Genomic DNA, 71,862 nt, shown 5'->3' with positions numbered 1-71,862 from the left:
TAACCATAGCCATAGAACTGAACGCCTTAGATTATTAACCTTAATATGCTACCATCAACAGTTCCTCCCATAAACATTTGAGTGCCAAATAAAACTTCAAGAATCAATTCCAAATTGCTAAAAAGTGAGCCACAAACGAAACTTACAATTTTAAGCTATTTGATTTGATTGATGCATTGAGATGTGAAAGTATTACTTAATAGTACTGTTCACCTAAACCTAAACGGTCGTTTAGCCGATTTAAACACCATGAAAACGCTACACTGTGGAACGCTATTTCCGTTTAATTGGCGGTTGAACCCATTTAATTGGCCATTTAGCCCGAATAAAAGCTAAACAGTAGGTGCCCGACTGTTTACAATTTAATGTTTAGGAAAATAATGCTTAAAAGTTTAAGACATGGATAAGTGCCCGTATTAAATTAATTTTGCTGAAACATCAAGCAATGTGCTCATCTTTATGAATAAAACAAGATTCTCTACAGATACTTAAGGCATGGTTGCATGGATAAGCTTTGCTCACAGTGAATCTGTTACCTCAATTCCATCAACCCATTTCCCAGTTTCTTTTCCTACAAAATGCTAGATTACCGTAGGTGGAGTAATATCTATAGGCATGCAAAATCACAGATATCTTCTATGAGGGTCCAGATTTTCAACATTTGAAAGCAATATTATCATTTTGTCTCAAAGGAACTTTAACTAATAATATCTTCTAGTAACTTAACAATAACCCAAGGAGGCAGGTTTTTAAAATATCATAGTAGAAACATAGTTACCTTAGGTGGAGTGATATCTATAGCACAACAAACACTGGAAGATGGAAATGCAACGAGAGAAACAGCAATTAGCAATGTGCACTCACATATGGTATCTTGGAGGCCTTGTCGTTCACAGCAGCAGCCACACCGAGGGCAGCGAAGAACCCCAGCCCTCCGCACAGCCACGCCAACGCCTCATACTATCCATCAGCAAATACAGAACCAATCATACAGCCAAATCAAACCAATCCAGACGCCTATGATGCTGCGCTGCACAACGTATTTGATCACTGATCAGGTCCATACTACCTTGCCGATGTGCGGGGCGAGGCGGTCAATGCAAGGTTCCGGGAAGGGCGTGCCGTTATCCCACACCAGCTCGTCGTTCACGGGCAGCTGCGACCCAAACAAAAAATTCCCCAGATCCAATCGATTTGAGACGGAAATTCACTGGGCGGGGATGAGGAGAGTACAAGCTAGGGTTGGATTTGGATTTGGACTCGGGGTGCGGGAGACTTACGGGCTTATCGGGGACGATGTGGCGGCCGACGGGGAGGCCCATGCCGGCGCGGTGCCGGAGGGCGGAGGCCGCAGCGCGTGCGCCGCCGCCGCCCAGGATGCGGGATCCCGCCGCGGTTAGCCTCCCGGCCATCTCTCGCTCGCTCGCTCACTCTCCGATCTGTGCGAGTCGTCGGTCGTGTAGTTGGTGCGGCTGCGCGGCTCGTCGGCGGCGGTGGAGACAGAAGCAAGCTGAGTGGCCTTTGTTCGGGGCCTCGTGTGCTGTGTATCCAGTGGGGAAAACTGGTACTTCGGCCTTGTGGACTCCACTGGGTCAGAATACGTTTGCTGGGCCACACTTCACTGGGCTTTGCATTGTGGGAAATAACGATCACTGGGCTTCACAACACTGTCACTGAAAAATTCTATACTACTAGGTTCGTGCCCGTGCGATGTTACAGGACAGCTAAATTTTTGTACTAAAAATAAACGGATCGCACGATAAGATAACAATACTGTGAAATTAAATACCGACATTAAAGTGATATTTAATCTAAAAAGCAAAGTTCGTGAAATTAACAGTCACGGAGGGCGCGGCGTCGCAAACTCTCAAACTTTCGTGATGCGACTAAGATAATGTTTTATATCGATAGAAAGAAATCTCCGATATCAATTTCTTTTGTATACCATTAAATCCACGAATAAGTTCAGTTGAAAAACTGTCCGTTATCCAATTGAGTTTCTAATTAATCATATCAGCACATATTATAGGTGATAAAGATCATGAAGTGTGTTCTATATTTTCAATGTTTTTAGTCTCGTAGATTTCATGAAAAAAACTAATGACCCTGGTGCAACAAAGGAAAATACAAAGAAGCTATCCTCCTGAATGCGCGGAACCAACGCCACTATGATTCTACCATCCCACGACCACTGGTATGGTGTTGTTTAGCACTATTGTTCATTATTATCGCTAACTTGCTTCGTTGGTTTTATTCAAGTAATTTATGTTTGTAATTATGCATGTGTTAATTCGGTTGATCCCACATTGGCACATGAGAAAAATGGGGGAAGTCGACAAAACTCATGGTTTTGAGAACATACACGTGTAATAGTTATGAATGGTTACAAAACCAAATATTATGAACAAAACACTCAAAGCGTCATTTTTATAACAATAATATAACACATGTTCAATTTTCATTATGCCATCACACAAGTGTATATACAACATCTCCGTGTAGAGTCTGATAAACCATTTAAAAATACCTAAGAACAGCAACAAATATGACATTAGTGAGATATTATTTGTACAATATAAATTGAATGAAAAAATGCATTATATGCGTTAGTAATGTGCTGTTACCTCGCCTACGGCGTTAGAACCTCCTTAAATACAATATTCTTCATGAAAGTTCCATCCGCTATTGGGGTCTTCTTATCCTTATCTTTTTTATTTGACTCATTATTTTTTCCTCGGCATTCTTTTTAGCATTTTTCTTCTCCATCTTTTTGGCCTCCTTCTCTTGTGCCTCCGCATCAGGCAGGAGGGCAAGGATCTTAATATTGGTTCTTGATGTGGCTCTAGACATCGCAACGTAAAAACTAACCGTGAGAGAACACTGGTGCGGGTAGGTACACACCCACGTTTGGGATAGTTTGGCCCTATGACTTGTTGACCGTCATGGCAAAGCTCAGCCTGATAGGAAACTGCTTCCTCTTAAACTGGAATGGGAACATCTCGTCATCAGACGGGCATAGCGGTATTCGAGGAAGGAATACCCGCTTCCCAGCATGCTGCCCCACCACGATTTCCACGTCGATTGTATTTCTTCGGAACCCTCGCACCACCAGCCTTGTACAGTTGCATAGCCCATTGGAAGGGTCAATATTCCTAAGCAATATGACAGGACGCCCGAGCTTGAGCTTCAAGACGTGTGGAGGCAGCCCATTGGGGGTCAAACTATTAAGGAACTCCGATGGATAGTAGTTATGTGGATCATCTACCGTAGAGTCAAAACTGCGATACACCGTCTCGCCGCCCTGGAACATATCAATCATTGTCATATTGATCATGTCCACCCAATCGTTACGTGTAGATAAAATCGCTCTGGTGGTGATGTAGTCTTTGTCTGCCATGTTTGAATTTAGATCTAGAAAGATGATGTCGATCAATGTATGAAGATCTTTCTCGGCATCGCCAGAGTACGGGACACATATCTCGTCTAGAATACGTACATTGCCATCTCCGTTAACCTCTTCTGTTCCACCACCAATGCGCAACAGATAATCTGCAAACCACGGGTCACTCTGTGCCCTCATGTTGCGGACGAGCTTTAGGTGGCGCATGGATTCCCAAAGATACGACCTTCGTAGAGAAGCACCGACTATTTGAGCTCTGGATCCTTTCCTGTCTGATATCCCCACCAAGGACAATAGTCTTCCCACCAAATGGTAGGTTTAACCGGCCCATTATATCCCGTAGGCTGTTGTCTAGTGCTTCCACATTTTGCCTCTGTCATAGATGCCTCGTCCTAAATTATGAGAGCTACTTGCTGCAACAACTTGGCAGTACCACTCTGTTTTGTGAAGCTACAGCAACCGCCCTCCTGAAGAGTGAGGGATATCTTGAAACGCGAGTGGGCCATCCTCCCACCTGGCATTATGGCCGCTGAGACTCCAGATGTAGCTGTAGCCACGGCAAGCTTGTCTTGGCTACGTAGTTTTGTGAGAAGTGCCCAATACAAAAATGGCTTTCCTGTCCCGCTAGGTCCGTCCACAAAGAACAACCCCCTTGTTTGCTGCAGACAGCGGTCATTATTGTAACACCCCGGTGTTATGACCAGCATTTAGGCATTGCAAATCATGCATATTATGCATCATCAAGCATCCTAATCATACATGCCTAATCATGCAAATAATAACTGAAACCTTGCTTCGAAACATATAAAACATGCTCATAAAACATGAATGTTGCATACACTTGTTTAGAGTTGTTTTTGCCCTAATTATGTTTTCTAGGTTAGTAAAATATGTTTGGCTATCATTGTAAAGCATCTAGAATTATTTAGAACAATTTTTGGAGCAAAATTTGTATTTAAATTATTGCCAAATTTTGCTTTAAAAATAATTCTCCAAAATTAAGGTTTTGAGTTAAAATTGACTTTAATTTTATAATTCAAAATCCAGCAAGAATTGGACTTTAGTCATAAAAGCAAAGATGTAGAGGATTAAATTCTAAGCAACTTTTATTTTTGGGCCATTTTCAAAAGATGTCATTTTCTTGCTCAAAATGATATTTGAAAATTTCTTAAAATGGAAATTGAGAAAAATGCTTTCTCCTTTCGCGGGCCGCCGCCTCCCTTCTCGGCCCACGGCCGAAGCCGGCCCGGCCTGCCGCAGTGCCCGTCGCTCGCGCGCCCCGCGTTCGGCCCAGCCCAGCGCCGTGTCCGGCCTGCTCCGCGCTGCGCCGCGCCGTTACCGCGCGTCGCGTCCCGATCACGCCAGGGCGCGACCGCCGCGTGGCGACCATGCGCCGGCGACGCCCGCCGCGCGTCGCAGCCGGTCTGCCTCGCCCTCCACGCGCACGCCTACACCCGTCGAGCAGCACTGCCTCCTCCTTAATCCTCCACTTCACTCTCCCGCGCGCTCAGCAGCAGCGACAGCAGCAGCGTGCGCCCGCCATCGCCACCGCGCGCCGCGCCTCGCCGGGACCAGCTTGCCCGGCCACCACGGCTCGCCGTTGAACCCTCCATCTCGCCCATAGCACCGCCACCTCGCGCACCATGCTGCCGACCAGCTCGCCACGCGAATCGACCGGAGGTGAGGCCCAATCGCGCATTTTTCCTCCGCGCTGCCGCTCGCCAGAGCTCGGCCGTAGCGCACGCCGCCGTGGCTAGCCCTGCTTCGCCTCCCTCTCTTCCTCTTTTCGCGCGCACCGTGCCCGCCTCGCAATGGCGGAGCTCGGTTGCGAGTCAACGTCGCCGCTCCGACCACCCTTGCGCCGAAACGAGCCCGCACTGCCGCTCTGCAGCGCCGCCGCGTGCCATGGCCGCCGGCCACCTTGCTCCGGTGGTCCTTTGGCCTTGCAAGTAGTACCAACGGGTGCGCATCGCCTTGTGGAGTCCAACGGTGCCGACCACGCCGCCGGCGACCTCCCCGCCGGTGAGATCCGGCCGGTCAAAGTCGTTCCCTGCCTCCGGGTGACTGGCCAGTGTGGTCGATTGACCCGCTGGGTCCCGCCTGGCAGCCCCTCTAGGTGCACTGCACCGGATGCACCCAGTAATTGTGTCGGCTGGTTTCGAAATGAATTTAAGAAATATTTTTCAGATTTCTGTGAAATGCTTTAGGAAAATGTTTGTATACTCAAATTTGCTCTAAATTTGTTGAAACAAATTTTGCTAGGTTCCTTGCCACCAGATCTACATGATAAAAATATTGCATGTCATTTTTGAGATACTTTTCTGCAGAGCTTTATTTAATCCTTGATATTGCTGATAACTTGAAAAATGTGTAGAAAAACCTATAGGCTTCAGAAAAATATGATTTCCAGTTTGTTAATCTTCTTATGTAATGTACTTCCTAAGAAAAATATGTGTCATGCATGTACTGTAGAAAAATTATGAGGTGTAGTTCAAGTGCCTTTAATGGCTGATTTTTGTTATTTTTGCTAGAGAGCAAAATTTGTATAAAACATGCATGTGATAATTTTTGTACAGTGATTATTTGTTGTGTAGAACATAGGAAAAATATTTCAACTATTGTTTGACACTTTTCACAGTACAAAGTATTTTTATGTTCATAATCATGCCATAGCTTGTTATTTTTGTGTAGGCTAATCCACTCATTCAAATACCACGAAAATCTGATGGTAGACTATTTAGGGCAGTACTGTGCTATGGTAATTTTCTAAGATTTTTCTAAGTAATAAAAATAGATGTTGCTATTCAAACCTATTATTAATTAGGGTTTAATCAAGTGTTGCTTTATGTGTGATTAAGAAATTAGTGAAGCTTTGGTGTATCTTTGAAGCATTTAATAAGATGTGTTGACTTAGCATATTAGTAGTAGAAGAGAATGCAGTAGATGACATGTGTTTGTAGTATATGTTCTTGGATGATGTTGACTACCTTGCATTCAAGCATATCCATTGTATTTATCTCATCCGATGCACCGATTGCATAAGCACTTACACACATTGCATCATACAGGATCGCAAACCGAGAACCCAGTCATCATACCCGAGGAGCCCGAGGAGCAGCTCGAGGTGCAGCTGCAGGAAGTGCCCGAAGCCGACGAGGAGGACGTTAAGGAATTTCCGGAGTACCCCGATCACCGCCCGAGCTCCTTCGAGAGAGGCAAGCCCCGGAGCATTTTCTCCCCGGATTGCAAATTATTAATTAAATGCTTTACTTTAATTGATGCATTACGTTCAGGAGTTATTTGCAACCGTTGCTGCATTATACCTTGTCTACCTTTGTTATACTATATCCTTATTACCCTGGTATCCGTAGTCGAGTCAATGCTTAGCTGGCTTAGACCAGTAGAAGTCGAGTGATTTTCTGTCACCTGCGAGCTATATGTGGTTACCTGGATCTGCTTGGATAACTATGTAGTCATGGTATAACTAAGTGTTAAATGAAGTTGAGACCGGACGGAGACTTACAGAGTTTTGGACTATAGTGCTTTCCATCTGTGTCGATTAAGGACCGACCGTTGTTGGGCCTCGAGTCATGTTGAACGTATGCCTTACATTTAGCTGGCCGGATAAAGTACCTTCTGACCGCGAAGCTGGGAGATTATTCGGGCCGAGTAGATTGCCCGCAGCGCACTGTGCGGGAGCAGGTGTGGTAGGACACAGGGGCGAGATGATAAGACCAAAGTGCAGTCGGTCGACCCTCGGGTACATGTGGTTCCTGGCAAACTCGAGATTCCTGGATAGTTGACTCAGTGATCAATACCTCACTTTAGCGGGTGAGTGAGGTTTGTGTAAGGAATAAATCACCAGCTGGTTAGGAATCGATTCGAATCGCCATCGCTCCTGGATAGTGAGCACTTGACTTGAGTGACTTGATCATAGTAATGTTAATGGAACACTTGGACAGTTATAATGAATATGACAATATGGAAGTTGTTAATGATCATTGGTTATCATTATTGGCTTAATCACATGTTTGCTCTAGTATAGATGCAAATCTAGTCGACAGGTTAATAATAATTAACTTGACAATAATACTTTTGGAAAGGTTCTTGAAATGCTAAAAATGCTTCTTTTTGCAAATAAGTCAGCTACCCTACTATAAAGCCTTCATAATCCTTGGTGTCACTTATTTTCAGTTATGTCGGGTAAGTCTAGCTGAGTACCTTCTCGTACTCAGGGTTTTATTCCCACTTGTTGCAGATGGGCAGATGTATTACGGCTACTCTATCAACTGCCTTTATCCTGCGATGGGTGATGCTTAGGACCATGGGCATGGTCATTCCTTATGTCTCGTCTGATGCTTTTGTTGGAGATGATCATTAGCTGGCACTGTATTTGAACTATGTGTGAGTGCGTGTGGTTTTGAACAAATGGCTTCCGCTACTTCTATTTGAACTCGTTTTGTAATAACTATGTTTAAACTCTGATGTATCTGAGATGCAAACTTTTATGTAATATGTGATGGTGACCGCTAAACTTATTACGATCTTAGCTGGTATGTAAGTTGGTTTGAAATCCTTCGTGATTTCACGGACTACCGGGTTATACGGGCTTAAGTTTGCTAAATCGTCTGCTCTGGCGGATGATTTTCTTACTTAATTTCGTATAATTGGTCGGTTCTATTACAATTATCTCATCATAGGCAGACCTTTGCTTGGCGTTGAGTCGCACAATAGCACATCTTCGGGATTCTGCTCGACGCTAGCTTCCTCAAATATCTCACGAGGAATATGGCTAGCATCGTCATATGAGTGATCAATATCTAGAAGAGGAAATGACCTTATGTCCTTCCCCATAGACTGCAGCATGTTTCTAATGTCTATCAAAACCATTTGTTGCACCAGATTCGAGGATGGATGATTGCGGCTGTAGTCCTCTGACATTGCATCGTAGTGTTTTTTCCACAACCCCATCAAATCATGCGGCTCGCAGAATACCAATATTGTTGCAAATAGCCTTCACAGAGAGGAAGGCATATAGAAGAAAGTAGCTTCAGTTAGACATTCATCTAGTGTATTATCTTCTTCGATTAGACCCCTCCTTTCTATAGCTTCACGGAACGAAGGCAGTAGCACGCCATCAACCGTCCTAAGGTGTTCGTACGAGGTAGCACCAGCAACATTGTTTAAGAGAACACATAGAAAGTAGCGTTCTCCCTCAACAGGATGGGCCAAGATGACTCTGCCAACTTGGAAAACGGAGTTTTTCCTTTTCTGCCAGAATTTACCATCAGACTGCCAGGTAAAATGCTCCGGTAAGTCCCGATACAAGATTCCATGGGCTTCCTCATGCATCTTGTTTGCCTCGAAGTATGCTGTCAGCATTGACTCTTCTACACCTGGCCTATTAACGATCCGTTTGACCTTGTCCCATTTATGAAATGCCACCATGTGCATGTCAGGTAGATGAAGCTACAGCTATTGTACTGGTGGATGGTTCTTGCTCAAGTCAAAGCCATATATCCTCTATAGTGCTTCTAGAGGCGTCACCCACCGGGCGTCTCTATACTGCTTGATCTCATCAATATTGCCTTTCTCGTCTGCTTTGTCGGTCTCCCTCATCACCACCGATGCCCTGTCATGTCCCTTGTATATGTACTTGAACAGATACTTTACTGATTTGATGCTCCCACAAGCCTCAACATTTATATGGCAGTTTTAGGTACGTAGTAGGCAAAGGTTGTAAGGAATGACCCATTGATTGTCCAGGTAATGGCCTCGAACTTTTTGCGTACGACCGTCATTATGTCGTCGATAGATGGGGTACGAATCCTTTCCCTGTGACGTGGCCTCACAGAATGGGCGCAGGTAACGGTTTTTCATGACCCGTGGCCCACCGTGCACGGACAGTATTGATTAAGCGTCCCACAAGGACCATGCATCATATTTTTTGTGACCATCTTGTATAGCTCAAGGTACTTTTTCTTGTTTGGTAGCTCTGCAGTGATGATCATGTCATATTGCTCGAGACATGTGAGTTTGTACTTCCGTTCCATTATTAGCAAGAAGTGTGCATGCAGCAAGCCCCTCTTCTAGAACTCCACTACATATACGTAGGCCTTCACCTTCCCAAGTATGTCTTTCTCCATCAACATTTTTCTCATCACCTCTAACTTTGCTCTGAAGACTCATGTGATGAGATCTGGGCGGTCCTATGGTGTCTGGCCTGGATAAAGTTCATTCTTGATCTCATCCCAGTTAGGGTTGCATGTCATTATGAGGAAGATATCAGGTTTATTGTACTTTCGCACCAGAGCCATTGCATCCATGTACTGGTGCCTCATATCACAGGGTCCTCCGATTAATGATGAAGACAGGACAGTACACCTTCTGACATTCTCAGCAGATCCTTCACCCGAATGCATGCTATCCACCAGGCCTTGGTATAGGTCAGCCCTCAAAGTATCTTGATTGTTCCTCATGTAGTCTAAACGCGAGCTCTCAATCTTGATGTAGGTGTCGACGGCGAATTGCTGGAAAAGACATCGACCATAGAGTATTAGATTAAATATCCCTGGCCGCATCTGGAACTTGTAGCAGTAGTAGTCGCGCATGGAGACACATGTGTTCACAATAGGTTCTACAGGGAGATATTGTTCGAATTAGTATCATGAGTTAACAGAAAAGAGTTTATATTGCATTATTGAAAAGAGTTCAAGTTACCTCCATCATCATCGTCACCATTCTCAGCACGCTTTTTGCGGATTGCTCGAGCTCGATCAACTTGAGCCATAGTCACACCCACTTTTGGAATGCAGTTGTGCCACCTGAGCTCACCCATTGGAAAGAACACCAGGTATGACAGTGGGTCGTAGCATGCATTATATGAGCGGATGCAGTGTATAGACCGATCCTTCCCTTGCAGGAGAACACTATGCTCAAATTGGCCGTGACGCTCACTCCCCTCAACCCAGATGGCGGCCACCTCTAATGTCAATGGCACGTTATTGAAGGGTCGAGATGGCGACTAGAGGAGGGGTGAATAGTCCTTTTTAAAACTTAATCACGTTGGTTAACCTAAACAAGTGCGGAATTAAAACTATTGGTCTAGTCAAGACTACACCCCTCTATCTATGTTTACTAGCACCTTACAAAGATATCAATTATGCAACAAAGGTGTCGGGCTAGCTAGAGCTCTCCTAACCAATTCTAGGAGCAAGGTCACATAAACCTATGCCACTAGTACTTTAAGCAACAAAGGAGCTCCTACACATGCTAGTAAGCTAAAGCACAAAGCCAACTAAGCTCACTAGCAAAGCTCAATAACAAGGCAACCAATGCCTAATTAGAGAGCGCAAATACTTAGCTACACAAACTAAGCAATGTGACGAACAAGGTTACTAAAACCAAATTAGCCACGCAAGGGAGCTACTTCTATGCTACACAAGCAAGAAGGTAATTAGCAAGCTACACAAGCTCTCTAATTACAAGAGCAACTACACAAGCTTAATATATATGAAAGTAAATGCAAGCTTGTGTAATGGGGATGCAAACCAACGGGAAGAACAAGGTTGACACGATGATTTTTCTCCCGAGGTTCACGTGTTTGCCAACACGCTAGTCCCCGTTGTGTCGACCGCTCACTTGGTGGTTCGGCGGCTAATTAGCGTCACCCGCTAAGCCCGCACGTCGGGCGCCGCAAGAACCTACCCCTTGAGTGAGGGTAGCTCAATGACATGCTTTACTAATGTTGCACTTCGCGACTCCCACGGGGCGAGCACAAGTGCCCCTCACAAGCACTTCTCCGGAGCGCCGCACAAGCTTCTTGCGCGCTTAGACGGAGACCACCACCAAGCCATCTAGGAGGTGGCAACCTCCAAGAGTAACAAGCACCACTGGCTTGCAACTCGATCACCTAGTGCCACTCGATGCAACCTCACGATGCAATCGCACTAGAATTGCTCACTCACACAATCGGATGATCGCTATCAAGTATGTGTGTGATGGAGGGCTCCCAAGCACTCACAAGCATGGACACTAAGTCCATTGAGGTGCTCAGCACCAGCCATGGTCGAAGGCCACTTCTATTTATAGCCCCAAGGGCTAAACTAGCCGTTACCCCTTCACTGGGCAACGGTCGGGCCGACCGGACGCTCCGGTCATGTTGACCGGACGCTGGACCTCAGCGTCCGGTCGCCCGCAGACGACCACGTGTCCCGATTCCAACGGTCACTTGACCTGACCGGACGCAGCAGCTTCAACTGACCGGACGCTGGACCCTCAGCGTCAGGTCGTTTCTAGTAAGCTCCCGAGCATGACCGGACGCGTTCGGTCACTCTCCAGCTACTGCTACACTCCACGTCAGCGCGACTGGACGCAGGCAGTCAGCGTCCGGTGCATTTGGATCCAACGTCTGGTCACTTGACCAACGCTGGCATCTCCTCCATTTTCTTCACCCTTGCTCAAGTGTGCTAACCACAAGAATTTGCATCCGGCGCAATGGAAAATAGACATTCCATTTTTCCGAAAGCGCCGAAAGAGAGGGACCCAAAACCCATCTCACCCCTGCAAACACCACCAAGTGTACACCATCATGTGTATGTGTGTTAGCATTTTTACAATCATTTCCCAAAGGATGTTAGCCACTCAACTTGCCACGCCACTCGATCCTAGCGACAATGCAAAGTTAGATCACTCGAGTGGCACTAGATGACCGATATGCAAACAAGTTTGCCCCTCTTGATAGTACGGCCATCTATCCTAAACCCGGTCATAAACTTCTCTACACACCTATGACCGGTGAAATGAAATGCCCTAGGTTATACCTTTGCCTTGCGCATTCAATTCCATCTCCTTCAATGTCGATGCAACACATGCACCAACACGATCAACAATGATATGATCCACTTCATATCATCACATGATCATATTGGTTCATCGATCTTGACTCTACTTGCTCTTCACCGTTGCCATCGTCCATCGGCGCCAAGTCTTGCTCAAGCTTCACTGCCACGCGGTCCATCACTCCAAAGCCTTCGACTTGCCCTTCACGCTTGCAACCGGTCCATCAAGCCAAGTCTTGTCTTGATCTTCTCCACCTTGATCACATGACTCAATGTCATGTCTCATGTGCAATAAGCTCCTTCATCATCACATGTGTGAGCTTTGCAACATCTCCAAGCCATTTTCACCTTCATGGCATATGTTGCTCACACACATGTACCTGTGGACTAATCACCTGTGTATCTCACATAAACACAATTAGTCCACCTAGGTTGTCACTCAATTACCAAAACCAACAAGGACCTTTCAGTTATATGTTCTCTGGTCAAGCCGCTAGTGAAGGTTCAACTTGACCCGATAATCCTCGAGGTTTCCAACATGTCCCATACTCCTTAGTTGCTGAGAGTAGGGATTCCCATTAAAGATACTAACCAACTGCTCTATAACTTCTCTGCCTTTTTGGGCACATTACTCACGACACTTGCTCATCCGATGCTCGAGGGACAGATCATCGTCGTAAAAATAAAGCTCGAGGTGTCTCTTTTCGATACCCTCCTTTAACAAATGATCGTATGTTATGGTAAATCTGGCCATGGGCACGAAACGTGTAGACACCGTAGATTCGCATGTTAGTGGTCACACGATCTAGGTGGCAATACAGAGAAGTGAAAGAGAAGTGGTCGTTCAAATATCTGATGTTTGCACAAAAGTGCCTAGCATCAGCGTTCGAGCTTGACCACAACCTCATGAGCTCTGGTGGTGTCTCAGGAGTTGAAAGAGGAATCTTTCCACCCCGACAATAAAATTCGGGAAGTTCACCCTCGAATTTCTTTGTGTTGCAGTGCTCGTAGTTTGGCACCGACGGTAGCATGTGTGACTCCGATGGGACATTAGAGTAAACCTTGTCGTATGGATCCAGGACATCAGGCTCACTGTTCTCTTGCTCATCTGTGTCGAGATTGTGCTCGACGTCGGTTCCATCCTCGTCGTCTTCTGACAAAATGTTGATGTGTTACGCGTTGAAAGAAAGTTTATGAAAAAATTGTTTTGACTATTACGCGGTGTACCTTGTCCGATGAAAAAGTACGCCTCATCTTCTTTCTCGACCTCCTCAAATATGATATCCTAATCATAGTCTGTGCAACACGGCCACATATATGATGAGAGAAACATAATGGCATATAAAAAGAACAAAAAAGGGATAAATTTAATAAAGAAAATACCATCCTCGACCATAGAGTCTGGTGTATCAGCTTGTGCACCGTTTGGAGGCATTGAAGAGGTACCGTCAACTACAGACGGTTGTGTCTGTGTACCTGTGCAATTATTAGGTGGTGAAACTGGAGTTTCCTGGGTGACACCATCTATAGTAAGAAAAGGTATGAGTTTTTGGAATAGGAGAGCGAAGGTGAAAGTACCGATAATATATAGTGATCAAGGCTAATTACCGTTGTAAACCACACTCGGTTGAGTCAGGTCGTTCGAATCATTGCACTTTCCATCCGCACACCCTCTAGCCCTTCTTTCCAATGTTTGCTTCAAAAGCCCGATTGCGACGGAATAGAAGGGCATTTCTCTCTCCATTGGTCACTCAATGCCTATGTATGGTCTGTGCCGCAGCCACTTTAGGGGTCTGGACTTCTGGATTTTGAACTACAGTCGGCGCGATGTCAACAGGCGTGCCCGTCAATTCACATAATTCCCTATCGTGTGAAGGTGGTTTAGGTGATTGAGGTGAAGAAGGGAAAATAAGCTTAAGGTTAAAGTGAGGGCTCTCCATAACGGTTGAGTCCGGATGCAAATTGTTGGCTCGGTGTTCTGTCACCATCATATTGTATTTTTTGTTGCTCTCTTTTTGTTTCAATTTCTTCTCTTGTGGGGTCATTTGCAGTTTTCTTGCAGCATTCTTCGCCGCAAACAAGTCACGCCGCCTCTTGTTTATTAGCGCCTTTTGTTCAGAAGACAGTGTAGCCCGTCGTGCTCTATCTAGTTTGCACTTACTCTTTTGGACACGTGACAATATTGTCAATGGAATTGAATGCATTTACAACACCTAAATGTAATAAGAAAAAGTACGATCTCAATGTCTCATCGATGAAGGACACACAATAATTCAAATTGTGTGATAATAAACTTTACACAACAGTGTCAGGTACAATGGTGTTCAAACTCCTTTAGTAATTAAAAACAAAGCCACGATTCTATAAAGACGTACCCGTTTCATGAATAGTATTGATATCCGTCTCAGCTAAACTATTGTCAATATCACTAGGAGGGGGTGATTCCTTGTTTCCTCCGATGATTAAAGGGATATGATCGTCTAAAATTTTATTGATATAATAAGTATCCTACGGCACCACGGAATTTTTTACTGTAAAGAAATCAATATTATTGCTATACCTGTTGACAGGGAAATCTCCTTTGGAGTCATTTGTAGCATCTTTACAGACTTTTTTGATGCCTTTTTCTGTGCATACAATTCATGTCGTCTCTTATTTAGTAGCGCCCTTTCTTCAAGAGACATTGCAACTTTTCTTGCTCTATCACGATCATGCTTACGCTCTTTTGGACACGTGACAAGCCGGTTGATGGGACTGGGTGCATATCCATAATCTATATATCATGGAATGACATCTTAATCAATGCATGCTAGGACGGTGTCTAAGCACACCTGTAAGAAACTAACACAGGCACGATTCATAAGAATATCAGGCAATGGATACAAAAGTGTACCCATTTCATGAGTTGTGCTGATATCTTGCTCACTATCAATGTCATGCACGTCATCAGTGCCACCAATGCAACTTAAAGGTTCCATACCATCTACAAATATAACCATATAATTAAAATTGAACCATACAATAAGCAAACTATGTCGACATGATAATTTTAGTCGCCACACCAATAAATACTTTTATTATAATAAGTAACCTGATAATTGTTGAAAGCCATTACTGTAGGTTGATTGCCTATGGAGCCTGTCACTATTTTCGCCTATTTCATTATGTGTATTCGCATCTGCAATACAAAACATAATAATTGTTATTAATTAAAAGACGAATGGCAGTCAAAATGACACTCAACAATACCTCCATACCTGTTGAATGGGAAGCCATATTGTTTTCAATATCAACATTCTCTTGGTTACTCATCTTATACCTCTGACTAAGGCTGGACGAAAAACTCGAAGCTCGTTAGCTCGCTCAGCTCGTTATGATAACGAGCCGAGCCGAGCCAAGATTTTAGCTCGTTAGCTACAACGAACTAACTCGAGCCAGCTCGTGAGCCGCTCGCGAGCTAAACGAGCCAAGCTTCCAGAAAAAAAAGTATCAAAACTTATATTAGTTTTTGTATTACTTCATGTCTTACGCTTTACAATTGACTGGTAACTGATCTAGACCCTATAAATTGACTGATAACTGGTCTAGATGCATTTTTTTATATTATTATTATTCTCAAACTTTAGATAAATGCAAATATTATATTTTGTGTATTTTTTTATACCTGGCTCAAGAGCTTAACGAGTCAGCTCGAGCTTTTAACAAGCCGAGCCGAGCTGACTTTCTGGCTCGTTAGGATAATGAGCCGAGCCGAGCCGAGCCAGCTCGTTATCCAGCCTTACCTCTGACGGGTTTCTTGTTTCTTTCAGTCCCCTTTTCATCAGACATTGTTGCATACCGTTCTCTCTCCCTCTACCTCTTCTGCTCATTACGATCCCCATCTAGTGGCACCAACCCTGATTTTGTATGATTCCCTTCAATAAAGTTTGGTAAGGAGATGAAAACATATAAACACAGAACATGTAGAGAGGCTGTAAAAGTTTATATACCTCCATGTGTTGTATTTGTAAGGTCCCCCAAAGGTACCCGATCACCGGTTGGCCTTGGCGTGTCCATCAACACTACCAAACACTTTTAGCAATAAATTGAGATCCTAATCTCATTAGAAGGTTTTGCAACCAGAGGCATCATAAACGGTTTACTAACTCGGAATTTTGAAATCCATTCTCAGTGAGTATTTATTTACAACTTCAGATTTCTTTGCACGTGCATATTACCTTAGACGCTTAATTTATGTTTTAAACCACATAGGAACCTCTGATTAATCAATATAGGGCACACACATCTAAATCCACCTTCTGTGTGAACACGGCAATGCAGTGGAGGAAATGCAGGAAAAAGGATAGATGGTCTCTAACTGAAGTAATGATCATGGACAGAAAAAACCTTCCAGTTTGAAACTTTGAATACAATAAACAAAATTTCAGATGAGTTGTTACCGACGAGCGCATAGAGGAGGCTAGAGCAGCAACCCCTAGACTTGCGAGGTCCACTGCCTCCGTTCCACCCTTCTGATCTGATTAGAAGCGGCAGCTACAAATAGAAAACTGTGTTAGTGATGCTCTTCAAATAGAAAAGCAAAGAACTGAAAGAAACACAACAGAAATTGAAGTATCTGATATTTTGATTTTCTGAATTCCTTAACGCCAAACCAACTTTCATCAGATGTTAGATGGGAATAACCTGTTAAGCCCTTTCTTGAAGCTGCAACATGATGTACCAGCTACAAATTAACCAAAGAAACTATAAATCTAGGCCATACAGTGTATAAACGATTTTATCCATACCAGCTTCGCCAAAGGACAACTCTTGAAGCAGGTCTGCCTTCTGCTTCGAAGTCTGATTCACTTTTTGCCTGTAAACATTGAGACAATCCTCCTCCAGTTGTAGTATCATCCTACCTTTCCATTTCATTCTAACCAATTTCTCCCCATATTTGAATGCACACAAAATATACAATAGCACAAAGGCACCATATTAGTGATCATATGTTGAGTTCACATAGTGGACATGCCAAAATCCTATGGTGACAATGTGGGTGAGTGGAGTCAACCAACCCAGGAACGACCACACAGGTTGGGACAAAATCAAATGAGGGCATTTGAGATGGTAAACAGGCAATCACTTTAACCATATTTGGGCTCACAGCACAATGACCATACATGAACAGAAAGCTGAAGAAAATAGCAGGGCATGAAAATTAAAGCACATGACAGGCAATATTCAATCAAATGGGAGATGTAATCGAGCACTATTAGGAAAGTAGATCAATGGACTGTACAATTGCACTATATATGGATTGAGAGCTGGATTGTTTTTTAAGACGGAATCCTATAGTGAAACAACTTGATAATGACAGTCAAATAGTTGTCAGAAAGCATATAACAACAAACTATAGTGTTATACAACTATGCTGATTCAGGTTCCCTATAAAACTCTAAGTTTACTATCCGGAACTACATACAAGTTTGTGATATTATGATATATAAATGCCATGTACCATTTAGCTATTGCACTGCGTTTTAGTGCGGCTGAACTGGACTGTGTATATTGAAAATTCAGTTTGTGAATATGAATTATAAATTCAGTGCGTTGAAACAGCTACCAGGATAACTTTGATCATTTAAAAAAGTTGACCAGGATAATCTTGAAAAAATAGTGCATAGAATTAGAGAGGACAAATCAGATTTAGGTAAATAACACAAAAGTCAATGGATGTCAACACTGAATTAGCATTTTTATGGTGGCTGACTAATTCTATAATTCATCAAAACAAATATATTGATTGAGAAATAGTAGTGCGAGCCATGTGTGCGACCATCATCCCTGGTGCTGACGTCAAGATCGGGGAGATGACTGGGTAGGAAGCAGGAGAAACGGGACACGGTGAAAGCAATTCGCATCTAACTGAATCCTCTCTACTTCTGAATCCAATTGCTGGACTGTGAATGATTAAGAAATTACCTGGTCAGGCAGACTCTGATTTTGGTTGAAGCCCTGCAATCATGCTTGTGTGAATGACAGGGGTAGGCAGTGGTTTGATTTTTTTTAGTTCCTGCGAGTAGTAAAGAATAGAAGCATGTGTCATTATTTACATAAGAGAAGTTTTAAAATATATGTTGGACAGTTGTGTAGTTCAGTCATTCTATCTTAAAGGACATAATATCAGCATGGCTTGCGGTCTCACGAGAAAGGAGTATAGGACTGATTTATATTTATAAAAATTCTGAGATATTGACAACACCAACATACTAACAACATCAGATTGTGATGGCTATTGACCTATTGTTATAGGCATAATTACTAAACAATTATTGCACTTATGGTGATTGGGGAGATACACCAGAACGTGTTAGCATTTTAGTAGTCTATTAAATTATTTGACTGAAAACTTCATGACTTATCTGCATTCTTTTCCTGACAATTTGGACATAAAATTTAGTGAACATTGACAATGTCTGTTGTTACCTTATTCTCACCGGAGCTCCAAATCATTGCCGTTGGTACTGTTTCAACTGTCTCCGGCCCTACCGTTAACAAATTGCAGGCACCTACAAATGCAAGCAGAAATGCAGATGCTAAACCAAGAATAACAGAACAAATGGAAGCAAGCAGAACACCAGATTGATGCAATCATGATTCATGAAAGAGCATGATGAGTCCTAGCTTAATATAAAAGAAGGCACAAACTATTTAGCACATTGTGATTGCCAAAAAAAATAGAAAAAACATGCTCGTACCTCAATCAATCTATAATGAACTCGTGGTACTCGACCCTACATTCAGAAGAAAAAAATTTCATCACCTACTCATCCATCGTAGGCACGGGGTGCCTATCGTCACCGTCCACAGCGTCAGCGAGCCCCACTTGTGCTCCCGTGCTTGCGTGCGTGCTTCGCCAAAGGCGAACCGGCAGTGCGGGGACAGGCACAGGCTGGCGCAAGCACCCATACACTCATCGTGCGCGTGGTGTGCGTAAGCCCAATGAACCTGGTCGTAGCAACACCAGATCCAGTGACCCCAACGCACGCCAAGACGACAACCTGATCCCACTGCAGTAGAAAGGGAAGAAAGGGAGGGGCGGGGGCCAGCAGTACCTATGGCATGGCAGGGGTAGGGCCACCAAGAGGAGTAGGAGAGGAGTATGGGAGCTTCCTTCTACCGCCGCCGCCGCCGCACCGAGGGACGGTCGCCCAGGCCGACGCACCCAACCCGCCCGTGTTGGGGCTGCCAAAGGTATATATTGTAATTGTAATAGTTTAAGTATATTGCTGACTGAGGATTTTTCCAATGCAAATTCGCATATAATCTTCAAATATTCCATAATCCAAATGGTAGTTTCAAATAAGACAGTAACTGAGCTTGATCGAACCATTACAAGAATGGCACCAACCACCATTACCAATACCAACCATCAGCTTAAGTGCTCAACTACTACTATATAGAGCAGATTGAAGAGGATTATAAATTTCCTGAAAGAGTATAATCAGTATCACAAGGAAAATGCCGATCGTCATTGCTCCACCATAGTAGAACACTACAGACTCAATGTGTGTGCCACCACCATGAGCAGCAACCCTAGGATAGGACAAAGAACACCACCCTGTGGAGCAAGAACTCTGCATACACAACTACAAAAGACTCCTGCATGACGGAAATTTTGCAGTGCAGAAAACAAGGCAGAGATCAAATCATGTCACCTTGGCTCAGTAGCTTTGTTGCATATGGGCAGCACCTGAATGAAAGGCACAAATTATTCCAGTTTGGATGGTTCCTCCTCCGAAATTTAGACGCCTCATCCAAAACCGAAAACTTGCAGTAAATATATTTGATACTTCTATATACTGACCGATATATTTCTTTATTAGGATTTAAGCACAAGTATTTTTTGCTCAAGTGCCGCAACTGATCCTGCTACTATGTATGATGTTTCCCCTCCAAATCGAACCTCAAGCCACAGTTAACAACTTTGACCAAATGGAAAAAATAGATAGTAGATCAATACTGATGTTTCTGATTTTTTAACACAGTTTCTTGGATCTTTCATTGACTGTTAGGAGTCGACAACGTTCCTTGTGACCTCAGATCAAGCCACAAATCAAAACTAAAAGAAAAAAATAATGGTTAACGTTAGATCTTAGTGCCTACTACTACACAATTGAGGATGAATTCACAATTGAGGCAGGAAAGGAGACAAATCACATTGTGGTACCACAGATCTTACTGCCTACTACTACACAAATGAGAAAGGGAATTCTGAATATAAACCTTCAGTATCAGCAGCATATCATGTCAAAGTTCAGGTCATTGATGTCCGCTTTTCCATTGTGCTTTGCTTTGGAGAACCCTTGAATGTGATGGCAAAGCTAATGTCGACAGAATATCATCGGTAGTCCTCCGAGGGGTATCCCACGAAGGTAGATTGATCGGTAGAGATGCGTGTAATCGAGAACAAGAAGGCAACACAGACACAAGAGTTAGACAGGTTCGGGCCGTCAGCACGACGTAATACCCTACTCCTGTGGTCTGTTGGGTTGTATTGGCTATCGTATGATATTGCGTGTGTTTTGAGGGGGTCTCTACCCCAATGTTTTTGAGGCGCCGCGGCGAGGCGCGGCGCCCGACCCCCTTCACAACGCCTAGGCGTTTGGGGCGGACGCCTAGGCGACGCCATACACACATTTATTAGGCGCCATATGATCATCTTAATATATATGCTACTAAAATTCAGAAGCAAATCATACCTTAATATTGCAAGTCTTAGCATGTAATACCATAATAAATTAGCTACCAAGAGTGCTAGTGCACAACATAATAAAGTAGCAAAATAGCAAATCTGAAATCTCTCATCACTCAATAGCAACAAATTAGTTTCTAATATCATAATTGCTGGTAATGGAAGATGTACTCGCCATTGTGCTATTAGCTGTAACTGTAAAAACAAAGAACTCGAGCAGTTCCAGTCACCTCTCTGTAACAAAGCATGAGAGACAGGGAAAGAAACAGAGGAAGAGGGAAGGAAACAGAGGAAGAGGAGGGGAGGGAAAGCAGACTGCAGAGTACACGCCTCAAATATTTGGGAAAGCAGAGGAGGTAGGAGGGAAAGCAGAGGAGACGAGAGGCATACCAGGCGGAAGGGGAAGTACCCGACCAAGGCAAGGCAGAGCAGGTGCGGACGGATGTGCGGACTCGAGGCAGAGGCAGAGTCGCGATGTGCGAAGCAGGGGCGGCCGGCCGGTGGACTGGAGCAGAGGAGCAGCCAAGCGGAGCTCGAGGTAAGCCCGCCGCCTTCTCTCTTCCTCTTCCGGTCGCCCGGTCTTCCTGCCGCCTTTCTCTTTTCCTCTCCCCTCGATCTCAGTCGTGGCCGCGGGTAAAGGCCTCGCACGGTAAATTTCCCGCGCGGAAGGGCCTATCTACTTCCCGCGCGGTCAATTTCCCCCCTGCGCAGTCGATTTCCCGCCGCGCAGCCACCGCGCAGTCGATTTCCTTTTGCGCGGTCGATTTCCCGCGACCGCGAGGGCCACGGTCTTTTGGCGCCCTTCCCCTCGCGAACTGGCATCCGGCGTCCGCGGCGAGCTTGTAGGCGTCCGCCCGACGCCAAACCAGTCCTAGGCGACGCCTAATGCGATTAAGCGGACGCCATACCACTCCAGGTCGTGGCGCCCCCGACGCCCAGCCCCTCTGCCACGCCTTGTCGCCTAGGCGACGACTAGGCGACGCCTCAAAAACATGGCTCTACCCGCCTTATATAGTCTGGGGGGCAGGGTTACAAGTCGGTTAGATCTAGAAGATAACCGGAAAATAATAACATGTTACAGAAATCATGAGATCATACGTATCCTAACAGATCTCGTAGTATCTTCAGGATATCTTCCCGGTGTCTTGCGGGGTGCGCCGAGCAGCGCCGTGCTCCGCAAGGCTTCATCCTGTGGGCTGGGACACCCCTAGAGGCGCAGCCCATGTAGTCTGCCGTGGGTATCCGGGACCGTACCCCCCACAGCTAAGCTCACAAGCAAAACTATATCTAAGTGGAGGACTGATGAACCAGAGTAGCAATTTTAGAAATAGGTGCTCAAAAAATGCGGAGGACTTACCGTTGTGCGACGGGCTAGGGCGGGTGCCGGGGTCAGCATCGCGGCCAACGTCTTCACCATCCGCGGCGGGGGCGCGGTCGCAGCGGGGAGGCTAGGTCCCAGATTGGCGGGGGCGGCTAGGGCGAGGAGTCCGGGTGCCGAGGTTGTCAGCGTCGCGGCTGACATCATCGACGTTGGGGGCCGCTTCGCAGCAGGGAGGACTGAAGGAGGCTGGGTGCGAAGGTCGGCGAGGACGGTGGCTGGAGCAGCGAGAAGGAGGTCGTGTGTCGGGGTCAGCGTCACGGGGCGAGGTCGTGGAGCCGAGGTTCGTGTGTCGGTTGCGGGGAGGAAACGTGCAGCTTAGGGCGCGGAATTGATAGAGGCGAGGGAGGCCTCCAAGACCGATGGCTAGGGCAATGGCGCGGGTGCGACGGCGAACGATTCCGGCCGACGATGGCAACGACGAAGGAAGGCCTCCAAGGCTTACTTTTGTTCTTTTTAGTTGTAGAAGATATTATTTGTTCATACAATCATCCTCCACACGCACGGAATTAATAATAATATCCACCCATACTGAAAGTGTACTTAATAAACACTAACATAGTAGAAATAACATGGTTTATACAATCAAGTCTTCTACTCGTCAAATAAGTCAGCCTAAGACCAAGCATCAATATTGCTTCCTTCATCAATATTGCTTTCTTCTAGTTTTTTTTCTGTAAGGTGCAAGAAAATGAAAACACGTGTAAGTTAATATTCACAAATCAACATATATAATAACAAATATATTTGCATTATTATTGGAATACACACCTCTCAAAAGAGATAAAGATGCACACTTTTAGTTATTTCTTTTCTCCAACCAATCTTTTGCCACCTTGAGATCCTTCTATATTAGAAAGGTTATATGTTAGTCATTTTTATATACCGGTACAACTACCATATGAAAGCATGTGTGGTTATTTACCTCCCACTTATCTGAATCAAAATATGTTATTAAGCATAGGATGATATTGTTTGCAAGCAACCCAATTTTTGAATCGGTCCAGCCACCGTCCGAAAATAGCATACCGGGAGTTTTATGATTCAAACGAAATACAGGTGCTGACACTGTTATTTCTGCTGTATGTTTTTCAGCATCGACATTCTTCAAAGTAATAATGTCATCATGAAGAGAGAAACCCATTTGAAAGTATTTTTCAGATCCAACTATATGTCTATAAGAAGCATCCAATGCAACACAACATGGGGTTCCCACTCTCCCTTACCTTCCAATTCCTTAACTAGTGGTGCATTGGCTTTATCATTCAATTTGGTACCACTCATTGCACAAACCGTGAAAATAGCTTCATAGCCTAAATGATCACAACTAAAATTGATAGCCTCATGCCTTCTATCACTTTGAACAACCAATATCAAAAGATTATTTTCTTCAATGGTTTCAAGCTCATAGGCTTTAGTTTGAGACTTCTCTCCTCTAAAGTTGACAAAATATTTGTTTACTATCTCATGTGCATGAGGCCTAAAAGTAGTGAGTACCAAACAATAATTTTCCTCCTCTATAAGAATAAAACCAGTACGATATCTTGTTACCGTTGCGTCACAAATAGTCATGTCAAATGCAACCGTCATAACAGAGCGTGTTGTTTTTTAAAACAATCCACGATAATTGTCTCCATCCACAATCTAAATATGTAAATAAACAAATGAAAGACAGATTCAGATAGATACATAAAATAATAAAATGCAACAAAATTAAGAAGTAATAACTTACATTATAGGTTACTCAGTCCAGTTAAAAAGTGCTTAAGAAACGCAAAATTTAAAAGCTTGCACAATATAATCCATTAAAAATACAAGGTCGTATGACTATATGAGTGTTATTGACTTTTGGAAGCACCATTACGAAAACTCACTGTTTTATGTTTCTAGTAACAGAGTAACAGAGCAATACTTAGTCGGAGAGTCAGGAAAGCAGGCAGACAGATGTGACATGAGCTCTAAAGACTATTTTGTTCAATCATTTCAGAGGGATTCGTTAAAAAAATAATTATACCGTGATCCTATGACTACTTAGATTGGGCAACGCAAATACAAACAACTTGATATGTAAATTCCAAAAAAAATTAGAGACGGATTTTATATACAACATGAACTAAAGTGATTCAAGTGGGAGAAAAGAACTTACATGAGGTGAGGGAGGAGCAGTTAGAGGCACTATATCTGGAGCTGCCTTTGGACCCGGCACTACATCATCTCGTGCCCTCTTTTGTTCCGAGACCCTGGAGTACCTCTAGTGTCCATCCCAGTGGGGGCAGTGCGGTTGCGTTCAGATCGATGGAGAGCAGTGGTTGGTTCATTAATGACAACTCCTGGGCGACGAAGTTGTGCCGCATGGGCAGCATTTACAGCAACTTCAAAGCCCTTATCTCTTTTCTTTTCTTCTACCAACCACTATTGCTTTTCCTTTCTCCGCGGTTGTTGGTTTCTTGCGTTCTCCTGCCATCGTGTCAAACCACCACACAAGAAGCCCAACAGCCAACTTCCAACAAAAACAATCACGGCCGGAAGAAGCAAACTACCACGGAGGGCAAAGAAAACAGTTGTCATAATAAAGAAATCCAGTTGGAAGCCTTAAAATATAAGAGATGGGCAAAACCATCTAATACCTTTTTTTAGTAGAACGTCGCTGGAGAGAACAACTCACAAGCTCGCCAGACGAGGAAAAACGTCAGCAGACACTAGAGAAGGGACATGGCGAGGTAAGAAACAGAGATCCGGCTAATCGAGCAAGAAAACAGATGTGGTAGTCCCGAGTACCTCCTACAAATCACCTCGTGTCGAGTCTCGCGAAGACAGGTTTCAGAAGAAGACAGTTGTGAGATCCAAACCCCAACGCAGCAAGCTTACGCGGGCTTGGGAGGAGGAATGCCGGCGACGGAAGAGGTCTCCAGCGTGCAGAACAGCTACACCCGCCCGCCGATTGGACGGCAAAGACAAGTGCCCTGACGGCGGCAATAGGGTACGGTGGCGGCGGACGCGCACGGGCTCGGTGGCGACGGCAAAGTTAGGGATTTTGACTGACCTAACACAGAACGAGTGAGGGGTAAAAACGGCCCAACACAGTCACTGCTCTGGTTTTTTTAAAAGCTTAGATAGCGTGCCCGTGCGTTGCTACGGCATAACTAAACTTTTATATTAAAAACATACGGATCTTACGATAAGATAACAATACTATGAAATTAAATACCGACGTTAAAGTGATATTTAATATCCAAAAAAATAAAGTTCATAAAATTAACACAGTCACGTAGAGTGCGGCGTCACATGCTCACAAACTCTACTGTATAAACTTTTTCGTGATGCGGCTAAGATAATGTTTTATATCGGTAGGAAGAAATCTCATATATCTATTTCTTTTGTGCGCCAATAAATATATAAATAAGTTCTATCGCATCTCCATACTATCTTTGTGGGTTTCTGAATGCTTCATCGTCTGCCTCGCTTTTGTAGAGTTGTTCACTACAGGGAAAGAAGGAATCACGCAGGATAGAAAAGGAGATAATCGCCACAACCAATACGTAATGTGATTATTTTTTGTTTTTGGAAAGAAAAATCAGAGGGAGGGGCAGCGCAGCGAGGCGCGAGACCAGAAGGAAAACTACGAGCATTTCGAGACTCAAATCCGAGCGATCGTGGGGAGGACGGATGGCAGGGTTCGACAGACCGATGACCAGAGGGATTTTTTTCACACGATGACGGTGCCTGTGATGGAGCACGATTGGTTTTTGTTTCATGCCCACGCGTTGCAACGGGAGCAACAAAACTAACACAATCAAGATGATGGTTCATGTCTATATGTTTCCCATGCAATGTCCAACGGTTCCTCCTAAGATTGAATAAGACTAACACAATCAAAATTTTCTTTTTCAAATTAATTTTTTATTGCAAGGTGCTCCGTGATTACAATTACAAAATACTGAAACATAACAAAGTACTCCGTGATTCAACACCTAAGCTGATCGTTCGCTAGGCCTTTTGAGAATGATCTAATCATTGAAGCCTTTCCCTAAGAGGAGACCTCAAAAACTAGTTTTCTATCATGCTTCGATCGTTGGGGCAGCACCAGCACTCTCGACATGCCTCCCCAGTCGCCATCTCTGCCACCAGTGTGACTAAAACCAAACAGCTGTTGTGCTTCAAAGTTCAAATCAAACAGCTGTGAGGCGTGTCTCGTCTTGAGCAACAATAACAACAGATACGATACCATACGGTGTTCTTGAAGTCATGATACAGAAAGTCTATTTCCTCTACAATGTTGTTCTAGGGTCCTTTGTTCCTTACACACATCTGATATAGAAAGCCAGGGCTCATGAAGTCATGAGCGCCATGCCTACACCAAGCAGTGGCCTCCAAGCAGCCCTCTTATACCACGTGAACAATAGGTTTTTTTTGTTTCTTCATATTGCAATCAATTAGGTAATTACTTTTCTCTTGATTACTAGCAAGACAATTATCAAGCCAAAACATAACTCACTCCTTGGAAAATGACTAGCAAGCACCCCTACGTGAATTTTTTTATTGCCAGAAGTTGGAAATTTGAAGGGCGGGCCTTGAGCAAGCGGTAGAGTCTTACCGCCTGTGACCAGAAGGTTCTGGGTTCGAGTCGCGGTCTCCTCGCATTGCACAGGCGAAGCTAAGGCTTGCCACTGACACCCTTCCTCAGACCCCACACAGAACATAAGCTCTCTGCACTAGGTACGCCCTTTTTGCCAGAAGTTAGAAATTTGGACCGATGTAGGAACCAAATGAGCATGGCCATCAGCGATCTTCTTCACTATACATTGTAATTAGTATCAGTTAGTTATGAGGTCAGTAAGTCATATTAGTTTATGGCCCTTCCATCTTTGCGAAAGTGCTTCGTTTAATTCGTCCCTGTTTTTAATCTAAGTTCTTTTCTCCAGGTAAGGAAGATCAAAGAGTAGAGCAGAGAGGGCTAGCTCTTATATGTATCATGGAATCCTTGTGCATTGCAATGTACATCACTAAATTGAGTAACAAGAGGCAGAGGTGAGAAACCCTCTCAAGAAATCATGTAATTCATCTTAATCATACGAGCATCGCAATAAAGTGTAGATGACTCTGTTAAACTGTCTGCACACCATGTAACATATAACCAATTCAGATTCAATGAAAGACAATGAGTTCAATGTCTTTTGCTTCACATATCTTCATTTGCCTCTTTGTTACACTTTATAGTCTGTTATGTTGGATAATCTGTCTAGGCCTGGTATTTTCTTCAAGAACACCATATGATATCATATCTATTGTTATTGTTGCTCAAGACGAGACACGCCTCACAACTGTTTGGTTTGAACTTTGAAACGCAACGGCTGTTTGGTTTCAGTCACATTGGTGGCAGAGATAGCGACTGGGGAGGCGTGTCGAGAGTGCTGGTGCTGCCCCAACGATCGAAGCATGATAGAAAACTGGTTTTTGAGGCCTTCTCTTAGGGAAAGGCTCCAATGATTAGATCATTCTCAAAAGGCCTAGCGAACGATCAGCTTAGGTGTTGAATCATGGAGCACTTTGTTATGTTTCAGTATTTTGTAATTGTAATCACGGAGCACCTTGCAATAAAAAATTAATTTGAAAAAAAAAATTTTGATTGTGTTAGTCTTATTCAATCTTAAGAGGAACCGTTGGACATTGCATGGGAAACATATAGACATGAACCATCATCTTGATTGTGTTAGTTTTGTTGCTCCCATTGCAACGCGTGGGCATAAAACCAAAACCAATCGTGCTCAATCACAGGCACCGTCATCGTGTGAAAAAATCCCTCTGGTCATCGGTCTGCCAAACCCTGCCATCCCTTCTCCCCACGATCGCTCGGATTTGAGTCTCGAAATGCTCGTAGTTTTCCTTCTGGTCTCGCGCTGCCTCTCCCTTTGATTTTTCTTTCCAAAAACAAATCTCTAAAAAACAAAAATAATCATATTACGTATTGGTTGTGCCGATTATCTCCTTTTATATCCTACGTGATTCCTTCTTTCCCTGTAGCGAACAACTCTACAAAAGCGAGACAAACGAGGAAGCATTTAGAAACCCACAAAGATAGTATGGAGATGCGATAGAACTTGTTTGCAGATTTATTGACGCATGAAAGAAACATATATAGGAGATTTCTTACCGCCGATATAAAATATTATCTTAGCCGCATCACCAAAAGGTCTATACAGTAGAGTTTGTGAACATGTGACACCGCGCTCTACGTGACTGTATTAATTTCATAAACTTTGTTTTTTGGATATTAAATATCACTTTAACGTTGGTATTTAATTTCATAGTATTGTTATCTTATCGTGCGATCTGAGTGTTTTTAGTACAAAAGTTTAGTTGTCCCGTAGCAACGTACGGGCACGCTACATAGTCTTCTAAAAAACCAGAGCAGTGGACTATGTTGGACCATTTTTACTCCTCGCTCGTTCTGTGTTAGGTCAGTCAAAACCCCTAACTTTGCCGCCGCCGTCGTACCCTGTTGCCACCGTCAGGGCACTAGTCTTTGTCGTCCAATCGACGGGAGGGTGTAGCTATTCTCCACGCTGGAGACCTCTTCCGTCATCGGCATTCCTCCTCCTAGGCTCGCGCAAGCTTGCTGCGTTGGGGTTTGGATCTCGCAACAGTCTTCTTCCAAAACCTGTTTTCGAGAGACTCAACGCGAGGTGCTTTATAGGAGGTACTCGGGACTACCACATCTGTTTTCTTGCTCGATTAGCCGGATCTCCGTTTCTTATCTCGCCATGTCCCTTCTCCAGTGCCTGCTGACATTTTTTCCTCGTGTCTAGCGAGCTTGTGAGTTGTTCTCTCCAGCGACGTTCTGCTAAAAAATGTATTAGATGATTTTCCATCTCTCATATTTTAAGGCTTCCAACTGGATTTCTTTATTATGATAACTGTTTTCTTTGCCCTCCGTGGCAGTTTGCTTCTTCTGGTAGTGATTGTTTTTTTTGGAAGTTGGCTGTTGGGCTTCTTGTGTGGTGGTTTGACACGATGGCAGGAGAACATAAGAAACCAACAGCTGCGGAGAAAGGAAAAGCAATAGTGGTTGGTAGAAGAAAAAAAAAGAGATAAAGGCTATGAAGCTGCAGTAAATGCTACCCATGCAGCACAACTTCGTCACCCAGGAGTTGTCATTAATGAACCAGCCACTGCTCTCCGTCGATCTGAACGCAACCGCACTACCCCACTAGGATGGACAGTAGAGGTACTCCAGGGTCTCGAAATGAAGAGGGCACGAGAAGATGATGTAGTGTCTGGTCCAAAGGCAACTCCAGATATAGTGCCTCCAACTGCTCCTCCTCCACCTCCTGTAAGTTCTTTTTATCCCACTTGAATCACTTTATTTAGAGTTCATGTTGTGTATAAAATTCGTCTCTAATTTTTTTGAAATTTGCACATCAAGTTGTTTGTGTTTGCGTTGCCCAATCTAAGCAGCCATATGATCACAGTATAATTATTTTTTTTAACGAACTCCTCTGAAATGATTGAACAAAATAGTCTTTAGAGCTCATGTCACATCTGTCTGTCTGCTTTCCTGACTCTCCGACTGAGTATTGCACTGTTTCTGTTACTCTATTAGTAGAAACAGAAAGCAGTGAGTTTTCGTAATGGTGCTTCCAAAAGTCAATAACACTCATATAGTCATACGACCTTGTATTTTCAATGGATTATATTGTGCAAGCTTTTAAATTTTGCGTTCCTTAAGCACTTTTTAACTGAACTGTGTAACCTATAATGTTAGTTATTACTTCTTAATTTTATTACATTTTACTATTTTATGTATCTATCTGAATCTATCTTTCATTTGTTTATTTACATATTTAGATTGTGGATGGAGACGATTATCGTGGATTGTTTTCAAAAGCAACACGCTCTTTTATGACGGTTGCATTTGACATGTCTGTTGGTGACGCAACGGTAACAAGAGATCGTACTGATTTTATTCTTATAGAAGAGGAAAATTAAAATTTGGTACTCACTACTTCTAGGCCTCATGCACATAAGATAGTAAACAAATATTTTGTCTATTTTGGAGGAGAAAAGTCCTAAACTAAAGCCTATGAGCTTGAAACCATTGAAGAAAATAATCTTTTAATATTGGTTGTTGTGATAGAAGGCATGAGGCTGTCAATTTTAGTTGTGATCATTTAGGCTATGAAGCTATTTTCACGGTTTGTGCAATGAGTGGTAACAAATTGAATGATAAAGCCAATGCACCACTGGTTAAGGAATTGGAAGGTAGTCTTGGAATATATAAAGGGATAGTAGGAACCCCATGTTGTGTTGCATTGAATGCTTCTTATAGACGTATATTAGGATCTAAAAAATACTTCCAATTGGGTTTCTCTCTTCATGATGACATTATTCATTTGAAGAATGTCGATGTTAAAAAACATACAGCAGAAATAGCAGTGTCAGCACCTGTATTCCGTTTGAATGGTAAAACTGCTGGTATGCTATTTTCAGACGCTGGCTGAACCGATTCGAAAATTGAGTTGCTTGCAAACAGTATCATCCTGTGCTTAAGAACATATTTTGATTCAGATGAGTGGGAGATAAATAACCACACATATGCTTTCATATGGTAGTTGTACCGGTGTATAAAAATGACTAACATATAACCTTTCTAATATAGGAGGATCTGAAGAAGGTGGCAAAAGAGGTTGGAGAAAAGAAATAACTAAAAGTGTGCGTCTTTGTCTCTTTTGAGAGGTGTGTATTCCAATAATGATGCAAATATATTTGTTGTTATATATGTTGATTTGTGAATATTAACTTACACGTGTTTTTATTTTCTTGTACCCTGCAGAAAAAAAAAACTAGAAGGAAGCAATATTGAAGGAAGCAATATTGATGCTTGGTATTAGGCTGACTTATTTGACGAGTAGAAGACTTGATTGTATAAACCATGTTATTTCTACTATATTAGTGTTTATTAAGTATACTTTCACTGTAAGTGGATATTGTTGTTGTTAATTCCGTGCGTGTGGAGGATGATTGTATGAACAAATAATATCTTCTACAACTAAAAAGAACAAAAGTAAGACAATTTACTACACAGACAAAGTTACTTTGTCTCGGAAGAACTTTAACTAATAATATCTTCTAGTAACTTAACAATAACCCAAGGAGGCAGGTTTTTTAAATATCATAGTAGAAACATAGTTACCGTAGGTGGAGTGATATCTATAGCACAACAAACACTGGAAGATGGAAATGCAACGAGAGAAACAGCAGTTAGCAATGTGCACTCACATATGGTATCTTGGAGGCCTTGTCGTTCACAGCAGCAGCCACACCGAGGGCAGCGAAGAACCCCAGCCCTCCGCACAGCCACGCCAACGCCTCATACTATCCATCAGCAAACACAGAACCAATCATACAGCCAAATCAAACCAATCCAGACGCCTATGATGCTGCGCTGCACAACGTATTTGATCACTGATCAGGTCCATACTACCTTGCCGATGTGCGGGGCCAGGCGGTCGATGCAGGGTTCCTGGAAGGGCGTGCCGTTATCCCACACCAGCTCGTCGTTCACGGGCAGCTGCGACCCAAACAAAAAATTCCCCAGATCCAATCGATTTGAGACGGAAATTCACTGGGCGGGGATGAGGAGAGCTCAAGCTAGGGTTGGATTTGGATTTGGACTCGGGGTGCGGGAGACTTACGGGCTTATCGGGGACGATGTGGCGGCCGGGAGGCCCATGCCGGCGCGGTGCCGGAGGGCGGAGGACGCAGCGCGTGCGCCGCGGCCGCCCAGGATGCGGGATCCCGCCGCGGTTAGCCTCCCGGCCATCTCTCGCTCGCTCGCTCACTCTCCGATCTGTGCGAGTCGTCGGTCGTGTAGTGGGTGCGGCTGCGCGGCTCGTCGGCGGCGTTGGAGACAGAAGCAAGCTGAGTGGCCTTTGTTCGGGGCCTCGTGTGCTGTGTATCCAGTGGGGAAAACTGGTACTTGGGCCTTGTGGACTCCACTGGGTCAGAATACGTTTGCTGGGCCACACTTCACTGGGCTTTGCATTGTGGGAAATAACGATCACTGGGCTTCACAACACTGCCACTGAAAAATTCTATACTACTAGGTTCGTGCCCGTGCGATGTTACGGAACAGCTAAATTTTTGTACTAAAAATAAACGGATCGCACGATAAGATAACAATACTGTGAAATTAAATACCGACATTAAAGTGATATTTAATCTAAAAAGCAAAGTTCGTGAAATTAACAGTCACGGAGAGCGCGGCGTCGCAGGCTCTCAAACTTCCGTGATGCGGCTAAGATAATGTTTTATATCGGTAGAAAGAAATCTCCGATATCAATTTCTTTCGTATGCCATTAAATCCACGAATAAGTTCAGTTGAAAAATTGTCCGTTATCCAATTGAGTTTCTAATTAATCATATCAGCACATATTATAGGTGATAAAGATCATGAAGTGTGTTCTATATTTTCTATGTTTTTAGTCTTGTAGATTTCATGAAAAAAACTAATGACCCTGGTGCAACAAAGGAAAATACAAAGAAGCTATCCTCCTGAATGCGCGTAACCAACGCCACTACGATTCTGCCATCCTACGACTACTGGTATGGTATTGTTTAGCACTATTGTTCATTATTATCGCTAACTTGCTTCGTTGGTTTTATTCAAGTAATTTATGTTTGTAATTATGCAGGTGTTAATTTGGTTGATCCCACATTGGCACATGAGAAAAGTGGAGGAAGTCGACAAAACTCATGGTTTTGAGAACATACATGTGTAATAGTTATGAATGGTTACAAAACAAAATATTATGAACAAAACACTCAAAGTGTCATTTTTATAACAATAATATAACACATGTCCAATTTTCATTATGCCATCACACAAGTGTATATACAACATCTCCGTGTAGAGTCTGATAAACCATTTAAAAATACCTATAAACAGCAACAAATATGACATTAGTGAGATATTATTTGTACAATATAAATTGAATGAAAAAATGCATTGTATGCGTTAGTAATATTCTGTTACCTCACCTACGGCGTTAGAACCTCCTTAAATATAATATTCTTCATGAAAGTTCCATCCGCTATTGGGGTCTTCTTATCCTTATCTTTTTTATTTGACTCATTATTTTTTTCCTCGGCATTCTTTTTAGCATTTTTTTCTCCGTCTTTTTGGCCTCCTCTTGTGCCTCCGCATCAGGTGGGAGGGCAAGGATCTTAATATTGGTTCTTGACGTGGCTCTAGACATCGCAACGTACAACTGACCGTGAGAGAACACCGGTACGGGTAGGTACACACCCATGTTCGGGATAGTTTGGCCCTGTGACTTGTTGACCGTCATGGCAAAGCTCAGCCTGATAGGAAACTGCTTCCTCTTAAACTGGAATGGGAACATCTCGTCATCAGACGGGCATAGCGGTATTCGAGGAAGGAATACCCGCTTCCCAGCATGCTGCCCCACCACGATTTCCACGTCGGATTGTATTTCTTCGGAACCCTCGCACCTCTAGCCTTGTACCGTTGCATAGCCCATTTGCAGGGTCAATATTCCTAAGCAATATGACAGGACACCTGAGCTTGAGCTTCAAGACGTGTGGAGGCAGCCCATTAGGGGTCAAACTATTAAGGAACTCCGATGGATAGTAGTTATGTGGATCATCTACCGCAGAGTCAAAACTGTGATACACCGTCTCGTCGCCCTGGAACATATCAATCATTGTCATATTGATCATGTCCACCCAATCGTTACGTGTAGATAAAATCGCTCTGGTAGTGATGTAGTCTTTGTCTGCCATGTTTGAATTTAGATCTAGAAAGATAATGTCGATCAATGTATGAAGATCTTTCTCGGCATCGCCAGAGTACGGGACACATATCTCGTCTAGAATACGTACATTGCCATCTCCGTTAACCTCTTCCATTCCACCACCAATACGCAACAGATAATCTGCAAACCACGGGTCACTCTGTGCCCTCATGTTGCAGACGAGCTTTAGATGGCGCATGGATTCCCAAAGATACGACCTTCGTAGAGAAGTACCGACTATTTGAGCTTTGGATCCTTTCCGCACAACAGGGAGGACCTGTCTGAAATCCCCACCAAGGACAATAGTCTTCCCACCAAATGGTAGGTTTAACCGGCCCATTATATCCCGTCGGTTGTTGTCAAGTGCTTCCACATTTTGCCTCTTTGTCATAGATGCCTCGTCCCAAATTATGAGAGCTACTTGCTGCAACAACTTGGCAGTACCACTCTGTTTTGTGAAGCTACAGCAACCGCCCTCCTGAAGAGTGAGGGGTATCTTGAAACGCGAGTGGGCCATCCTCCCACCTGGCATTATGGCTGCTGAGACTCCAGACGTAGCTGTAGCCACGACAAGCTTATCTTGGCTACGTAGTTTTGCGAGAAGTGCCCAATACAAAAATGGCTTTCCTGTCCCGCCAGGTCCGTCCACAAAGAACAGCCCCCCTTGTTTGCTGCAGACAGCGGTCGTTATCTCATCATAGGCAGACCTTTGCTTGGTGTTGAGTGAGTCGCACAATAGGACATCTTCGGGATTCTGTTCGACGCTAGCTTCCTCAAATATCTCACGAGGAATATGGATGACATCGTCATATGAGTGATCATCAATATCTAGAAGAGGAAATGACATCATCGCCTCCGTGCTTCCTCGCTCCCTGCCCACCCCATGACTCCGCCCACGCAACACCGCCAACCGCCCCGCTTCCTTGAAGTGCGCCGCCCCTCCGCCCCGATCTATACTGCATGCCCCTTCGCTCCCTCATTGCCTGTCCATGAGTTCTCGGAGAATCGATCGCCTCTTCAATCGAAACCCTACCAAATCGATGGCCGTCGGCGGCGGCGGCGAGCTAGAGGCTGGCGCTGGATCGGCGCCGGTGTTCGATGGCCACGGCGGTAGCAACGAGCTAGGGACAGTGGTGGATTGGCACCGGCCCTGCCAAGCCTGCGGGGTCTGATGATGATGACGGTAGTGGAGGCGGCGCCCTTGCGACCACGCGCTCCAAGAAGGGGCCGTCGTCCTCAACCGCCACGCTCGAGACAGAGACGGAGTTCGACCGCGATGCGCGTGCCATCCGCGAGAGACAGCTCAAGCAGGCCCATGAGTCCCTTAAGAAGAATCCCTCTGGTGCCTCTATCTCCGCCTCCAGGGAGGTGTACAAGGGGATCCACGGCTACACGGACTGCAAGGCTGGGTTCCGGCGGGAGCACATGGTGTCTAGTGAGAAGGCCGGCGGAGGACGAGCATGATGAGGAGGCGCTGCCCTTTGCCTGCTTCATTTGCAGGGAGCCATTCGTTGATCCAGTGGTCACCAAATGCAAGCACTACTTTTGTGAACATTGCGGTTTGAAGGTAAGAATCAGTTTATTTTCCTTTGGTAAGTGCAAGTTGAAACTGATTTTCAGAGGCTCTATCAGGATGCTTGGAACAAGCTAAGAGGGCAAAAGATTGATCTTTTGCTTGCTATACTGCTAGAGAAAAACGACAGTTTTTATGGTAATATTTCTTATAGCAAAATTAGTTTCTTCATTGATTATCACATACATGTCATGCCTGACTACTCTGAACATTAGTTAATCGCAAAAGGATCTGTGAGAAATCTTGTCATTATCATTAGTGGTTCATCTTTCTATTAATTATGAGTTGCATCAATTTACACCATATTATGTCGTAGTGCTAATTTCTGTATTTTAAATTGCGACAACTGAGGTACGAACTAGCTAAGTGCCTAGCGCCAAGAAGACCGACATAGCTCTGAATCCCGCATACATAGGATGAAGAATATTGCACTTCACACCACAGCATACATAGGATGCTACCTGGCAGTTTATAGACTGATCTGGAACCAAACTCTCAAGAGTGCTGGTTTCACTACAAGAATTTTGTCACTTGGCGCATTGTTATGCTCCTACTTTCTGTGCTCAGTGCTTGTGAGTAGTCTTTAATAATGTGTCGAATGTCAATCACCTTCTTGGATTTTGCATTCTTGCTATATCGGTTTTCGAATCTGGTTGCAGTTATCATACACAGGATGAAGAACTTGCACAACATCAAGTGTCTATGTTACTGTTTCTTGCTCTTGCTTGTGGCATAGCAATGTTTTTGTTCACTAAGGTGTTTGGTACTCAAGTATTGATGGGTAAGACTCTACAGAAAAATATTCTATGAACCTACAACTATCATCTTGTTTTTCATACTTCCTTGGAAGTGCTAATCATTTTTGTATTTTCTAATGAAAAAACCTGATGATTTTTTTTAACTATATTATCTCATTTTCTACTTTGCTGCCTTGTCCTAGACTCAACCAGCTAAGCATGCAAATAGGGATTACGTATTGCTTTTATCTTTACTGCTGATCATGAGCATTTTGTTAGAATCTGAATCTATCTAGAAAATATAAGACATTTGAATTTGTCCTGTTAATTTATTCTTTGACATCTTTTCTTTTGCTCCTCGTGATACATTTAATGAACTTTATTTATATATGGTACCTTCAGTATCCTGTGCTTCGTTAACTATATAACTTCTTTCCTTTTCCCCATTTGCAGCTTTTACTGGATCTGGGAACTTATTTCTTTGGCCAATACACATGCACAGGTTTGTATAGTTCAACATCTCTCTCTGCAATATTATCGTGGTATCGCCCCGATTTAATTGATATGAAAGGAAATATTTCTGGGTAAAGCTAGCATCTTGTGGTTTTGAGTTTTTTTTATTGAGCATTAGCAGTAAAAAGGTCGGAATAAAATCTCAGCGGCTTGTGCATGAGAGTGGGAACAACGCAGAAACTATCAACATACTTCGATCATAAGCTCTACAAGTGGTTTGATGTGGGAGATGGAGATATTAGCTCATAACTGATAAATATTTATGTACTTATTAATAATGCCTCAGGAGCTTGCAACGTAGCCTCCCCGTGTAGTAATGGAATTTTCCACTTCAAATAGGCTAGAATTTTATTGCCAATTGTAATTCCTCCTTTATGAATGAGATTTCTTTTGATATCCACGTGCGCATTGCACGTGAAGTTGTTTGCTTAACATAGGTTATTGTCACCAAGAACATTAACAATAGAAGTTGTTTTTTTTGTTAAAAGTTGGCTGCACATGGACCACAATTCAATCTAAAACATGTGTGAAAAGAAGGTTGGTTTATGTCAAAATTTTGTGTTGCAAAAAAGATAGTTTCGTAAAGAGCATCAGTGAAAAATAAACCTGTAGACCAAGCCTGATGGTATTCATGTGGCACGAGGTTAATTTTAAATAATCAGGCTTAGGTTTTGGCAGATAATGTTGTTTAGTGCAACATTCCCAAACGAAATACAAGTGAGCTGTTATTTCTTTTGTTATTGATGGAAATGTTAATTGTATGCATACCCATTTCTTGTAAATGTTTCTTCTGATAAATTTGTGTCTTGCAGGACCTGGTGACTGATGAAATGATATGCTAATATTCAGTGTAAATAAAAGCGTAAATTTTAAGTTTTCAAGAATTCATAATTTCAGATGATATGATTCAGCTGGAGAATTCGTTGTTGGGACGAGAACCAGGACTGAATAAAAGGCATCCAGTTTGCTGTGTCGCCTTTGTTGTAAATAGGATATCACGTATTCTGCTCCTTCCCCGGTGACTGCAGGTATGCAAGTGCTGATACTTGTAGTGAAAGAAAGTTATTGTTTTAGTTGTGGGTTGGATTTTGATATGAATGTAAATATGGTGTTGGTGCTTAGCAACCAACTCTTGTTGTAAATACACAATTTATTTCTACCTGAATTCTTGTCATCTACTACACATGAATTGAGCAGTCAACTCCTGCGGCAAATACATATTTTAATTTCTATCTGAGTTCTCTCGAATGTGCATTGTTATTTCTTGAAAAATTCACTGTAATTCCTCCCTTATGAACGGCCATTTTTATGGCCACGTGCGTGCCGCACGTGCCTGTCCACTAGTTACTCTAAAGAATCCTTCAAAATATTATGTTTCTTTGGACAGTTTATACTCTACCACTATCCTCATGGGTCTCTCCTTACATTGACGATTTTTTATCTAGCATCAGCGAAAGACTAGTGAGAGTTTACTGTCACATCTGTTAATTTTCTTCAAATCTTAGCGTTTGGTGTGTTTATCAGAGGAAGCAGTTGATTAGCTTTCAATGCGGTAAAATCTCGAGACCTCCTCTTTTGGTTTGTTGTACAGCAAGGTCGGATATCTTCAACACTTTGTTCTGATGATGAAAAATTGTAAGTCTGCATTCTTTGGAGGGTTCCATGGTCTTTCAGTGGATATGTATTAGATCTCGTTGTTGTCAGCGACAATTAGCTTTTTGTGGTCTTCAAAGCCTTCGTTTGGCGATGGTGAGGGTGTTTGCAAGTAACTCTTTCTTTCCTGTCTTTTAAGTGCAATTTTTGAGGTCTGACAGGCAGTGGACGTTCGAAGGACGAAAACAATCGTTGCTCTTTGGTGTATTCTTATTTTTTTTAGAGGTTGCTTTGTATTTTATTGTCTATGTGTTTATATTAGCCTTTGTTTTTCTTAAGATATGAGACACTCTTTGGAGTGTTTTTGTAAAAAAAAACTATCGTCATGAAATTGTTTAAACCATACCGGACTAAACATATATAAGCGTAATCAAGCAAGCAACTTGCACTTGAGAGTTGAGATAGTTGCAGTTGTTTATGCAGCTCCCTTGCCCTCGGCGCGACCCGCCACCGAAGCTACTGGTGTTGTTAACTCGCTGGCAGGTGACGGATTAAACATAGTACCGACATCTGATGCAGATGTTTCCATGAGCATCCACATCAAAATGATTTTGCCCCTACGTGCCATCAGCACAAATCAGACCGGCCAATCAACCTGTCTCCGGCTTAGGGTCGCCTCCGGCTGTCCAGCTGCTCCGTCAGAGATACAATCACCCCCTCCAAGTCCCAATACTTCCGCTGCTATCGAAATAAAAATTTAACATATTTTTGTCTGTTGCTTTAGACTTTTGCATATAAAAAATTTGTTCCGTTATAAACAAACTGTCAGATTGATGAGAGAAATTAAAACAGCCAGACAAACACCAGAACATTTGAAAACAATTACTGTCATCGACTGTGGAAGGGCGCATGCGTCATGCCTGTACTGCTCTTGGATTACAAATTCGGGCATGAATGAACACTAAACTATTTGCAGACTCCGACTCCAGACTGCACCGACCTGGGTACATTCAGCTAATCTGGCTGTTAGCTAACTGCCCCGGGGAGCCGGCCGGGCTAATCACTCGATCATTATTCAATAAGTCCGTGAGATCGATGACAGGAATAAACAATGCGGAGGCTCACATGGCTTTCAATGCTTGATGTGTCATGTCTCCAAAGAAAAATTGGACTAGCAGCTAGCTAGTGGTTGATCATTGCTTATGTATTTTTATTTATCTTTACTTAGCAGCTATATATGTTACTTGGACGTTTGGTAACGTACCGTAATCTAGCCGTAGATATGCACAACATGCTACCAGACATGCCCAACATGCTGCATCAAATAAATGCGATGCAACGACATGATAACCAATTAACCATGTTCAGAACATGAGAATTCAACGAGCTGTACACGTACGTGGAACTTTATTCAACATAATTTCTACCAAATTCCGGCGTTCTAGCTATGTATATGCTTAGCATATATATGAAAGGATTTTCCCCGACTTGTGTTCTTGGGTAAAGGCACAGGGAGGTAATGCTAGCATTAAAGTAAATGATCAGATTAGCCCATATTTTCAGGCAAAAAAAAAAAAATTTAAGGCAAGTCATCCTTTGTCCTCAATATTTAATGGTTGACATGCTAGCTATCTTAACTGCAAGAGCCAGCGATAATGGGCAGGTACAGGGGTAGTGCTGCACCTAGTAGAAGATGGCTTGTCTATCCTGCAAATATGACATGGTGATTTTCCTAAACTAGGCATGATTTTCTGCAAGTAATGAACATGAAGTTGTTGCTATGCACTTTTGAGCAATTATCAGGTCTAAAGATAAATTTTTATAAGGTGAGATCTTCTGCTTTAGGCAAGCCATGAATTATGAGATACAATACTCAACTCTTTTTGGATGCAAACTAGGAGCTTACCCTTTTCGTTTCCTAGGCCTGCCAATGCATTATAGAAAACTTAATAGCAAAGATTTAAAAGCCATTGAAGACAAAATTGAAAAGAGGTTGGCTAGTTGGAAAAAATGCTCTCTTTAGGCAATCGTCTGGTGTTGATTAATTCACTGTTGTCAAGTTTATCTATGTTTATGCTCTCTTTTTTTGAAGTCCCTAGAGGGGTCCTTAAGAAAATTGAGTACTATAGATCACGGTTCTTCTGGCAATACGATCAACAACAAAAGAAGAATAGACTTATGAAATGGTCCATCATTTGCCAACCAAAAGTGCAGGGAGGCCTAGACATACAAAATCACGACATAAAAAATAAATGTTTATTAAGTAAGTGGTTATATAAGTTATATAATGAAGAGGGTTTTTGGCAACAACTACTTAGAAATAAATATGCCAAAGACAATACCCTTTCACAGCCAAAAAAGGTTGGAGATTCCCATTTTAGATGAGTTTGATGGGGTGAAGGACCAATTCTTAAAATTAGGCAAGTTTACGTTGGGAGAGGGAACCCAAATTAAATTATGTTATGGGAGGATACCTAGCTTGAAAGAGTTCCTTAAGTTCCAATATCCTAACCTGTATAATATATTTTGGTAAAAGCAAGCTATTGTTGCAACAACTCTTGGCGCTAAACCACTTAATGTTTCCTTTAGAAGAGCTTTAGTAAGTAATAAATTGTTAGAGTGGTAGTGTCGGTGCGAAAAGTGACCAACAAGTAAATATTTGTAATTTTGCCATACGTTGTGATCGGATATGGCCTAGCACTCAATGACATAGGGTTTATACTGGTTTAGGCAACGCGTCGTACGTCTAGTTCCAGTCGGTCGGTGACTTTATTCCTAAGCCTAGGTGCTTGAAGTTTGCTGTGGGGTTACAAACGAGTGGGAATAAGAAGGGGGTGTTAAAGGTCCGGTTGGGCTCTGGACCGAAGGGCTAAGAGTGACGGGAGCTCCTACATGCTCTAAGTATTAGAACGTATGCTCCGTGTAGCTTTGGAGTTCTAGAGCCGTGGAGCTGTTCGAGTGCTCGGAATGTCTGAACTTAGCCAAGAGAGAGTCGGAATGACCGTCCCCTGTTGGGAGAGAGCGCATCCCCTTTTATAGGTGAAGGGGATGGCCTTATAAGTGAGAGGGAGAGTGTGTGTGTGCTCGTGTTTTACTAAGTCTTGTTGCCCACGTTGTCAGGTACAAGACGATCGTCGGCGCCCACAATATTGTTTATGTCAGACACGTGTGGCAGGCTTTACCGTGTTCGCCTGGTATGGCAAATGACGGCGCCCACAACACTGTAAGACAATTGCCGACGCCCACAACACTATTCGGGTTCTGACATGCCTAGAAGTTTGCAAAGCACCCTTCTAGCATGGCCTGTCGGTACTGTCCTACAGGTGTGCAGGGTACGGTCCTCGGTATTACGGTTGACTTAAGCGCCTTGCCTTATCTGCTCCGCATGATTCTGGGGTCCTTACCGAGTGGGCGTCCCCGGTCGATCGTTCCCAGTCAGCTCCGATCGCACCGGTCAGAGAAGAGCCATAAGCAGAGGTTTGATGTATTCCCGGTCGAAAAAGCGGGTCGGAGTCAGAAGCGAGCATCATCCCTAACTTGGCCAGGCCTTCCAGTCGAAGACTGGATCGCTCTTTTGGCCTGTCGTTAGATATCTGGGTCGGCCCAGTGAGTCACGTGTCATTGTAATGTTGTCTGCTGGTCTGAGTTTTTGCTAGGAAGCTAGCCCATCGGAGACCCTGGGTTTATGAACCCGACAGGAGCCCCCGAGCCATTTTGGGACTTCTGTGAAGTCATGAAGGGGTTGTTTATACTCGTTGTACGAGAGCAACGGATGGGCGTAAGATCGTGAGTCACCGTTGGGTGCAACGGAGCGTGGACCTATGCGTCGAGCGCGGCCGAGGGGTCGGGCGCGACGGGGCATGGACCTAGGCGTCGAACCGACGAACCAGCATGCTGATTAGTAGTCGTACAGGGTGTAGGCAGCATAGTGACCATGCATCCATCACTGTGGGTCGATGTGAGTCCCCTAGAACATCATGTTGTAGAGACAGGTCATGCTGAGACGTGACTGCTCCGTGTACGATGTCAGAAGTTTGACCTGGGGTTGTACTTTCTGGCCCGTAGTGGTTGGCGGTGGCGCGAGCTTCCGTTAGGGACCGTGTCCAAGGGGTTGGGTGAAGCGGGGCCAGCATTCAAACATCGAGTGAGGCGGAGCCAGCCCCCAAACATTGGCTGAGGCGGAGCCTACCCTCGGGGGTCAGTCGAAGCGGAGCTAGCCCTCGGGGGTCGGACGAGGCGGAGCCCAGCAAGGGGCGTGGCCTTGGTGGTCCTAGAAATCACCTGGGGGATTTTTTGACTTGCCAGCGGGTGCACGCGAGCGCACCCGGTGGGTGTAGCCCCCGAGCCCTGAGCCCCTGGGCGATTCGGGTAGAATCACCTAGGGGATTTTTTTGACTTGCCAACATTCTGAGCCATCGTTTTCGGGGGCATGGACCCAGGCGTCGAGCGCCAACCCATACATCGAGTGTGGCCGGGGGGTCAGGCGTGACGGAGCGCGGACCTAAGTGCCGGGCATGGCCAAGGGGTTGGTTTAGTTTTGTGTGTTACGCCATCCGTGGTTTCCGCAACCGGAGGGGCTAGAGTGACGCACTCGGTGAGCTCTCTAATGGGTATGTCCGAGTGGAATCCGGGCCTGTCGTTCGTAACAGGGTCGGCAGAGCCCTCATGTGGCATTCCACTGCTCCTTAACCCGCCTTCCGGCAGATGCCTGAGCCATTCTAGAGACCGACTCAGGTGGCCCGCTGGCCTCCTCTTGATGGAGATTCTGTGGGCATGGCTCGAGGTTAGGATCAAACGAGATGGTCGAGATGACCCTGTCTGCTTCTAAGCAGATCGGGCGAGGGACGCTGGGGCTCACCTACATTTTCTCCCCTAGCTCTGTTTGATGTGAGGTGGCCTCAAGCCCTTCGCGGGCTAGCCTTCGAACCCTGGTCGGTCATCGCTCATGTCGAATAAGGCGACTACCGCTTCGTGATGCAACATGAAGCGTTGTGATGCATCAATTGCATATGCAATGCTTTGGATGTATGGGATAAATGAATGATTGCATGGAAGAATGTGTGAATGCGTGTATGAGGAAGGATGAATGAATGATTCATGCATTAGAAAATAAAATAAAGTATGAAGGTTTGGTAAAGATACCTTGATGACTTGAGTGCCGGGATTGAGGAGCTCTTATCGGATATGTTCGAATGGGATCCATGTCCGTCATTCATGATGGAGTCGGCATAGCCCGCATGGGGCATCCCACTGCTCCTTACCTATCTCTCGGCAGTTGCTTGAGCCATCCGATCGACTCAGATAGTGTGGGGGTATGGCCCTCGGTATCCATAAGACAAGACATGGGCCGCACCATCAAAGGTGGCCCAGCCCACAAGATCAAGGCGTGCACGACGCTGCTCGGCGTGTACCGCAAGCTATTGTATAGTACCAAATAGGATACTTTCCTTGTAACCCTACCCCTCCTGAGTATATAAGGAGAGGCAGGGGTCCCCTACTCGACATCTCAATGCAATACATTAGAGCACAGGATGTAGGTATTACGTCATACTGACTGTCGAACCTGTCTAAATCTTGTGTCTTGGTGCTTGTATTACCATCTCGCTCCTGGTCTTGCTCACCTCTACAACAAATCTATCATCATGGGATATCCCTCGGTGGACTGCCAAGCATCTTTTGTTGACAGTTGGTGCGCCAGGTAGGGGCTTGCGTGCTGTTTCCTTATCGAACAAGATGGCTTTTCCATAGGCTCTTCGTCCTTCCCATAGCCTGGCTAGATCTTCATGGTCGGATCGATCTCGTGGATCATCAACGCTGACAGAGTCGGAGAGCTCCTCGAGCCAGTGCAGATCGATTCTGCGCCGATCACCCCCACACCTATGACTGTAGATCCAATCTCAAAACCGCCTCTGAGGTCGCCTTCATCGATGACTTGCCGTCCGCTTCCTTGCTACCAGAGGAGGCAGATCAACAACAATGATCAGATCACATCTATCGATCGGGTTGTTCTGAAGCTCGCCGATTGCCTCTCTATCACCAAACCGGCTCTAGACACTCTGGTTCAGCGCCTACCACCCTCCGAACCAGATCTGTCGGAGGCTGCTCGAGAAACTCCATGGGCTACAGCCCTACCCTTCGGGTTCACCAACGTCGCTGCCGCTTACCAAGATGCCCTAAGGGGCAGATTCATCGGCCAGCTTGGAGATGTCCATCCTCCTGCCGACCAGATCGTCGACCAGCCTCCGCCAGCCGTTAACATGCTCCACATCGGTCGATGCTCCGGAGCGTCCATTCAGACCATCCTGGAGGAGAATCTAGACTCTGAGTCCTAGGGCTCTATGGAGACCCTTACTGAAACCTTCACCGAGCAACTTCCTCTCCCTCCTTTTCGGGGTGGCGTGATCTTCAACATCAGCGTCGATAGCCCCCCTTGGAACGGCGAAACAGAGGAGGAACGCGCTGCTCATGAAAACTAGAACGTCAACCACGTACAACGCTGAGCAAACGAGATTACCCTTGCGATGGCTGAGCAACAGCTTGACTCGCAAGGAAGGCCACTCCAACGCAACCTCGACGACGAGTTTCTCTGCGTTGATGGCCACGACATCTACAAGACTCCAAGCACCAACCTGGCCATGGCCGCCAATGAGCTCGCCCAGCTCCCGTAGACACTAGAGGTCGCCAAGGTCGCTGCAATGCTTAAAGCGGCGCATTGCCAGGTCAATGAGATCCACCAGGATCAGAGACCTTACTCCACAACCTCGATTCACCGATCAATCACCACAAGATCCAATCACCGCCCAAGTCGCCTCACCGACCAGCGCCGCGATGACAGGCAACCCCTCTAGGGCAGAGCTAGGGGCAACCACATTGAACATCACCGCCAACCCGACCAGAAGGTCGACCAGGATGTCCGAGTGCACCTCAACAATCTCCGAGATGCACGACTACGTATCGACGAACGCTGCTTCGATAACCATGAAGAAGAAGTACGTCGCCGCTAGGAGTACGAGCAAGAGTACGGTATCTCGGACTCAGCTCTTGACCACTCGCCGATGGCAACGCTGTAGACGATGGTGCCGACAACCCCGAGGGCCCCCCAGCATTCACAAGGGCGCTCCGAACACTTCAGTGGCCCCATGGTTTCAAGATCACTGGGGTCAAGCCCTACGAAGGAAGGATGAACCCGACACAGTGGCTACTGGCTTACGCCACTGCAGTCCACGCCGTCGGAGGAGACACCAGTGTCATGGCGAACTATCTTCCCCTCAGAGGACTACCGATGATATTCTATCGACAGTTGATGCGCTAGGTATGGGTGTGCGCTTGATCCATGGTGGGCTAGATGGGATCTCAAGATCGACGTCGCTCGTGGCAACCTGACTTCCTGTGGCGGTGGCCTTCAGCAGCCCTACGGGCTCGACATGCGGCGCATGCATCACCTCTCGACGACATCGGTGTATCAAGCTCCAGCTACGACACGCCACAGGAACGGGACTCCTACTCCAGCAAACCAATCGACGAGCGCGACTACTATAGACTACATGGATTTAGACGATGCGTGTACCTTGCAAGCTACTTGGCTTTGTATGTGTATTCATCAACGACAACAACCTAGAAGATGACCAAGAATTACTCGCTCCGACCACATGCCACATCGCAATGATGATCGCCGCAAAGAACGACGCCGTGACAACCGCGACTGCCTCCATGATGACAGCTTGAGCGCCTGGCAATTTCATCAACGCCGACCAGATAACGCCATACGCCGCCGACTAGACATTATGTCTAAAGCTAAGTCACGCTTTAATATTTTTCTAAATATTCTCCAATCTTCGTATATCATCATAATGTTTCTCTGAACTGTTTTCTCCATATTTGCTCTCTAGACGATTTTCCGAACCCCTAAACAGTCATGTTGATGCTCGGACGCCTCCAGAGATGGCCCTGTCTCTGGCTCCTCCCTACACATGCTATGGGCTCTGTGCTCTGCGTTATGGGTGGTCGGCTATGGTTCTTTGGTCATGCCTATTCCTCCTACACGTGCACGGGCTCCGCGCTCGACGTTATGGTTAACAGGCTAGCTAGGCTGGAGACTCGGCTACACACTAACTGGTTGGACGGTTTATATTAAATATAATTACATCTTCACACCAACTGATCGCCAAGCTACATATGCTATTTCATCGCCATTGCTGATTTTTCTCCAGAGTTCATATATTTTTACATCATGTACTACCCGTTCTACATATTTGTATTGTAGGATCATTGTCCAGGTGATCGAATCACCTGGTGCTCGGACTTCTCCACCGATCAACTGGCTGGACCACTAGGTTCATCGACTTCATCGCCGATCAGTTGATCGGACTGTTCGCCGATCGTTTCTACTCAATGCTCACTTTACCACCGACCAGTTGACCAGACTGCTCGTCGCTCGTGCTTCATTGCCAGCTACGTCGGTTACTCCTTGGCCCTCAGATTCTTCGTGCTCGAGGACTAAGTGGGCACACTTCACCCCACTTCATCTTACAGACATTGCCTACGCCGGGGACTCCTCGGTGCTTGGACATCGCCAGCTACGTCGGGAACTCCTCGCTGTTCGGACATCGCCAGCTACGCCGGGAACTCCTCGCTGCTCGGACATCGCCAGCTACACCAGGAACTCCTCAGTGCTCAAACATCGCCGCCTACACCGTGGACTCCTCGGTGCTCAGACGTCGCTAGCTACGCCGGGGACTCCTCGGTGCTCGGACATCGCCAGCTATGTCGGGGACTCCTCGGACATCGCTAGCTATGCCGGGGACTCCTTGGTGCTCGAACATCGCCAGCTATGCCGGGGACTCCTCGGCGTTTGGACATCGCTAGCTATGCCAAGAACTCCTCAGTGCTCAGACAATCGCCAGCTATGTCGGGGACTCCTCGGTGCTCGGACATCGCTAACTACGCCGGGGACTCCTCGGTGCTCGGACATCGCCAGCTACGCCGGGGACTCCTCGGTGCTCGGACATCGCCAACTACACCGGGGACTCCTCGGTGCTCGAACATCGCCAGCTACATTGGGGACTCCTTGGCGCTCGGACATCGCCAGCTACGCCGGGAACTCCTCGATGCTCGGACATCGCCTGTAACACCTCGGGTGTTTAAAATACTAAAACCTGACATGTCATCATATGCATTGCAAAGCATTTGGCATTTGGTGAAAACTTTGAGATGCATACACTAAAACAAGTTTATATTCATGTGGTATGTGTTGAATTGTATTGTTTGACTTAAATTCAAAGTTTGTTTGGATTTTTGAATTTTTCGAGAAAACCCTGCTTTTCAGCATTTAAATCCTACCCTGAAAATCCATTTCAAAATCTAAGCATAATTTGGGGTTGATCCCAAAAGCAAAAGTGTAGAGCTTGGCAAGTTATACAAAGTTTGTTTTTGGAGTTTTCAAGTTGTTTAGAAAATTTTTGAGTAATTCAAAAAGGCGTAATTCGTTAAATTTCCCTATTCAAATTGAAAAGTTCATTTGAAAATCTAGATCGAATTAGGAGATGGTTATAGAAGCAAAGTTGTAGAACTTTTGATTTTGAACAACTTTTGTTTTTGGAGATTTTTGAGTTGTTATGAAAATTTGAGAGTAATTTGTGAATTTTGGAGAATGGCAAACTTGTAATTACTGTGAACAGTGTCCACCGTCGAGACTACACTGCCGGCGACCTTCTTCGGCGTTCCAGGCGCGTCGTGGCCGTCCTTGGCATCGCGCTGGCATGGAAACGGCTTCGTCGTGGCTTCCTTGAGCTTCTGAGTCGTGTTATAAGAACCGAGACGCCGTCGTCGTCGTTTTTCTTCCTCCTCAGTTTTTCCCGTTGCCACCACCGCAGCTCCGTCGAGCTCTCACCGTTGACTTAGCGTCGTTGCCGTCTTGGCAAAGCCTGTCCCAGCTCCGCCTTAACCTTACGCGTCCAACCGACCCACCAATTCAGTTTATCTCCACTGGAAACTCGCTGTCCACGTCTTTCTTCTTCGCGGTCGGCAACTCCTCCGCCGAGCGCGATTCGCCGCGGCCAGAGCTCCACGGTGCATCTTCGTCCCTGGTTTTGGCTGATTCTGTTTCGTCTCGATGCTGTAGTACTTAATCCATAGCTGGTTGCTCATTTTGATCACTACAGTCACCGGTACACCATCGCCGACGACGTTTTGCTCCGCCGTGATCACTGTGATCGTCGTCACGCCTCTCCGTTGCTTCTTCGACCTCGCTCCTTGCTTCAACGCGTTCGGGTGAGCCACTGGTGCTTCCTGGATCCCTTGTTTGAGCTCTACCGGTCGCACACCGCCGGCGTAGCGCTGCCGTGCCACCGCGTCCGCCATGGTCGACGACGAGCTAGTATAGGGCCATAATCAGTGCTGATAGGGACGTCAATCGATGCACCTAGACTTGGTGATCATTTTGGTACGTTGGTCATCGCCGGTGATCTCACCGTCGGCGAGAAATCGCCGGTCAGAGCCGTCGCTGCCGTGGTCAACGTCGGAGGTTAGGGATGACAGGTGGGGTCGGGTTGTCAGTGACTCAGCGTTCAAATGGATTTTTCTATTTTCAGATTTGAATGAATAGTGTCTGTTTTTGTTATTTTTGTGTAGATTTATTTAGAGCTCCAAAAATTATGAAAATTTTTGTGTGACTTCTCTGTGATGAATAGTATTTAAGAAAAATATGAAATAATGTTTTTCAGTAATTTTTGAATGTGATAAAAATTGCTCAATTTATTAATAAATGGATTTCCATGATTTTTCTAGGCTTATTTATTTATCCAAAAATTATGAAATTTGTTTTGCCACTTAGTTATCATGTAATCAACATTTACAAAAATTTTGAGCTCAATTGGAATAAGTTGATTTATTTCATAATTTTGAATTAAATAATTAATTCATAAAAGTAAATAGTAACCTTTAATGATTTAGGTTTTGTTTGAAATTTTGATTGAGTGATGACCTTGGATCATTAGTTGATAATGATCCTTGGCAATTGATTGGGTGTTGCGAAAAAGGTTTGATTAGTTTGACTTACAACTGTACCGCGAAGGAAAGTTGTATTCAAATTATTAATTTTGCATCCATCATCGAGCATCATGTTTAGTATTCCACATCATGTTAAACATGGCATTATTATTACGTGTAGTAAATGAAGGTGAACACGTGGTAGTTAATCAAGTGGTTGAGGAGGTTAATCCGTCTGTTGAGGTCGGATCGAATACTTGTGAAACGTCGCAGGAGCCGGACTTTTCCATCAACAAAGGCAAGCCCCGGATGCATACAACCCTACCTTGTGTTTTACAAATTAATTTTGCTGTTGCTTTCCGTTACTGCATTAAGTGATTAGGAGTTAAGTAAGAGCCTAATTGGTGCATTACCACCCTTGTTATTCCATATTTACCATATTACCAGTTTTAAACTCGTATATGCCTAGTTTTACTTAGCTATGCGTAGAACGATGAAAGTCGGGTGACTACCTGCCACCTGCAAGTTTTAAATGGAACATTGGTTAATTATGTTAGCATGTGATATGGGAATGTGGAGTAATAAATCTAGACCGGGCGGACTCGGTGTGTGTGAGCCACAAGACATGGAGGTCTTGTGAGCGGGTTCTTTCCGCCTGTGTCGATTAAGGCACGTCCGTTGTTGAATTGCATGAGGTGAGAATTTGTAGTATTAACCACATACTCCGATAAGCCTAAACTTGGCGATTCTATTACGAGAATGGCTACTCGCGCACTGGGAGTGGAGAGATGGCGGGAATAGCGTGTACCCACATGGCTATGGGCTGGATTGGTGGAGTACTGTATTCTCGGGTGGCGCGGACCCGTTCTTGTTTCAGAGGATCTGAGGGTAGGTTGGTATATGTAGGTCAGGGACCTGCATATGTCGTGTGGTCTGGAAGTCCTAGCTGGGTTTATAATCGGTTCGAATCGTCGTTGCTCCTCGATTATGGAGACTCAACTCACTGTTCATCATCGTAGTATTAATAACTGGAACTTGAGAATGGTTGATGAAGGTGTTGGATATGAAGTTTCATGATCTCATTACAGATCATGTCATCTTTGTCTATGATTTTATGAAGTTTAAATTGTTGAAATAAAGAATTTTGTTAAAGAGCTTTTACGCAAAATAACTTTGATTATTGCTAAAACCATACCTTGAATCCCTGAGCCTGCATTCCTGAGTTATCAGTTCTTATTTCGGTTAAGTCTTGTTGAGTACTTTTGTACTCAGGGTTCATTGACCCTTGTTGCAGGTGAGTCTCATGAGCAGATCTGTTGTGGATCGTGCTGCATGACAGTTGTACCTTGTGATGATGATGAGAAGTAAATGTGTGGCCCTTGGGCAGGGCAGTCTCATTGTGTGTTTTGTATTATATTATAATGCCGCTCCACTGTTTCATTTTGTAATAATCATCGAACTTAGTTATGAGGTTTGAAACCACTGTTTTGTAAATTATGTTATTGTTTGTAAGACTTCCGCTGTTTTTACTCTGGTGTAGATATTTGAATAAATGTTGTAATACTACAATGACTCTGTAACGTGATCCTGCTCGGAAATCGTGGATGATTCGGGGTTCCCCGAGGACACCCGACAGTCTTTTTAAGTTATTGGAAACGTATGCATAAATGTCAAAGGTCATCGGACAGTGACAGGTGCATGTGTGCCCTATAACTTAAGAGGTTCTACCACAGAATGGTATCAGAGCGATCGTTACAAGGTTTTTGTTGTATTGTTTACAAAAACTTCAAAATGATTTGGGATGACTAAATTAAACTTGCTAATTTAGTCTAAATTGCTTCTGACTTATCTTATTTCTTTCTCACCATTCCGTATTTAATTAAAAGGGTCTTGTGTGGTGGAGTAGTAATCTTACTATGCCCTATATAAAAATAAATGTTGTTTATGTGCATTATAAACTTTGATGTTTTTGTTCGTAAGAACGATTCATGCATCATTATTAATTCACTCGTTACTTCCTTCACCTCTTAGTCTGGAGTTGAGTAGTGAGACTAGTTTGAGTAATGTAATCCATCATAGCTGCTCTTTAGACTTTGATCAAATGGTCTTACTTGGATTAAATTGGTTTCCTACAGCATGGCTCGTGCCAAGATGACGCCCCGTAAGTCCACTGGACCCAAAGGAGTTCCTCGTCACCAACTTGCCCCTAGAAACGATGGTGCTAGCAGTAGCAGTTCTAGGCCTGATCCCTAAGCAGAGATACAAAGGATTTCTGCAGAATTAGCACAAGCTACTAGAGATAGGGCTTTGGATGCTATATAGGTAGGAGAATTACAGGATCAATTGAGGCGTCTCACCACCGCACACAGGAACTGCGAAAGCATGTTAGTTCATACGGTGGAGGGACGAAATGAGGCTTGGCATAGGGAAAATGTAGCTAGAGCTAGAACTCATGAGCTAGAATTCTATGTAGAAGATTTAGAAGAACATAATACCTATCTACATGAGGAAGTTCATAGGCTTAGCAATCTACTAAACCCGAATCATGACCCCGGTGTCATCCTTGCCGATGATAACGAATCGGAAGAGGAAGAAGAAGAAGATCCTAAAGAATTAGTAATGATCAATGAAAGTGATGATGAAGGCGGTAATAATTCCAGAATGGATACCGAGCCTGAAGTTTGAAGTAATCACGGAAAAGAGTAGAGTTGTATAATAGTTAATTATGGTTAAGCTATGTATCTTGTTTTGGTACTTATAGGGTCTGGTGTTTATAGTAGTAAACCCTATGTAATGTGTCTGGAGTAAGCTTTTGTGCAATTCAATAAAGGCTTGTGAATAAAGTTTGGTTTGTTATGAGCAGATGCATCGTACGCGGGGATCGCATATTCCTGGTACTTCACAAGATGATGATGATATCCCCAACCCACCACCGATGCCGACCAATCTGGCTGATGCTATCGCTGCATTAGTCAATGTGACTGTGGAAAATTCTTGTTTGCTTCATGAGATGGCTCAAAGTAATCAGAATCAGATGCATGGAAACCGTGGCCGCAATCATAACAGGCATGAGGCTACCTATGTGGATTTCACGAATACAAAACCCCCGGTGTTCACCAAGGCAGATGAACCACTGGAGGCTGATGACTGGCTTAGGACCATGGAGCAGAAATTTGATCTTATTCATTGCACAGAGTTTCAAAAATCGATGTTTGCTGCCCAGCAACTTAGAGGTGCAGCTGGTGCTTGGTATGTAAATCTGATGGCCATGCAACCCGCAGGCGTTCCGTTAACTTGGACAGAATTTCACACTGCTTTCAGAGCCCATTATATCCCGGAAGGAGTGATGGCTATGAAGCTAGATGAATTCCTTGCTTTGAGGCAAGGGGATCAAACGGTTATGCAGTATGTGGGAAGATTCAATCATCTGTCGCAGTATGCATCTGAACATGTCAATACGGATGCTAAGAAAAATAAATGGTTCATGAGAGGTCTGAATACCAAACTACAGACAATGATGACAGCCTGTACCAATATCACTTATCATGAGGCAGTAAATATTGCAATTGCTTCAGAGGCAAAGTATCGGCAGCATAAGGAGCTCAAGAAGAAAAAGAATGTGCCATCTGGACCTTTTGGTGGAAACCAAAAGAGGCAGAGAGTGATTTATCATCCAGTAAACCATTATCGTCCTCCTTATCGTCCACCGTAGTTCCAAGCCAGGCAACAGTCAAATGTCCGTCCTGCTATAACCTATCCGAACTCACAGTCAACCAATGCTCCTGGTGGTAATGCTCCAACATCATAGGGTCACAACTATCCGTGTTACAATTGTGGAAGGACTGGTCATTTCTCCAGGGAATGTCCATATCCTAGGCAGGCTAATCAAAATTATCAGAAGACTCCTGCCAATCAACAACAGGGTCAGACACCAAACAAGAACCACAATCAAAATGCTCAGAAGGGCAAAGATGAGAGGAAGACAGGACGGGTGTTCTATATTCAAGCTGGAGAAATTCCAGAGGGGGAGCCAGTGATGATGGGTATGTTTCCTGTTGCCAATCACCCTGCAGTTATACTTTTTGATTCTGGTGCATCGCATTCATTCATCAATAGAACATTTGTCATGAAGTATGAAATTTCAATTGGGGCAACAAAGGAAAGTTTCTTTATACAGTCGCCTGGAGGACGTCTGTGTACTAAGGAAATGGTATACCAGGTACCCGTAAACCTGGGTGGGCATATTTTTCCCACTACCATGATTATCCTTAAGGATCAGGATATAGATGTAATCTTGGGAATGAATTGGATGTATCAGCATAAGGCTGTTATAGATGCTTTGAATAGGACTTTAAGAGTAAGTTTGCCTAATAGTAATTCTCAACTTCTCATCCAACTTCCAACCCTAAGAAGATCAGTGGGCAAGATTTGTGCGACTGCTGTCAAGGAGATTAGAGATATTCCGATAGTGTGTGAATTTCTGGATGTGTTTCTAGAAGATTTACTCGGTCTACCACCTGATAGGGATGTACAGTTTAACATAGAGTTACAACCTAGAACAGCTCCGATTTCTCGGAGAGCTTATAGAATGCCACCTAAGGAATTAGCCGAGTTGAAGGCTCAGTTACAAGAATTAATTGAGAAGGGGTTTATCCAACCTAGTTCCTCACCTTGGGGATGTCCGGCAATTTTTGTGAAAAAGAAAGATGAGACCCTGAGGTTATGTGTTGACTATCGTCCGTTGAATGAAGTGACCATCAAGAATAAGTATCCATTACCTCGGATAGATTTGCTTTTTGATCAGTTGGCCGGAGCCAAAGTTTTCTCCAAGATAGATTTGAGATCAGGGTATCACCAAATTAAGATAAAGCCTGAAGATATTCCCAAAATGGCATTTACCACAAGATACGGATTATATGAATACTTGGTGATGTCTTTTGGTTTGACAAATGCTCCCGCTCATTTCATGTATCTGATGAACTCAGTATTCATGCCTGAGCTAGACAAGTTTGTAGTGGTATTTATAGATGATATACTAGTATATTCCAAGAATAAGACAGAACATGCAGAACACCTCAGAATTGTTCTGACTCGTTTGAGAGAACATCAATTGTATGCCAAGTTCAGCAAGTGTGAATTTTGGCTTAAGGAAGTGCAATTTCTTGGACATGTCTTGTCAGCCAAAGGAGTTGCAGTTGATCCCGGCAAAGTGAGGGATGTGCTTGATTGGAAACCGCCAACCACAGTTTATCAAGTTTGGAGTTTTCTTGGATTGGCGGGATATTACCGTCGGTTTATTCCAGAATTCTCTAAAGTATCAAAACCTATTACTGAATTGTTGAAGAACCAAGTCAAGTTTGTCTGGTCATCAGATTGTGAAGAGGCTTTCCAGACTTTAAAAAGGCTATTGACTACTGCACCAGTGTTAGCTCAACCTGATATCGAGAAGCTGTTTGATGTTTATTGTGATGCTTCAGGTATTGGTATTGGATGTGTGTTGATGCAAGAAGGCCGAGTCATTGCCTATGCATCCAGGCAACTTAAGCAACATGAAGAACACTATCCTACTCATGATTTGGAGTTAGCAGCTGTGGTTCGTGCTCTGAAGATTTGGCGGCATTACCTGCTTGGTAATACGTGCCATATATATACAGACCACAAGAGCTTAAAGTATATCTTTACTCAGTCAGAGTTGAACATGCGACAAAGAAGATGGTTAGAACTAATTAAGGATTACGATTTGGAAGTACATTACCACCCTGGTAAAGCAAATGTAGTTGCAGATGCTCTCAGTCGCAAAAGTTATTGCAATTGTTTGATAGTGAGAACAATGGGTTTGAATTTATGTCAAGAAATGGAAAAGTTGAATGCAGAAGTAATTCAACAAGAAAGTTTGACCAACATAATTGTTGAAGCTACTATTCGAGATCAAGTTATTGCTGCTCAAAAGGAAAACAAAGGTATATCCCATATCAAGGAAAGAGTCAGGGATGGAAAAGTAGAATGTTTTAGCATAGATGATGAAGATGTGTTATGGTTCAAGGATCGCCTGGTGGTACCAAAAGTTCCTGAGTTGCGGCAGTCAATTCTAGATGAGGCACATGCTACTAGGTTATTTATCCATTCGGGAAGCAACAAGATGTACCATGATTTGAAGCAAAGATTCTAGTGGACTAAAATGAAAATAGAGATTGCTAGATATATAACGAAGTGTGATACCTGTCAAAAGGTGAAAGCTATACATTTGAGGTCTGCTGGTGAATTACAACCATTGTCTATTCCATCTTGGAAGTGGGAGGACATAAGTATGGACTTTATTGTTGGTCTACCCAAGACATCAAAGGGATTTGACTCAGTATGGGTTATTGTAGATCGACTCACTAAGTCAGCACATTTTCTTCTAGTCAAGACCATATATCCTACGATCCAATATGCCAAGATGTATTTGGCAAGAATCATGAGTCTCCATGGAGTACCCAAGACTATAGTGTCAAATAGGGGTACACAGTTTGTCTCTAGCTTTTGGAAACACTTACATGCTTTGTTAGGTACCAAACTTCTGTATAGTACAGCTTATCATCCGCAGACTGATGGGCAGACTGAAAGAGTCAATCAAGTACTTGAAGACATATTAAGATGTTGTACCCTTAACTATTCTAATAAGTGGGATGAGTACTTACCTTTGGCCGAGTTCTCATACAACAATAGTTATCAGGAAAGCATTAGAATGGCTCCATTTGAAGCACTCTATGGTCGTAGATGCAGAACATCGTTGAGTTGGTCTGAGCCAGGAGAGAGAAGATTCTTTGGAGTTGACCTTGTGAAAGAAACAGAGGACAAGGTTAGGCAAATACAGAGTAATCTAAAGATAGCTCAGTCCCGCCAAAAGAGTTATGCGGATAGACGACGGAGACCATTGGTATTCAACAAAGGAGATTTTATATATCTGAAAGTATCACCAATGAAGGGAGTTAACCGTTTTGGTGTTAAAGGAAAGTTGGCACCCCGATATATTGGGCCGTATCAAATTCTAGAGAGGTATGGAAAAGTGGCATATCACTTGAAATTACCTGAACATCTCATAGCTGTGCATGATGTGTTCCATGTTTCTCAATTGAAGAAGTGTCTCCGAGTGCCTGAACAGAATGTTGAAGTTGAAGGAGTGGAACTAGAGCCGGATTTAACTTATTCCGAATATCCTATCCGAGTGTTAGATCAGAAAGATCGTGTTACTCGAAGATGGACAATCAAGTTCTATAAAATACAATGGAATCAACATTCAGAAGAGGAAGCTACCTGGGAATCAGAAGATTACTTGTTAGAAAAGTTTCCAGAGTTTCTAGCGTCAATATAGAATAGAATAATGTTAGTTGAGCTCGGTTACTACAAATTGTGTTTTGTAAAAGAACCTCAGTTGTTTTATGGAAAAGTTCTAGATGTTTTTGGATTGACACATTTCCTTTTCCATTACTTACTCTATGGCTTTGAATCTCGGGGTGAGATTTCTTTTAGGGGGAAGGATTGTAACACCTCGGGTGTTTAAAATACTAAAACCTGACATGTCATCATATGCATTGCAAAGCATTTGGCATTTGGTGAAAACTTTGAGATGCATACACTAAAACAAGTTTATATTCATGTGGTATGTGTTGAATTGTATTGTTTGACTTAAATTCAAAGTTTGTTTGGATTTTTGAATTTTTTGAGAAAACCCTGCTTTTCAGCATTTAAATCCTACCATGAAAATCCATTTCAAAATCTAAGCATAATTTGGGGTTGATCCCAAAAGCAAAAGTGTAGAGCTTGGCAAGTTATACAAAGTTTGTTTTTGGAGTTTTTCAAGTTGTTTAGAAAAATTTTGCGTAATTCAAAAAGGCGTAATTCGTTAAATTTCCCTATTCAAATTCAAAAGTTTATTTCAAAATCTAGACCGAATTAGGAGATGGTTATAGAAGCAAAGTTGTAGAACTTTTGATTTTGAACAACTTTTGTTTTTGGAGATTTTTGAGTTGTTATGAAAATTTGAGAGTAATTTGTGAATTTTGGCGAATGGCAAACTTGTAATTACTGTGAACAGTGTCCACCGTCGAGACTACACCGTCGGCGACCTTCTTCGGCGTTCTAGGCGCGTCGTGGCTGTCCTTGGCGTCGCACTGGCACGGAAATGGCTTCGCCGTGGCTTCCTTGAGCTTCTGAGTCGTGTTATAAGAACCGAGACGCCGTCGTCGTCGTTTTTCTTCCTCCTCAGTTTTTCCCGTCGCCACCACCGCAGCTCCGTCGAGCTCTCACCATCGACTTAGCACCGTTGCCGTCTTGGCAAAGCCTGTCCTAGCTCCGCCTTAACCTTACGCGTCCAACCGACCCACCAATTTAGTTTATCTCCACCGGAAACTCGCTGTCCACGTCTTTCTTCTTCGCGGCCGGCAACTCCTCTGCCGAGCGCGATTCGCCGCGGCCAGAGCTCCACGGTGCATCTTCGTCTCTAGTTTTGGCTGATTCTGTTTCGTCTTGATGCTGTAGTACTTAATCCATAGCTGGTTGCTCATTTTGATCACTGCAGTCGCCGGTACACCATCGTCGACGACGTTTTGCTCCGCCGTGATCACTGTGATCGTCGTCACGCCTCTCCGTTGCTTCTCCGACCTCGCTCCTTGCTTCAACGCGTTCGGGGTGAGCCACTGGTGCTTCCTGGATCCCTTGTTTGAGCTCTACCGGTCGCACACCACTGGCGTAGTGCTGCCGTGCCACCGCGTCCGCCATGGTCGACGACGAGCTAGTATAGGGCTGATAGGGACATCAATCGATGCGCCAAGACTTGGTGATCATTTTGGTACGTTGGTCGTCGCCGGTGATCTCACCGCCGGCGAGAAATCGCCGGTCAGAGCCGTCGCTACCGTGGTCAACGTCGGAGGTTAGGGATGACAGGTGGGGTCGGGTTGTCAGTGACTCAGCGTTCAAATGGATTTTTCTATTTTCAGATTTGAATGAATAGTGTCTATTTTTGTTATTTTTGTGTAGATTTATTTAGAGCTCCAAAAATTATGAAAATTTTTGTGTGACTTCTCTGTGATGTATAGTATTTAAGAAAAATATGAAATAATGTTTTTCAGTAATTTTTGAATGTGATAAAAATTGCTCAATTTATTAATAAATGGATTTCCATGATTTTTCTAGGCTTATTTATTTATCCAAAAATTATGAAATTTGTTTTGCCACTTAGTTATAATGTAATAAACATTTATAAAAATTTTGAGCTCAATTGGAATAAGTTGATTTATTTCATAATTTTGAATTAAATAATTAATTCATAAAAGCAAATAGTAACCTTTAATGATTTAGGTTTTGTTTGAAATTTTGATTGAGTGATGACCTTGGATCATTAGTTGATAATGATCCTTGGCAATTGATTGGGTGTTGCGAAAAAGGTTTGATTAGTTTGACTTGCAACTGTACCGTGAAGGAAAGTTGTATTCAAATTATTAATTTTGCATCCATCATCGAGCATCATGTTTAGTATTCCACATCATGTTAAACATGGCATTGTTATTACGTGTAGTAAACGAAGGTGAACACATGGTAGTTAATCAAGTGGTTGAGGAGGTTAATCTGTCTGTTGAGGTCGGATCGAATACTTGTGAAACGTCGCAGGAGCCAGACTTTTCCGTCAACAAAGGCAAGCCCCGGATGCATACAACCCTACCTTGTGTTTTACAAATTAATTTTGCTGTTGCTTTCCGTTACTGCATTAAGTGATTAGGAGTTAAGTAAGAGCCTAATTGGTGCATTACCACCCTTGTTATTCTATATTTACCATATTACCAGTTTTAAACTCGTATATGCCTAGTTTTGCTTAGCTATGCGTAGAACGATGAAAGTCGGGTGACTACCTGCCACCTGCAAGTTTTAAATGGAACATTGGTTAATTATGTTAGCATGTGATATGGGAATGTGGAGTAATAAATCTAGACCGGGCAGACTCGGTGTGTGTGAGCCACAAGACATGGAGGTCTTGTGAGCGGGTTCTTTCCGCCTGTGTCGATTAAGGCACGTCCGTTGTTGAATTGCATGAGGTGAGAATTTGTAGTACTAACCACATACTCCGGTAAGCCTGAACTTGGTGATTCTATTACGAGAATGGCTACTCGCGCACTGGGAGTGAAGAGATGGTGGGAATAGCGTGTACCCACGTGGCTATGGGCTGGATTGGTGGAGTACTGTATTCTCGGGTGGCGCGGACCTGTTCTTGTTTCAGAGGATCTGAGGGTAGGTTGGTATATGTAGGTCGAGGACCTACATATGTCGTGTGGTCTGGAAGTCCTAGCTGGGTTTATAATCGGTTCGAATCGTCGTTGCTCCTCGGTTATGGAGACTCAACTCACTGTTCATCATCGTAGTATTAATAACTGGAACTTGAGAATGGTTGATGAAGGTGTTGGATATGAAGTTTTATGATCTCATTATGGATCGTGTCATCTTTGTATATGATTTTATGAAGTTTAAATTGTTGAAATAAAGAATTTTGTTAAAGAGCTTTTACGCAAAATAACTTTGATTATTGCTAAAATCATACCTTGAATCCCTGAGCCTGCATTCCTGAGTTATCAGTTCTTATTTCGGTTAAGTCTTGTTGAGTACTTTTGTACTCAGGGTTCGTTGACCCTTGTTGCAGGTGAGTCTCATGAGCAGATCTATTGTGGATCATGCTGCATGACAGTTGTACCTTGTGATGACGATGAGAAGTAAATGTGTGGCCCTTGGGCAGGGCAGTCTCATTGTGTGTTTTGTATTATATTATAATGCTGCTCCACTATTTCATTTTGTAATAATCATCGAACTTAGTTATGAGGTTTGAAACCACTGTTTTGTAAATTATGTTATTGTAAGACTTCCACTGTTTTTACTCTGGTGTAGATATTTGAATAAATGTTGTAATACTGCAATGACTCTGTAACGTGATCCTGCTCGGAAATCGTGGATGATTCGGGGTTCCCCGAGGACACCCGACAGTCTTTTTAAGTTATTGGAAACGTATGCATAAATGTCAAAGGTCATCGGACAGTGATAGGTGCATGTGTGCCCTATAACTTAAGAGGTTCTGCCACATCGCCCTTCGTGGTTGGATCTTGCTACGTCTCATCGATGTGCTATCAAGTTGCTCCATGCTGTTCAGATCAGGGTGCTGATCTTGGGCAACACGTCTAGGGTCTTGATACGCGCATGTTGGATGACGTCGACAAAGCTTTTAGACTTCTTTTTCTTTGACCCTGCTACAAGATTCATTCTTCATCTTCCAGCAGGCTCGGGGACTAAGTGGGCACACTTCACCTTGCGGTGAATGTGCACTTTTCTCATCTCGAGGCTACGCCCAGGGGCTGGCTGCCTGCTCGACTGGTCTTCTACTTTCTGACGCTGGCACCATGTGACTACATCACCTACTGTCAGGCTCATGGACTAGCTGTGGGGGTATGGCCCCCAGTATCCATAAGACAAGACATGGGCCGCACCATTAGAGGTGGCCCAGCCCATAAGATCAAGGTGTGCATGGCGCTGCTCGGCGTGCACCGTAAGCTATTGTATAGTACCAAATAAGATACTTTCCTTGTAACCCTACCCCTCTAGAGTATATAAGGAGAGGCAGGGGTCCCCTACTTGACATCTCAATGTAATACATCAGAACATAGGATGTAGGTATTATGTCATACTGATGGCCGAACCTATCTAAATCTTATGTCTTGGTGTTTGTATTACCATCTCGCTCCTGATCTCGCTCACCTCTATGACAAATCTACCATCATGGGATACCCCTCGGTGGAATATCGAGCATCTTTTGTTGACAGGTAGCCTATTGGTCTTTCCTTGACAGAGATCCTATTGGTGGGCCCTTCCAAACCCTACCAGGGAAGGCGGAGGGTCATTTGCATGTGGTTGCGCCTTGTTTCCTACGCCTAGGTTGTGGTAGTGGTGGGCCCAACCTAGGCCACATCCCATTTTAACCGGGTGATGTTTCATTGGGTAGGGCACATCCCATCAGCCAGGACGCGTCTCACTGCATGCCTATCCGCATTAAATAGGGGAAGGGAGAGGGGTTTTGTCCCATTCCTCCGCCTTTCTCCACCTGCCGCCTCTCCTCCTTCTTCCTTCTCGCCAAGCCTGTTCATGCACCACGGCGGTTTCTAGGAGAGAGAGGGTAAAGCGAGGGAGAGGAGAACTCACATATTTGTTCATGAATCTAGAGCGCGATGTCGAACTAGAGGCCATCCAACATAGATGAGGCGGTGCTAGTCGCCTTCACCGAGAAGGGGCTGCTCTCGCCGAAGGAGGTGGCGCATTGGAGGGCTCCTATGCCTGGGGAAGCTATTCTATGACCACGGGCCAATGAGGTTGTCTCCTTCCTCACCTTCCATGAGCGCAGGCTTGGATATCCCACGCACTGGTTCTTGCGTGGGATCCTCAACGAGTGGGGTCTGGAGCTATAGCACCTCAATCCGACTGGGGTGCTGCACGTTGTCGGTTTCATCACCGTCTATGAGGCCTTCCTTAGGATGGAGCTGCACACGAACCTCTTCTAGCGGATCTTCACTGGGCAAGCCTTGTCTGAGGGGAGGTCACCCAGAACCACGTCAGTTGGGGGCTTCGCCTTGCAGAAGAAGCTGAGGCCGTCAGGCTCCTACCCTGCATACTCCCCCTATGAATCCAATCAGGGGTGGCATCGCGAGTGGTTCTACATTAGGAACCCAGTGGAGGCATCATTCCTGCTGTTCATCAGAAGAAGGATGGAGAGGCAGGAGAGCTGGTCATGGGGTCCCTCCAGTCAGTAGAACAAGTTGTAGGTCATTGAGGTAGAGCTTCAGAAGCTGGTGCAACATAGCCTCGATGGGCTATGGGTCTTCCACACCTTCTTCCATCATTGAGTCACCCCACTGGCTGAGAGGAGGTGGCCGATGTGGGCGTACTCTGGCCCAACGGATCTCGACCGCGTGTCGCTGGAGGAATTGCCAAAGGATGAAGTCTGGAGTTGACTCGACTGGGTGCTGCAACTGAGGGATAAAGAGTCCCTTGAAGGAAAGCTCATACCTCTTCACGCCATGAAGCTATCCAATCTGGTATGTTCCCCTCCTCTTATTCCGTGTCCTTTTCTTTCTTGCTCTCCTGTATTTTGACTTTGAGTCATCCGTTTAGTAGGGACTCAAGGGTTACAAATCCTGGCCACATCTTCCAAGGGGGCCAGAGGGCGCAGCTCGGCAAGCTGCTCTGAAGGAGGCAGCGGTCGCCAAAAAGAAGAAGAGAGCTAAGAAGGTCTGGAGGAGGTTTGAGAAGGAGAAGGAGATCGGCCGGTGGGTCCAGGCAGGTGAAAATAGGAGTGACATGGAGGCGGAGCTTGAGTCGGAGGAGCCCACAGAGATGGGTGGCGACGCAAGCACCTCTGAGGATGAAGGAGATAGGGGCGTCATCGTGACCTTAGTGGAGTGTCGTGAGCCTACGACCGCATCCGTCAGCGGTGGGTAGGATACAGAGAGGCACGGCGATGTTCCCACGTCAAGTAAGCATGCCGTGAGCTCGAACACCACCGTCGAGCGAGAGGCGAAGCGGGTGCTGTCGCCGCACCCTTTAGAGGCGTCATTGGTGTCGCACCCCCTGCTTCGAGTGTGGCGGGGCTTGCCGGCCGGTCGAAGGAGGCAACATTGGCTTCGCACCCCCCTGCTCTGAGCATGGCGGGGCACACCGGCTGGTCGGAGGAACATTCTCGTACCCCCGCATCTTTGGAGTCAGCGCATGTGCATGAGCCACAACAGGGAGATGACCCATCAGTTGCTCCGGTGGGTGCGCCGTGAGCCGGCGGTCGCGGCCATTCATGGGCCGATCAGGAACTGGCCAGGTCAACTCCTCCCTCGGTCGATACGAGGGGGCGCGGGTCATGACCCATGAGTGGTCCTTGTCTGGTGGGCTCATCGCCAGCAGGTCGGGGCTTCAGGGCCTTGCCACTTTTGTCTAGGTATGCATCTATGTTCATTTTTTATCTCACAATTGAGTTCTTTTAGCACGACTGACCTATACTTATTTGACAGTGGCCAAGGACTGATGGGACTAGGCATCGCCTCGTGTCCCATGTAGGAGGAGTGGAGACCCAACCTACAGCGAGTCGCGATGAGCGATGGGGAAAGCAGACTGGTGGCGGTGTGACCTTCCCTTCTAGGGGCCACATCCTCCCAGCCGGTTGTGAGTACAGCGGCAGCAGCGGCGGCGGTGATGGCAGAGGTTGGGTCAGAGGTGACCCTTGTGATCCCTCCCTCAACAGCCATGGCAGAAGAGAGGGGGGAAACCGGGTGAAAGGATCGAGATGCCTAAGAGGGGGGGTGAATTGGGCTAATTCTAAATTTCTTTGCAATAATTAAACCCTACAGTTAGCCCAACTTCACCCCTTATGCCTAGAAAGTGTTTCTAATGTTCTACCGCACAAAAAGTCTTGCAACATAAGTTCCAATCCTACTCTAGCATGGCAATTCTATGAATGTAAAGACAAGAATTGAATAGCTCAAAGTAAATGCTCAAAGTAAAGAGAGAAGGAGGAACGCGGCGATGTTTTGCTGAGGTATCAGAGAGTCACCACTTCCCACTAGTCCTCATTGGAGCACCCACGCAAGGGTGTAGCTCCCCCTTGATCTGAGCAAGGATCAAGTGCACTCTACGGGTTGATTCTTTGACACTCCGTCGTGATAAATCACCCACAACCGCTCACAACTTGAGTTGGGTCATCCACAAGCTCTGCCGGATGATCACCAAGCTCCTAATCACCACCAAGCCATCTAGGTGATGGCGATCACCAAGAGTAACAAGCACGAACTCTCACTTGACCACGACAAGCCTAATGAGAAGGGTGGATGCATACTTTGCTACTCTTGCTTTCACTAATGAGGTCTCTCTCTTGGATTCACAAATCTCAATCACCTCACTAGGACCTTGCTCTTCTTGGCACTCTCAATGGTGTTTCTCAGCTGTTGGAATGAGCAAAAGTACCCCCTCACATGAATGGAGGAAGTATTTATACACCCGTGTTCAAAACGAACCATTATGTGCCTCTACGGGGTGACCGGATGCTTCGGTCATGCTGACCGGACGCTTTGGTCAATTCACCCCGAAACCCAGTGTTTAAGTTGTGACCGAACACTGGACAACGTCCGGTCAGCACTGACTGGATGCGTTCGGTCACGATTTTCCCTCTCTAGAACCTTACTGGAGTCGACCGGATGCTGAGACCCAGTGTTCGGTCGCACTAGACGAATTCACCTTGATCAAATGAACTGACCGGACTCTGCGCCAGCGTCCGGTCACATCGAAACCAACGTCCGATCAGTATTTGACCCTCCATTCACTTCCAACTCTCAATCATACATGAATGAAGTTTGCTCCAATTGATCTAAGGGCTTTTTAGGAGCTACCTAGTGCTAGATTTAGCAAGTGTGCACCACACCTAACCCACTAGACTCACCTAGGTCAAGCTACCCATCCATACCCCCCTTAATAGTACGGCCAAAGGAAAAATAAAGTCCTAAACTACTCTAGGTGCCTCTTCAACACCAAACAACACTTAGAACTTGTCCATCCTTAACCTTGTCGTCCATCCTTTGAAAACCGAAATGATTTCCATCGTAGGGGCATGACAACTATTATTGCCCAATCAATCTCCATTACCATGGCCTAACTTAATTGTCTCTGCAAAACACATGTTAGTCATAGTAATCACGTATTGTCATTAATCACCAAAACCCAACTAGGGGCCTAGATGCTTTCAATCTCCCCCTTTTTGGTGATTGATGACAATACCACCTCGAGTATGTGAAAGAGTTGAGGTTTTTAACATACTTGGTTCATATAAGCTTTTGACAATAAGAACAAAAGAGTTAGACAAGCTTATATGACCCTAGCCAACATAATGTACTCCAAAGATATGAAATAAGCATGAGTACAAGTAATAAAGCTCATTTGCATCGGAGTAAAACATGGAAGCAAAGCAAATGACCATAACACAAGTGATATGACATATAAATAATTCAAAGTAGAGAGCACACATGTCACATATCACATAAATATCATGATCACGTAGATATCACTATCACATAAATATAGTTCGATGCATGAAAGTAAACACACATGAATGCATAATAGTGTATCACACATAAAAAACCAAATATGATAGATAAACTCCCCCTAAATATGTCGCTCCCCCTAAGTCTAGCATACTCGATCCCTCTCCCCCTTTGGCGTCAAACACCAAAACCTAAGGGTCGGTTGGTGGGGCTGCAGCGGACAAGTCGGGTGCTGAGGTGCGAGAAGCGAGCTGGAACTATGTGCCATCATCATCTAATCCTAAGCTTTGAGCTGTCTGACCCTCTATAGCTAGAAGTGATGCTAAAGTGGTCTAGGTTGGATCAGGGACTAGAGCGGCCTGAGACCCTGCAGGTATGACTGTAGCAGGCGTCTCTGATGAAGCAACTGAAGAAGGGAGCGTCTCTATAGTCTCGGTAATAGGTGCAACTGTGGAAGGACCTAGGACATGTAGATATGGCAGAGTAGGCTGCCCTATCAACTCACTGAAGAAAGCACCAAGGCTCCTAGACACTATAGTCTCTAGCACTACTACAGAAATGAACTTGCGCAGCGTTGCATAATTGGCCTCCGTGGCGGGCACTGTTTTTGCCCGCCACGGTAATTTGGTGTCCGACCGGCCACTGAGACGCCCGCTGCGGTAAATGATTTACGGCAGCGGGCAACCTTATTTGCCCGCTGCGGTAAATCCCCATTTACCGCAGCGGACATCTTAACGCGTCCGCCACGGTAAATCGATTTACTGCAGCGGGCAACCTTATTTGCCCGCTGCGGTAAATCCACATTTACCGCTGCGGACATCATAACGCGTCCGCCATGGTAAATCGATTTACCGTGGCGGGCGTCTTAAGATGTCCGCCACGGAAAATACCCTATTTTCCGCGGCGGACATCTTAAGACGTCCGCCACGGTAAATTGATTTACCATGGCGGGCGTCCTAAAATGCCCGCCACCTAAAATGTGGACGACGACCGGATTCAGCCCAGATCTGGCGCCCGATGGTTTCCTTAAAAAAAAAAGGGAAAATGACTTCTCTCCCAGCTCGGCCCCTCTCGCTCCCGTCACTTTCCCAAGCCGCATCGGCGCCCCTCTCGCAAGCAGCGTCCGCGCCTCACCTGCTCAAGCCCGCAGCGTCCGGGGCTGCCTCGCCCGGCCTCCGTGCGAGCCCCGGCTTCCGACCGCGACCTGCTGCGCCCCTGGCCCCACCCGGTGTCTGGCTCCGCTCGTCCGCTCGGTGCGCGGCCTTGGCCGCCCTCCCCTGCGCCGTCCGTCCCTACTCCGCGCACGACCTCCCCCGGTGCTCCATCAGCTCGGCGGTGCCTCGTCCGTGACACTGCCGTGTGCTCCTCCCTCCCCTCCGGTGCCCCCAGCACGTGCGCTTGCTGCCTCCTCTTCCCCGAGTGGCTCTTCCCCGTGCGCTAGGGTTCCTCCTCCTCCCCCACGGATCCTCCATGAACGACGACGGCGCGGGGCTAGGGTTTCAAATCCAGTGAGTTCATCTCCCTCTCTCCCTCTTCCTCTCCATCTCCCTCACTCCTCCCTCTTCCTCTCTCCAGATCCGGCGACGGCGACCTCTTCCTCCACGGATCCGGCGGCGGCGACCTCCTCCCCCACGGATCTGGCGGCTGCACCCTCCTCCTCCGTGGATCTGGCGGTGGAGCGACCGGATCCGGCGGTGGATCTCCACCACAACCACGACGCTGGGACCTCCACCACGGTGGGCGAGGACGCGTCGGCGCGGCGGGATCCGCGAGGAGGCACGGGGATCCGCGAGGAGGCGTCGGCGTGGTCCCCTGCGAGCGACTGGCGAGGTGGTGGCGGCCGTGGGAAGCCCGGATCCATCGCCGGTGGGCTCGAGAACGGGCTCGCCGGCGGGCTCCTGTTTTTTTTTGTTTTTTTTAAATGATTAACCGCAGCGGGCATCCTAACGTGCCCGCCGTGGTAAAAGTATATTTACCGCGGCGGGCACGTTACACCGCCCGCCGCGGTAAATAGATTAACCGCGGCGGGCAAAGCCGCCCGCCGCGGTTAAGCCACGATTTACCGTGGCCTCTAGGCCGCGGCGGACGGCTTTGCCCGCCGCGGAAAATCGAAAACGTCCGCCTCCAGTAAAGTTTGTGTAGTAGTGTAGCACAAGCTACGAGGAAGTCTGAGCCGGTGTGAAGCCCGTCTGAAAAGGTGTGAACTACAGGGCTGGCACTGGCGAAGCAAACCACTAGGACACCTGCTCTGTAGGTGAAGCAAACTGAGTAGCAGTCTGTCCCTGACTCTGAAGCCCACTAGGCTGTAAAGCTAGAGTCATAGAAGTGGTGGCAGGCTAGCCAATCTGGGGTGAAGGCTGTGGCGGTGGAGCCCCAATAGCTGCCACAACATGCTGCATAAATCCGAGTAGCTGCTGCTACATGAGAAGCTGCTACTAATGCATGGCCTACTGCTGCTGCTGTATAGCCTGTTGCTGCTGGATCGCCTGCTACTATCGCTGGAACTCATCCTGCCTGGTCTGAAACTATGCAAACGTAGCAGCGGTCTCCTGAGCCTAGCGAGCCTGATCTTGCCTCATCCGCTCAAGTATAGCAAGTAGAGCGGGGTCTGTCTGTGATGCAGGTGGAGCTGAGCTAGAGCTACCGGCCTCATGGTCATGTCATCGAGGAGGCATCTGAGGGATATCCCAGTAGTCATCATCTGAGCTATCGCTGGGGTCGCTCTCAACCATCCCCTCCTGTGGAGCATATAACTGCTCCTCCTCTATAGCTACTATACCCTTGATGGTCTCATCCTGCTAGGCTACAGTCTCTGGTACCTCTGGACGATGGCGCGGCTGGCTAGGTGTCCTCCCTACACTATGGCGGAGCATCTGAGTCATGTTGTATGTAGGGAACTCTGTAGTAGCACCGCTGTACTCTGCTAGCATCTCCAGTGGCCTCACTGTAACTGCTCTATGAATCAAGAATGTAATCCAGTGAGCATATGGCAGCTGCCAGTGACCTCTAAATCCCTCTACAATAGTATCCTCCATCTCTAATAGAAAGGAGACCCCAAATGTCAAACACAGTCTGCTACATCTAAGAGTTCAGTAGCCATAACTGTATGCGAGTCAAGCCCTCGTGATACCCCATCCTCGGAAGCAGGGTTCTCCTCATAATAGCATCAAGTACTCTAGCAGTAGGAGTGAGATCACTGGGTGTCCTGCTCGATCCTTCGCTGAATGGCTCTGTGAAGTAATGGCGGACCAAATCTATAGGAGGCACCATACCGCCACGAGGGCATTTGGGAGGCATTGTCTGTCCATAGCAAACCTTATGTAGCCAGACGGGCTGCTCCTGAAGCCTGAATATCTCCCTAACCCTAAAGCTCATCAGCATGTATCTCTGCCTCTGAATGCAAAGTGTATAAATCTATGCTGCGGGTCAATCCAAAGTGTAGCATAGAACTCATGGACCCAAGATGGAACATATAAGCCTGTCCATCCAAGTAAGTCTGTTAGCCTTGGCAAGTAAGATAGGTAAGGGTGAATATGCTCTTTGGCTGCTTCCACAATGGACTCAATGTTGCACACCCTCTGAGACCTAAATGCTGCCCCACTGTTAAGATATGCATTATAAAAATCTTCCTACAGTGGTGTGTAGAAGCCCTCTGATGCACGCTCATCCCGCCTCGATGGAAACCACTCGTCGAACTGAACGAACCTGAGCTACTGCACCTACTTGGTCGTGGCAGCCCTCAAATCCAGATGAGTCACTGGAGGCAGACCCTATGGTCTAGGAGGTAGATGAGAACCCCTCCGCTATGTCTCTGCCCTTGGTGTCACCTGGGTATGGGTATGACTAGAGTAGCGAAGTTGTGGTGCTGGCTCTGTCTCCTCTGCCTGCTCTCCCTCCTAAGTCTACTCTGCTGGCTGTGGCTCCTGCTGTGACTCCCCCGGACGCTGACTCTCATCAATAGCAACACGCCATCCTCCTACCATGGCTGTCCCAGCTGGACCACCATGACGACGCTCAACCTCCTGGACAACGGCCCTCTAAGCTGGAGAAAGCTGATCTACAATCTGTACTCCACTCCTAGCACCTCCTGCCTCTACATGCTCTGTGGCGGTTGCAATAGCGGCTGCTCTCGCTGTGTCAGCATCTGGATACTTGCGCTTCTTCATTGCAAGCTTCTTTGTCGCCTTGCCTTTTGCTGCAGAAGCCAGGTGAGGCAGGGGCCTTGGATCCTCATCACCGGGACCACCTCCGACATTCTTGACACAAGCCATCTAATGGAACTGAAAAGAACAACTACACTGACAAGAATCAACTGCCAACTATCACTTCTGAGGCTTGGCCTTGATTCGTACTTGCGAGCTTGGCCCTGAGTTGACTGACAACTACCAAAGAGACCTCAAAAACACTAACTTGCTGCAGGATGGAATAGATAGGATATATACGAATAATTTAAATATACATCTAAAGATACGAAACCCTAAGGCCCCGTTTGGCCAGGCTCCTACGGGCTCTGGCTCCTGCACTGTAGCTGGGTGTCGGCCGCCCATGGGCCGATAGGTGCCTATAGGAGCAGGAGCCACGGAGCCAGAAAAATGAGCTTCTCCGGCTCCAGTGGTGTTAGTGAGAGAGGAAAGGAGGAGAGAGAAAAACAGCTCCGGTGAACAGTAGCTGGTTGTCGACCACCTAGGAGCCGATAGGCGGGAGCCAAAGCCGTCGGAGCCCAGCCAAACAGGGCCTAAGAAGCAAGCATTAGGTAAGAAATTGGAAATGAGGGCTTGCTACCTGACGAACCGGCGAATCAACAAGAAGAGGAACGAATCGGGGAACCACCAGATTGGCTAGGGTTAGGATTCCGGTGAGGTAGTGAGCACTGGATCGGTGAAGTAGGTGCAAGAGGAGGCTCTGGTGGTGTTGTTGAGCTACGGGTGGCTGGTGCTGTGGTGTGGCTCTAGTGAAGGCACGACGGTGATGCTGAAGCAGAGCACGGGCACGGTGGCGGCACTAGCGTAGGGCACGGCGATGCAGAGAAGGCGCGGGCACGGATGGCGCGGGTGCGGCGATGCAGCAAGGTGGCGTGGGAGTTAGCACTGGAGGCACGAGCTCACGGTGGGGAAGCAATGCGGCGCAGGCGAGCTGTGGAGGCATGGCTAGGGTTCAGGCGATGGAGGTGCGGCGGTGATGTCGGCAGGATAGGTCAAAACGCGCGCAGCGCTGCGGTTATATGGTGGCCCTAGACCGAGTTGGACAAGGAAAGAAGAAAAGAGTCCGCGATCCAAACGTTTTCTTCTGACCGGACGCTCTAGTGGCAACGATCGGATGCTGCCACCCTGAGTCCGGTCGATTCTAGAGAGGTCCAAAATCCTTGGAATCACGATCGGACGCGTCCGATCACCACTGACCGGACGCAGCCAGAGTCTGGTCCAACTTGTCGCCTTCATCTTTGCTCGATCGGACATAGGAACGCCTTCTAACCGGACGCTGGACAGTAGAGTTCGGTCACTCCTTTGCAGCATAGTTCACCTCCTGTGAACTGACCGGACGCTGGACTTTAGAGTCTGTTGCAGCGTCCGGTCACTCTTTTCCAACAAATCTTTAAAGTTCCTTTGCGCTGCCTGTTCCCAATCAAGTCCCAACTTCAATAAGGTCCAAATAAACACCAATTGGGACTGATATGAGTGAACTCTCTCAAACCCTCAAATTTTCAAAATATTTTGCCTTAGGCTATAATTCTTTTTAAGAAAATAGGCAATAAGAGGGCAATTGAAGATAAACGACAAAACAACATTCATGCATATGCAATGCAATACTTGAAAGTAAATCTAGTTGCTTGTCAAGTTTGATCCAAGGTTAAGCTTCTTCGCACGCTTTCTGGCTGTTATCTTAACCATGTTAGACAAGCACTATATGCATTACCAAAGATTAAATATGTTGTATATTACAATGCAATGCAAGGGACAACACAAGCTCATTTTCTAGTGAAGTTGCTAAAATCAAGAACATTGAGCTCATTCCGTAATTGACAAAAAGTCGTCTCATCTAGCGGTTTAGTGAAGATATCCGCCAATTGATCCTCGGTCCTTATACCTTCTAATGAAATATCATTCTTTGCAGCATGATCTCTAAGAAAGTAATGGCGGATATCTATGTGCTTGGTGCGAGAGTGTTGAACCGGATTATTTGCAAGTTTTACCGCACTTTCATTGTCGC

At 45.3% G+C, this 71,862-nt stretch overlaps 3 protein-coding genes, 1 long non-coding RNA gene and 1 pseudogene across 9 annotated transcripts in view; 2 read left to right on the top strand and 3 right to left on the bottom strand.

Moving 5' to 3' along the window:
- The window catches only part of LOC136539381 (NADH dehydrogenase [ubiquinone] 1 beta subcomplex subunit 8, mitochondrial-like), a 5,394-nt gene extending 3,844 nt beyond the window's left edge, over positions 1–1,550 (bottom strand). The window contains exons 1-3 of the mRNA XM_066531335.1: positions 1,281–1,550; positions 1,070–1,156; positions 865–960 (exon numbers count right to left, since the gene is read on the bottom strand). Coding sequence (XP_066387432.1) covers positions 865–960; positions 1,070–1,156; positions 1,281–1,412 — 315 coding nt within the window. The 5' untranslated portion in view covers positions 1,413–1,550. The remainder of the gene's footprint in view (positions 1–864; positions 961–1,069; positions 1,157–1,280) is intronic.
- A 12,952-nt stretch (positions 1,551–14,502) lies between these two features.
- LOC136527942 (uncharacterized) lies at positions 14,503–16,081 on the bottom strand. Of its 4 annotated transcripts, none has more exons than XM_066520819.1 (6): positions 15,905–16,081; positions 15,498–15,711; positions 15,332–15,418; positions 15,134–15,223; positions 14,801–15,013; positions 14,503–14,720 (listed from the first exon to the last, which is right to left on the bottom strand). In XM_066520819.1, the coding sequence occupies exons 2-6, from the start codon at positions 15,550–15,552 to the stop codon at positions 14,602–14,604; spliced, it is 564 nt and encodes a 187-aa protein (XP_066376916.1). In that variant the 5' UTR covers positions 15,553–15,711; positions 15,905–16,081; the 3' UTR covers positions 14,503–14,601. The 4 variants fall into 4 exon arrangements, with proteins under 4 accessions (XP_066376916.1, XP_066376922.1, XP_066376927.1 ...); XM_066520825.1 differs by having other exon boundaries at positions 15,498–15,697; XM_066520830.1 differs by having other exon boundaries at positions 15,498–15,697; positions 16,023–16,059.
- A 2,626-nt stretch (positions 16,082–18,707) lies between these two features.
- Positions 18,708–32,293, bottom strand: LOC136527967 (NADH dehydrogenase [ubiquinone] 1 beta subcomplex subunit 8, mitochondrial-like; annotated as a pseudogene).
- A 2,685-nt stretch (positions 32,294–34,978) lies between these two features.
- LOC136539380 (uncharacterized) lies at positions 34,979–38,169 on the top strand. 3 transcript variants are annotated; one of them, XR_010779652.1, is made up of 3 exons: positions 34,979–35,735; positions 35,801–36,522; positions 36,932–38,169. It is a non-coding gene; the product is annotated as an uncharacterized lncRNA (long non-coding RNA). The 3 variants fall into 3 exon arrangements; XR_010779653.1 differs by having other exon boundaries at positions 34,979–36,313; positions 36,401–36,522; XR_010779651.1 differs by having other exon boundaries at positions 34,979–36,522.
- A 31,490-nt stretch (positions 38,170–69,659) lies between these two features.
- The window catches only part of LOC136536881 (flavin-containing monooxygenase FMO GS-OX-like 2), a 29,481-nt gene continuing 27,278 nt past the window's right edge, over positions 69,660–71,862 (top strand). Inside the window, exon 1 of the mRNA XM_066529029.1 lies at positions 69,660–69,721. Within this exon, the coding sequence (XP_066385126.1) occupies positions 69,660–69,721 (62 nt within the window). The remainder of the gene's footprint in view (positions 69,722–71,862) is intronic.

Source organism: Miscanthus floridulus, chromosome 2 (genome assembly GCF_019320115.1).
Source record: "Miscanthus floridulus cultivar M001 chromosome 2, ASM1932011v1, whole genome shotgun sequence".
NCBI lineage: Eukaryota > Viridiplantae > Streptophyta > Magnoliopsida > Poales > Poaceae > Miscanthus > Miscanthus floridulus.
This window is presented reverse-complemented; position numbering and strand designations above follow the sequence as displayed.

Coding starts and splice junctions, on each gene's coding strand:
- LOC136527942 (XM_066520811.1), bottom strand. CDS start 15,552: ATGAGTAACCAAGAGAATGTTGATATTGAAAACAATATGGCTTCCCAT. Junction 15,419..15,497: donor TATGGCTTCCCATTCAACAG/GTATGGAGGTAT, acceptor TTTGTATTGCAG/ATGCGAATACACATAATGAA. Junction 15,014..15,133: donor CAGCACAACTCATGAAATGG/GTACACTTTTGT, acceptor CATGATATATAG/ATTATGGATATGCACCCAGT.